General features: G+C 56.2%; 3 protein-coding genes and 1 long non-coding RNA gene across 4 annotated transcripts in view; 3 read left to right on the top strand and 1 right to left on the bottom strand.

Moving 5' to 3' along the window:
• LOC116940709 (neuronal vesicle trafficking-associated protein 1-like) overlaps positions 1 to 632 on the bottom strand; it is a 16,506-nt gene extending 15,874 nt beyond the window's left edge. The window contains exon 1 of the mRNA XM_032950870.2: positions 425 to 632. The gene's annotated coding sequence lies outside the window, so the exon portion shown is untranslated. The remainder of the gene's footprint in view (positions 1 to 424) is intronic.
• A 33,751-nt stretch (positions 633 to 34,383) lies between these two features.
• Positions 34,384 to 42,525, top strand: LOC142924142 (uncharacterized). The gene is made up of 3 exons (XR_012941290.1): positions 34,384 to 34,905; positions 35,325 to 35,388; positions 42,313 to 42,525. It is a non-coding gene; the product is annotated as an uncharacterized LOC142924142 (long non-coding RNA).
• A 107-nt stretch (positions 42,526 to 42,632) lies between these two features.
• On the top strand, positions 42,633 to 62,163 carry LOC116940710 (stanniocalcin). The gene is made up of 4 exons (XM_032950872.2): positions 42,633 to 42,988; positions 51,940 to 52,082; positions 54,163 to 54,374; positions 56,380 to 62,163. The coding sequence occupies exons 1-4, from the start codon at positions 42,829 to 42,831 to the stop codon at positions 56,702 to 56,704; spliced, it is 840 nt and encodes a 279-aa protein (XP_032806763.2). The 5' UTR covers positions 42,633 to 42,828; the 3' UTR covers positions 56,705 to 62,163.
• A 2,441-nt stretch (positions 62,164 to 64,604) lies between these two features.
• LOC142924141 (uncharacterized) lies at positions 64,605 to 69,088 on the top strand. Its single transcript, XM_076065808.1, has 2 exons — positions 64,605 to 65,491; positions 66,941 to 69,088. The coding sequence occupies exons 1-2, from the start codon at positions 65,158 to 65,160 to the stop codon at positions 67,648 to 67,650; spliced, it is 1,044 nt and encodes a 347-aa protein (XP_075921923.1). The 5' UTR covers positions 64,605 to 65,157; the 3' UTR covers positions 67,651 to 69,088.
• The last annotated feature ends 1,878 nt before the right edge of the window (positions 69,089 to 70,966 follow it).

Here is a 70,966-nt window from a genome sequence, read left to right as displayed (position 1 = left end):
CACCCGCATCGTGTGCGTACGTGGTTGTTTATGTAGACGCATACACACAGCGTAAATGAACGCACACACGCAAACACACACACACACACCACGATGACAGGACGCTCGCTCTGTCACCGAGCGTCTTTAGCCGCAGGAGAGAGACAACAATAAAAACAACCTCGCGAAACACCAAACCGCGCGTCGCGTTGCGCATCCAACTGCCTGCAGCCTCGCCCACGGATGAGCGAGGGGACAGGGACCGGAGCCCTCCGGGATGATCGACAGCGACCGCTCGCTCCATCGCGGGCCCGCCAGCGCTAACGCCCGGGGCACCGTCCGACCTTTCTTCCCCCCCTCCCCGCTCCTTGCCTCCCGACCTTCCACCCGTTCGCCCGCCCGCTCGCCCGCCCGCTCGCCCGCCCGCCCGACATCTACCCCGTACCTGGATGAAGCAAGCGGGACCGAGGTCTCTGGTTGCAGCAGCAGCAGCAAGCGCGGCTCGGAGCCGCCGCTGGCTCAGTTCGGCAAAAATGGCGAAGCGAGCTGCGCGGCGCGGCGAAGGGGGCTGGGGGAGCGCGGCACACGCAGGTGGAGAGCGGGACGTGCGCGTGCGCGCGTGCGTGTGAGTGTGTACACGTGTGCGTGTGCGCGTGCGCGTACGTGAGCGAGCGCGCGCCTCGCTCCGTATTCAGCGCACGATCGCTCCGCGCTCCGCGTCGCGGGAGTTCGCCGCGCAGCGCACTCGACACAAACACAGCCAGCGCGCCCTCCTCTTCATTCCCCGTTTGGCGAACGCGCGCGGATTATCTCTCGTGTTACTCTCATTGTGGTTTTTATTTTGTACATTTTTTTATATTTTATAATTGTATTTTTGGGAGGGGTGGCGGTAGAGGGTGGGGGGGGCGACCATTGTATTCCGCTCGCTCGCGTTCTCAAGCCGCTTAATAGGCGATGGAATCGCCTCGCGCCAATTAGCGGCGGGGGTTCGTGCCGCTGCGCGCGAGGCTTAATTGGATGCCCGTCACGTCGGCGCTCCGCGGCTGCACGGGGCGCCGGTTTTGGCACGGGGAGCGTTGTGCGTCTGTGCATGTTTCGCTTTAGCGTGCGCGTCAACATTCTGGCAAGCCGGGACGTTTAGGTGCCGATCGGCAACAGAATTGACCCACGGCGCCGTAGGGCGCGGGGTTGGGGGGGTTCGCGTGGCGTGAATCCGCGGGCGGAATGGAGTGCCGTAGGTGGCGTGGCTGCGCGGGTGCGGACCCCGTTCCTCGCGTCTCCGAGCGCACGGGCGGATGGGGGATCCGCGCATAAGCCTCGTGGCGAGGGAGTTCGAGGGGATTGGTGGGGACCAGAGGCTCCCTACTCTCTCGGCACTGGGGACCCCTTTTGGCAGGGGTACCCATCGACGCGCAGGCAGAAAGGGGTTCGCGGCCCCGTGATGGAGCGACCCCTCGTGGTCCAACGCAGCGAAACTCAGCCCGACTGCTGCTTTCAATTTGCTGATCCGTGACCAACACAACGTGGTAATTCCACGTTATTATGGCGGGGGCGTTCAGACACTGTTGGTATTTTTAAAGAAAAGTTGTGCTCATTGTGTCGCCTACGGAGGAGAGATGACTCAGTGGATGATGACTGGGAATGGGAATTGAACGCGCACCCTTATGAGTGTAAGGCTACTGCTACTGCTCTGTGAACTCTCTGAGTGTCTGAGAGTACGTTGTGTATCTCTTTCAAGAGTGATATTTACGAGACAGTATACAGTGGCGTGCATACACGCATGTGAAATTACTCCAACCATGTTTTAAATTATATAAATCAGAATCACAATTAATTTACAGTCTGTTTTATATACGTGTCCATGAAAGGATATGTTTGAATATACATACACAGGTTGTACGCATATTCATATCGATTATTCTGTTGTTGCATATGGGAGTAATATGTTCAGGAGCTCGATGGCAATGTCGAGGTTTGTGCTCGCCACGACGAGAGGCCTTCAGCAGAGACAGAGTTCGCATCGTGTTCCTGCTCCTCCTCCGTTAAAGGAGCGCATTGGTCTCCGATGCGGTCCCTAGCTGTGTTTATCCGTGTGTTTACTAGAATGTTCCACAGCTTGGGCTGCATGGTCACAGTCGCTTTACTGTGGCTGGTGTCTTTAATGTGTCATTTGTTAAGGAGATGTGGATGTTAGTTTTTTTAATGTTCTGATGCTGTTGGTAGAGGAGGAATGTCAAAGCCAGGAGGTGCGATGTGTGCGTCTCGAATGTGCGTATGCATGTTGCACTTCTTTCGCACCGTACGTAGCCAACCGTGCTAATCGGAGGTGCGATCGAGGGGTTTATTTCTGGACGTCTTCGTTGTTCCACTCTGTTCGCACGGCAGCAGCGATCCATCCCGATCTGCGGTGACATTCATCAGCGCGATCCCATAAGGGGGTTCGGGACACGAGTCAGCAGGGCGAGAAACATTGTCGAGGTCTTGGTTAATGATGGAGTCGTTAGATAGAACACGAGTCCACTCTCTCAGTTCCCACGGCTCTGTGAAGTGTACGCATGCGTGTGCACGTGATACGGTGCACTGTTCACACTTTGCACTGCTGTGCATTCGTAAAGTGTGCGCGCGCGTTGCCCACTTTAAGGGCTGTACACACAACAGACACGTGCACCTTACCTTGCGTGTGCGCTCACGCAAAGCTCACACGCGTACACAGTGGCACGCGCGGACGGCCACGGCCAGTGACCCGATCCGACTATTTAACAAGACCAGATCGGGTGTGAACCATCCCCACCCGATTTGATCCCATTCCACCAGACTCGAGCCGACCTAACTCATCCCGCCTCTATCTAACGCACAGCCCCTGCAGCTCGACCCGACCCATTTGACCTTAGCAGGCCCATGTCGACCTATATTGACCCGACCGGATTCGACCCGTCTCATACAGAGCCCCCCTCCCCATTACCCAGCGATTGCCGAGGGCGATGGGAGGGGTGCGGAGAGTTGGGGTGTCAAGGGGGGGGGGGGGAAGTGATAGAAACGGGGAACGACTCCACTCTCCTTGCCGCCACCTTCACTCGAGACCCGCAGACTCAGAGAATAAAAAAAAATAATGAAAGAAAAAACCGATTCCCTCTCGGCCATCAATCACGATACCATTTTAAAGAGCGTGTAAACAGCGGCTTTCTGGACCAACTCTCGCGCGCTCCTTTACGGCTCAATTACGCTTCTGTGTGCAAAAATAAAACACGTTTAGAGGGGGGGGGGGGGGAGACTCTTCCAAAACAAAGGCGATCGCGAGGAGGAGCGGCCCGGCCGCGGACTCGAGAGAAAGGGGCCCTGGGGCCCTGGCGGCGGCTTTCATCTGCCCCACCGCACCCGCTCCTCCTCCTCACCCCCTCCCCCTCACCCTCTCCCCCGTGTAGAGGGAGCCCCGCTGCGCTCCTTTCAATGCAATATGAGCCGGGGCCGTGCTGCAAATATTAAAGGGGTCCTTCTGAAGCCCCCGCCCCCAACCCCACCACCCCAGAGCTCATCCTCCTCCCCCTCCTTGCCGCGACTGGCGACGAGTCCAGAGGAGGCCGAGAGCTGCACGGGGTGCCTCGCCAATCCCTGCGAGGCCTCCCCCCGTCGCCCCCTTACTCCGCCCCCTCCTCCACCCGCCCCTCGGCCCACGAGTGTTTCCCAGGAATCTGCATAATCGCATTGAGCGCGAGTGGCGCTGTGCCGTGTTGCGCGGGCGACGTTGTTTTAATAAAGTTTCTACGCGCCGGGGGAGCTAGCACCGCTCGGCGTCCACGAGTCTAATGAAACATTTACTCCGCACGGCCCCCTCCCGCAAACCCCCTCCTTGCCACCCTCCCCATCCCCACCCCCCCCCCCCCAGTGAGATAATAAAAGCCCGAGGCAGAATCTGCAGGTTCTCACGATGCGGGTTCAGGAGCGTCCGGGAGAGGCGAGCGGCGCCACGGGAGGGGGAGGAGGGGAGGGCAATAGAGGATCACAGAAGAGAGGACAGAGGGTGAAGAGGCGTACGGAGAGGATGTAGAGATGGAGGTGAAGCTGATGATGATGATGATGCGGAGGAGCACACAGTGTTCCCTCCGGGCTGAGTCTCGGAGCGACAAATCGCGTAATGAGCGCGCGGGCACTTAACCGCATTCCGGACTCAAAGAGCGCGGTGCATTCATTACGGGGCATGGAGCTACCCCCCCCGCCACCCTCTCCGCTCCCTCTTCCCTGCTCCCTCCTGCCTCTGCTCCTTCCTCCTATCCCGCCCTGCTCCCTCCTGCCTCTCCTTCCCTCCTTTCTTGGGAGCGGAGCGGCGAGATGAGGGACTCTGGCCGGGGCCGCGCTTTCGCCACGCCGGAGGAGGCGCCTTTTCATTCTGGTCCAGGGCGCCCCGCCCCCCTTCGGCGCCGTGTCAAAGTGTTCTCAGCGCTTTGTTGCTCCTCCACGCTCCCATTAGGGAACACATTTATTATTTTGACCTTCAGCTAAAAGGCGGGGCCCGGCGGGCTCGCGGAAAGTTAACGCTAATTACGGACATTGTCAGCGGCCGCTTTGTGCGCCGAGTCCGCGCTCGGAGCGCGGGAGCCGCCGCTCCCTCTCATCTCGGCGGCTCCCACCTCCCCCTCCCCCGCGCCACTGCCCCCTCGCTCCTCCCCTCGCCACCGACGCCCCCCCCCCTCTTTTCCCGGCTCCCACCACGAACTCACATACTCCCATCTTCCCGGCTCCCACCACGAACTCACACACTCCCATCTTCCCGGCTCCCACCACCAACTCACACACTCCCATCTTCCCGGCTCCCACCACCAACTCACACACTCCCATCTTCCCGGCTCCCACCACGAACTCACACACTCCCATCTTCCCGGCTCCCACCACGAACTCACACACTCCCATCTTCCCGGCTCCCACCATCGCTCTCTCTCTACCACAACGCATCCTCCCCCCTCTCCCCCCACTGCTTTCCCGAAAGAATAAAAGTGGGGGGGGGGGATAAAAAGAAACCACACACACACAAAGGTTTGACCAACAACAACAAAACCCTGCCGTGGTAACTATCTCTCGTTTAGTAAAACAACCACACGGTACCACCAGACACACACACAGACACACACAGTGACCAATGATTTCCCAGTTTTCTGCCCCCCCCCCAAAAAAAAAAAATCGGAATATTTTTTTGTTTAATATTCAGGATCGAGAACGCGCGCGTGCACGCGGGGGACGCGGAGGGAGAGGCGCTGTTCGCAGCTGACGGAGTCGCGCCCTCGCGATCCGCGTGGCTCGCGCCGCGCGTCCCCGTGGCTGTGACCCCGGCCTTCACAGTTGCTCGCTAACACAACTCGCCCCAACAGTCTGTTGAAGGCTGTGCCGAGAATTGTCGTCTTGGTGCGAGTCTGTACGCACGCGTTTCTCGGTACAGCCAACGCCTTCCTGTACCCATATATAGTCCTGGGGAATGTCTCAACATCGGCTCGCTTAACTGACCGACTTTGCATCTTATAAACTTTACTTTAATTTTTTTGTGGTGATTTTTTTTTCCAAAGCGCTTTGTCCAATCCGATGTGTGCACATCCGTGCATTAGTCACGCATTGCACTCATTGTGAACGTTAATTAAAACAATCAAGTGTCAACAATGCATACCTCTCATCCACGATCTATCCACTGCTAGTTTAAGGCCTTCTCAAGCAACGGCGTTTTGAATACTTGATATTCAATAATTGTCAGAAATACTCACGCGAGCCTCATTTAGGCGAAACTAACAAGGGGTTAGGGTTAGGGTCAGGGTTATGGTCAGGGTTAGGGTCATGGTCTGTGTCATTCTATCCTTGACAACATCATGCTGGAACCGAGCTGACCCCAGCGACTGCCACAAGCTGCTGCACATGGACCCAGCCTGGCACCAACTGAGACAAGCAGACAGCAGCAGCCAACACCATCCAGCAGGAGGCGACACCAGCAGCAGGCACCAGCCGGCTGCACCGACAAGCACCGAGCACTAGCCCACACCCGCAGGCAGATGACACCAGTCGGAATGCATGGGACCCGTCACCAACATCCCAGTCGGGTGGCTAATAGTGTTGGGGGGGCGGGGGAGGGGAGGGGCGGGGCGGGTGTGGGGGATGGAGGCGACGCCGCAGATGTCACAATGAACCCTGGACCGCCGTACTGGATGGAGACGGTGCAGGCGATGCGGTGAATTGGTGGCGGAGTAATAATGATGGCGCCACGGTTAGCGATGTGAACGACTTCGCCTGGTGTACAGGAGGTCGTGGGGGTCGATCCCGAGCCTCGCGCCTGTGTATTTGGAATGTGCATGTCGATCTTCACGTGGTCGCGTGGATTTTTCTTTCGGCTCCTCTGGGTTTTTGCCTCCACGCTTAGAAACATGTACTTCAAGTGTTTGGCTGCTCTAAATATCCACGTGACGAGCCACTTCGTTGAGCTATCATTTGTGGTCAGGTCGCTTCTGAAAAAGAGGTGTATCGTTCAGTGGGTCTTACTTGGTAAAATAAAATAAATAAATTAAATACTCATTATTTTTTTCGGTAAAGTCACGTATGTAGAAATACAATAAAATTATATTAATTCACACTCCCGGCGATTTGATTAATCGTCACGATGCAATGTCTCGATTAGATTTAAGAATCGATTCTTTGTTGTCTCGCTTGACAGCATTTCTGGTCCCGTTATTTTATTTTTACCCACACCTTTAACCGGAACGTTACTTTTCGAATATAATTCGCATGTGCTTTTCTGACATCAAAATGATCGATTCTCACTCACGCGATTGAATTGGATGTGTTGTGAGTGTTCATCGATACACGACGGATCCTTGCATCCATGTTCCCCGGTGTTGACTAAGCCCCACCACCTTGGCTCCACGTGTCTCCACCGCGTGACGCGGAGTCTAACGCAATGCATCTCTGGTGCATCGGGCGTGCGTGACGATGCCACGCACTCGAGATGGGACTTTCACGGTGATGGATTGCTCGATGAACGAAGCAGACAATGGATATGGGTGCAAACTTGTCTGATCGTGAAGTGTGCGCTAATAAACATCAACATTTAAGGCGATATTTACCGACCGGGATTTTTAATTAAAAACTGAACACGTTCAGCCTTGAACGTTGAGTGGGGAAGGGAAATGCAACTTCAATGGCATTACAAAAAAGAAAATGTTGAGTAAAAAAAAAATCAAACAATGATATCAATGTCGTGAGAAAATCCATTAAAAACGCATCGCTAAACAATACTACGGCATTTCCACGTGCTATTGAATTGGAAAACATGCTTGGCTATTATCGCCAAAGTGAGACAATGTGAACGCGGGTTCGTACATTTTCAGCAAATATTCAGGGGATCGACTCGCGCTCAAGATGTCCCCACAGGGCGCCTCTGTCTCTGTAACTCTGTGCATCCTCCACCCACGGTCCATATCGCTGTCTCTCGCTCTCACTCTCGCTCGACTGGTTCCTTCCTCAAAGCAACGCACTCGTCACCTCCGCCAGTTCGTAAAAAAATAATGAGATTCTCATAAAAAAAAAACATTAATAATTCACGGGTATGCAAATTAAGCAGTAATCAAGCTGGGTTATTTACTCGGATTAATTCATATCGATGCAAACTGCATAAGCTATACATTAACGTGTGTATGTGTGTGTCTGTATGTGGTTATCGCCATTAGGGAGACAAAGACAGCCGTGCGTGGGGGTGGCCATCCACCCCCACGCGTGTGCCGTTCCGGCCTTCATCGGTACTCACGAGCAGCACTTGCCCCACGAGTATGTGTAAGGCTACACGGGGGATCTTTGTCTTTGCTATGCGTGTGTCAGCTGTAAGGGAGACATGTTCCATCTCAAGGGTTTTTCCAGGTGAAATATTTTAATTACTGAAATTATTTTATAATTGAAAAGAAAGGAAAAATCCGGGCATGAGCAAAATAAAATCAATGACTCAAATATTTTACGAAAAACGATTACTTTGCAGCCGCCCATTCGTATTCAGCATCACCATCAACCATGGTCAGTCCACTGATGGATGATGGCCTTTCCTGGCCGTGCGATGTAATAATCTACCGAGTAGCGGCAGACGGAGGCAATTCATTGCTCTACCTCCACTTTGAATGGCTTCTCGCCCATCGATTTACGGTTGGGGAAAAAAAAACACAAATATTTTGACAAGAAATACAGATTCTTTTTCGAATGTAATGACTTGAGATGAACGAAAAACATGAGCAAAGTCACATTACACAAACGTAAAAGTGCAAAGCTACCCCGATAGCCTGCCACACTGTTTGGGCATTGGCTGTAAGCGAGTAGGACCTATGAACGCCGGCACGGCGCGCGAGGGATGGATGGCCAGCACCACGCCCGACCGCCTTTGTATTCGCAGAGTTGATGTTTACACACCGCACCAGGTATTCATTTGAGGCCGAGTCGACCTAGGGCAGGGCCCAGGACTGGTTCAGATAATCGTCGCTGGTGTTGATCGTGAGCTGGAATCGAACTCGAGTCCGCGGGTTCGTAGCGCAGCGCATTAACCGTTGCACTACCCCTCACCACTAACAACAACAACCGCCATTCGCCACCAAGTTGCGGTGACGCCACCACGACGCTTGTGCCAGGCCATGTGCACCTTGAGGCCACGTGAAGTGTCGAACGCCCGCTGGCAGGAGATCACGGGGCAGACCCAGGTGCCACAGGTCGACTGATTGAGATGACTGAGATGACTGGTTGATGCACCACCTGTGCCCCCTACTGTGCCAACTTGCTGTGCTTTAATTCTAGATTTGAAGCTTTTGTGACTGCAAGGATCCATACTTTTTGGTTCTATTCGGTAAAGTCACGTAGGTAAAAAATAAAACAACAAAAATCACGACGTTTCGGCCACAACACAAGTGACCTTCATCAGATGAAGGGACCGTACTGTCACGAGGACAGCATTGGAGTGAAGACAGTTAAGCCCAGGTCGCGTCCTTTAAGCTGTGTGGGAGGAAACAAAACGCTTTGACAAAGGAATTAGCATAAAATGCTCATAGAGTACTGGCACGGGGGGGGGGGGGGGGGAGTTTACAAACGTTGGTGTGAAGGGAAATAAGCTGCTGTGAAAGTTTGGTATATCACTACTTGGATAAATATACTGTACCATTGAAAATTAGTTTAATGTTTGGTTTGATTTAGAACATCTTTCCAATGATTGCTTAATTTGAAACCATCTTCTCGGTTGAAATTGTGTCTGTGTTTGTAAATCTGAATTGCCTCGTGGATAAATCTCTGATGATAACCCGTGGGTTTGCAAAGGACCTTGGTATCGGAGAAAACTATATCGTGATCACCCACAGCGTTGTAACAGTGGTCAGCTACGGCAGTAGAATTCGTTCTGCCGTGTTTCAAATCTGATTTGTGCTCGCGAATTCGGTCAGGGACATGTCGTTTCGTCTCCCCGATATAGCAATCCCCACAGGTGCAGCTCAAAATTGAGGTGCAGCTCAAAATTCAGATTTACAAACACAGACACAATTTCAACCGAGAAGATGGTTTCAAATTAAGCAATCATTGGAAAGATGTTCTAAATCAAACCAAACATTAAACTAATTTTCAATGGTACAGTATATTTATCCAAGTAGTGATATACCAAACTTTCACAGCAGCTTATTTCCCTTCACACCAACGTTTGTAAACTCCCCCCCCCCCGGTGCCAGTACTCTATGAGCATTTTATGCTAATTCCTTTGTCAAAGCGTTTTGTTTCCTCCCACACAGCTTAAAGTACGCGACCTGGGCTTGACTGTCTTCACTCCAACGCTGTCCTCGTAACAGGACGGTCCCTTCACCTGATGAAGGCCACTTGTGTTGTGGCCGAAACGTCGTGATTTTTGTTGTTTTATTTTTTACCTACGTGACTTTACCGAATAGAACCAAAGAGTATTGCTGTGCTTTAGCCACCCGGCGCTCCGCTCGTTGTTGTGAGCGTCGCTCCTCCGCCCTCCGTTGTTCTTGGAGGGCGACTGCCTCCAACTGCCCAGTAGCGTCCTTCACGAGCCTCCTCCACAGAGGCCGATCTTGACACCGCTGGAACCAGTCATCGGCAAGTCCACTCAGCTCCACATCCTCCTGTACCACGTCACTCCATCTCTTCTCTAGCCCGTGCCGCGCCCGTTTAGCCCCCTCTATCCGGCCGAACAAAAGCTGTTTCGGCATGCGGTGGCTGGGCATGCGGGCTACATGACCCAGCCAACGCAGCCTTGCCTGCCGGAGGAGCTCACCGATGGAACTTTGTCCAGATCTTTCAGTGATTTGTGAGTTCTTCACACAACCCAGGCTGGTTAAACCCAGGATTGATCGTAGGCAGGCCAGCCTAAATGTTTCTAACCGGCGAAGATGTTCCATTAGGGGGGTCCACATTTCGCAAGCGTAGAGAAGGGAGGGAATCACTGTTGCCGAGAAGACCTGAAGCTTCGTGTGGAGCGAGAGACCAGGTAGCTTCCACACAGCGTTACGCAACCGATGAAAAGATATTGCCGCTCGACTGATTCGGAATGAGACCTCTGCTGTTAAACCGGAGCTGGTCATGAGCACACTGCCCAGGTATGGGAAACTCTCCACTCTCTCCACAACTTCCCTATCATCAATTGGGAGTTGTGGGAGTGGAGTGTCCGATGGTACAAAATACCCAGGCAGGTGCTTAGTTTTACATACACACAGACACACACCCCCTCATACGAACAAGGAGATGATCAATAGTTACATTTAGCAGATTCGTTTTAATCAGAACCAGAATATTTATAATGGATGAATCCGATGCACTATAAAGCTCTTTTTCACAGACGTCCAATCGAGGCAGGTCAGAACGTTACAACAACAAACAGTACAATAACACGATAGGAGTGAAGTATAGGGAAGGTAAACACATCACTTAAAAAAATATATACAAATAAAGTTAACTATATTTTTATTAGACGAGGTAAGGCCCACTTGGCTATTCACTACGTTTTCATAAGCGACCTGGCCACAAAGTGGAAATGTATAGCAGCAAAATACTAATCTAAACGCATGTTTCTAATTGTGGAGGGGGAAACCCGTGCCGAGAGACGCAGCAGACACCGAACTGGCGTACTCGCAGCCACGGGCACGGCAGGTGAAGGTTTAAAGGTGCACGGAATTCCGTGTCTGTGGGTCTGGTCAAACATCATCTTGTTGCTGTTGTGGCTGTTGTTGCTGTTGCCGTTATTGTTGCTGCTTTTTGTTTGTCGCTGTCTTCGTGCTGGATGTGGCCACGAGCGAAGGCTGACACGCGGTTCGTGCGCAACAGCACTACACGGCCGATGCTGTTATTTTGTGCAATTGCATGTCTCCTGACTGTGATGTTAACGTTTCAAATACAACAAACCGAGGTGGTGACTGTGTAAACAACCGTGTGTTTGTCGCCGAAAGGGAATGCTATTCAGACGGCTCCTGTCTCGACTCAAAGTGCAGTGCAGTCACGAAAGCTTCAAATCAAGGTTGCAGTACACGTGTTGCGTGCGACAACGAAGACCCCCAGCAGCGAGATCTCCGTACGGAGACCACAGCGGAGAGACAACAGCGGAGAGACCCCAGCAGTGAGACCCCAGCAGTGAGACCCCAGCAGTGAGACCCCAGCAGTGAGACCCCAGCAATGAGACCCCAACAGTGAGACCACAGCAGTGAGACCCCGGCAGTGAGACCCCAACAGTGAGACCCCAACAGTGAGACCCCAACAGTGAGACCCCAATAGTGAGACCCCGGCAGTGAGACCCCGGCAGTGAGACCCCGCAGTGAGACCCCAGCAGTGAGACCCCAGCAGTGAGACCCCAGCAGTGAGACCCCAGCAGTGAGACCCCAACAGTGAGACCACAGCAATGAGACCCCAGCAGTGAGACCACAGCAGTGAGACCCCGGCAGTGAGACCCCAACAGTGAGACCCCAACAGTGAGACCCCAACAGTGAGACCCCAACAGTGAGACCACAGCAGTGAGACCCCGGCAGTGAGACCCCAGCAGTGAGACCACAGCAATGACACCCCAGCAGTGAGGACCCCAGCAGTGAGGACCCCGCAGTGAGACCCCAACAGTGAGACCACAGCAATGACACCCCAGCAGTGAGACCCCAGCAGTGAGACCCCGCAGTGAGACCCCAACAGTGAGACCACAGCAATGAGACCCCAGCAGGTAGAACTCAACAATGAGAACTCAGCAATGAGACCAAAGTAATGATAAACTAGCAGTAAGACCCCAGCAGTGAAGACCCCAGCAATGAGGACCCCGCAGTGAGACCACAGTGCATGGGGTGGGTGGCTGGACGCGTGTATCCGTAAGTTGTATTGGCTGCTATCCGTGTAGGCTCCGCATTTGCAACATATATCATATCCATATATAAGCAAAAAATGGGGGGCCACGTTGGTGAGATGTTTACTACTTCGCCTGGTGTACAGGCGGTCATGGGTTCGGTCCCGACGCTGACGCCTGCTGTATGTTTGGAGTTTGCATGTTTCTCTCTCCCCGTGGTCGTGTGTTTTTTTCTCCGGTTACTCCGGGGTTTCCCTCCAGATTTAGAAACACGCGTTTAGAATATTTGGCTGATAGAAATCTCCACGTGATGATAAGAAACTTTTGTTGAGCTATCGTTTGTAGCCTGGTCGCTTCTGAAAAAGAGCCATATATAGCTCAATTGGTTAAATATGTTTTTAATCGTTTTAGTTTAGTATCAAAAACATAAATTCGACCGCCTTTCAGGCCTCAAGACTCACACCGTAAGTTGGCTGCGATGGGACAGCAAACGCGTCCACTCATAGCACCAATGATCTCAGGAGAGTTGTAAAATGTGTGCGTTCTCCCCCACCGTTCCGCGGTCGGAGCTCCACGAGACGCGGCCATTCCACGCGCGTGAAGAGGTGGACAGCGCCACCTGGTGGATAGTTCCACCTGGTGGATAGCCCCACCAGGTGGATAGCTCCATCAGGTGAATAGCTCCACCTGGTGGATAGCCCCACCAGGTGAATAGCTCCACTTCGTGGATATCGCTCCCTGTTGGATAGCGCTCCCTGTTGGATAGCTCCACCTGGTGGACAGCTCCACCTGGTGGATAGCGCTACCTCGTGGATAGCGCTACCTGGTGGATAGCTCTACCTCGTGGATAGCGCTACCTGGTGGATAGCTCCACCTGGTGGATAGCGCTACCTGGTGGATAGCGCTACCTGGTGGATAGCGCTACCTGGTGGATAGCTCTACCTGGTGGATAGCGCTACCTGGTGGACAGCTCCACCTGGTGGATAGTGCCACCTGGCGACAGGAACAGAGAGAGCGCGCGCACGTGTGGCTGTTGGGTCCTGTGGTTGTTGTGGTTAGCGCACTACGCTTTGAAACCAGCGGCCCGAGTTCGATTCCCATCTCACGGCCACCAACAACGCCAGTGACGATTTTCTGAACCAGACTTGGGCCTCCCCCTAGGTCGGGTCAGCCTCAGATGAGTACCTGTTGCGGTGTGTAAACATCGCCACTTGGAGAGACAAAGGCGGTCGGGCGTGATGCTGGCCACCCTCCCCCTCGTGTGCCGTGCCGACCTTCATAGGTGCTTGCTCACAGCACTTGCCCCAACAGTCTGCTAAGGCTATAGGGGGGATCTTTGTCGTTTTTGTCCCGAAACCTCCTGCCAGCGGTCCTTTGTCACGTCACGTGGTCTCAAAGTGCACCTAGCCTGGCATAAGGGTCGTGGTAAGGTCACCGTCACTTAGTGGTGAACGGTGGTTGTTGTGTCAGACTGAGTGCATCTGTCGGTCATCTCGGGCAGTCAAATCATGTCACCTGGATCTGTCCAGTGACCTGTGAGCAGCAGCAAGCCTTCCACACTTCACGTGGTCTCAAAGTGCACCTAGCCTGGCACAAGCGCGTTGGTGACGTCACCGCTACTTCGTGCTGAATTCCGGCTGTTGTGTCAAACTCAGTATCGGGAGCGGTGACGCAGTGGTTAGCGCGCTGTGCTACGAACCCCGCGTCCAAAACTCGATTCCCGCTCACGGCCAACACCATTGACGAATAATTCACCGGCTCCTGGGCCTCCATCTAGGTTGACTCAGCCTCAAATGAGTACCTGGTGCAGCGTGTAAACATTAGCACCCTGGAGACAAAGACGACGCGAGTGCTGTTGGCCACCGACCCCCTCGTGTGCGCCGTGTTGGCATTCTTAGCTGCTCGCTAGCAGCACCTGCCCCAACAGATTGTTAAGACTATAGGGGGAATCTTTGTCTTTGTCAGGCTAGTCCGTGGCTCTTTGGCCAGCATCCTATGCTGCGTGTCTGCCATACCACGCTTTACTGCATATCAGTACTGTGCACGGTGTGTCTGCCAGCCAGCCCTGCGGTGCGTGTTGTGATCATGATCAATGATCCGGGACTGTCCCTCATCCTCTGCAGCTGTGCGTCGCTCTCTGTTGGGCTCTCTACAGACGCGTGGCACTGCGTGTACGTCATTCGCCTTAACGTGTGGGTATGATTATTTATTCCTTTTGTTTACCCTGGACTAAGCGCCACCGAGTCTCGCGACTTTATTTGTAAGAGGGTCCTGCTTTTATGGTTGGCAGTAGGTGCCGATCAGCACGGTTGGCTACGTACGGCGCGAAGGAAGTTAAAAATTGAGCAATTTGCGGTGTAACTTAAAAAATGTGGTATATTTTCGCCACGACGCCGGCGCACAACGACCTCCTCTTGCGAAAGACCTCACGGGGGTCTTTAACGTCCCACTGGAAAAGAACACGGGGCGGGCAGTGCCCAGCGGCGTTGCGTGAGTCCACCACTCGGCGCCGTGCGAGTGTCTCTCTTCGTCACCCTGCTCGCGACCAGGCACCCGCACTGTGCCTGGTCGCGAGGCTGCGTCTGGCTCTGAACAAATGACCCCGAATTCTTCCCGATCCTCGCCAAATCTCGGACCATTAGGCAGAGTCGAGCCTGGAGAGCCCTTGGGCGGGCGACGGCCGCGCACAAACACGGGGCCAATGGGTGCTTGCGGGGACACCGTGTGGCAAAATACATCGTTAGGTTGCACGTCCGCGCTCCCACGCCTGCGCTCTCCGCCTTCGCCAACCCGCACTCGTCAGCGTGGTGAACACTCATCAAATAATCCCCACGAGCCGTCCGTCGTCGTCGTGGGGAGGGGGAGGGCGCCCGCATCCAGCAGTGGATAAACAGAAGGGCTGCGCGCGTACACACGTGCGCTCATTCTCCATCGCATCGTCTTCACGTCAATCACCGTGCCCTGCGTGTCGGTCATCGTCGACTGTTTCGGACCGTCGACCGTCTCGCGCTGCGTGGATCGTCAGCCAGGCTGGGTCCGGCGGAACGACAGCTCGCATCGTCCTAAACCCTCGCCAAGGTCGACCTCGCGGCTTCCTCGAACGTCCACCGCGCCGACAGACGGCGCGTTCAGGTTAGCGGGGCACGGGCTGCCACAAAGGCGGCGGCCGGACCGCGTTTGGTCAAAACACAAAGAGTTGCCCAACACAGGCGACGCTTTGCGCAACCTGCTCACGACTGACACGGGGCAGCGGTGGCTCGCGCGGCCAGACACGACCACACGTGGAACGCGTTACCCCCGCAGGCAGCACCCGCGTTACCGATGATAATCTCAATAATAGCAACCAGTGCTGGCAATAGGTCAGCACCGAAACACGAGGAGGCTGATCAGCGTGCCTGCAGAACACGTGCCTGCAGAACACGTGCCTACAGAACACGTGTGCTGCAGAACACGTGCCTGCAGAACACGTGCCTACAGAGCACGTGCCTGCAGAACACGTGCCTGCAGAATACGTGCCTGCAGAACACGTGTGCTGCGGAACACGTGCCTGCGGAACACGTGCCTGCAGAGCACGTGCCTGCAGAACACGTGCCTGCAGAACACGCTCGAGTCACCTCTGCCCCGCGTGCGGTCGGCAATTGGCATCTTGCGTTCCCTCCACCTGGGGCGCCGTCGACTTAACCGAGCGCTCTGGGCCCGTTAACATCACGCGACAATGGCAAAGAGGGTCCCCGTCAAGAGTTCACCGCACCTCGCCATCGCTTCATTGCTTAATGCAAAGGCGCGGCATCCAACGTCGAAGGCCATATCAAACCGATCACTCCGCTGCCTGCCATTGGCTCTTCATCTCGGACGCTGGTTTCTGGGTGCCGATCCAATCAGAAGGCGTCTGGGTCACGCGCCCTGCTCCAACCTGCGCGCACACTTGTCCCATCCGTCGCAGCCTCCTCTTGCCGCAAACGTCTGCGATGGTGGAGGATGAAGGGCACTGTGGAACGCAAGATTCCTGTGCGGGGCAGGGGGACGCGATGCCCAGGCCCGGGTCTCGCGCGTGATTCGGTTCTGGGACAGAGCCCCGCGCAGAACACACGCAGCCGCCACGCCGCCACGCGTCAACCCGACATTGAAATCAACAACGAACGTCTGTTATCGCTAAATAATCAATTAACAATAAGCGTAATGTACAACCAACGTAAGTATCAATAGCAGACAAATTATACATACGACACCGTCAGCACCGCCGTGACACCCACAACCCACGCAGCGGCCACGCGAGATCAGCGCGAGGTCAGCGCGCCTCGCGACTTCTCGCGGGGCCCCCCAACGGGGGTGGTGTGGTGGGGGGGGGCGGTGTGGAGGGGGGCTGTGGGGGGGGAGCGCAGTACCCAGAGCCACCACGCGGCGGCGGCACTGCCCCATGAACTCAGTCTCGCATCTTTGCTCTTCATTGGCCATGCGACATCATCATCATTGGCCTCAAACAGACAAGGACAAAGATCCACCGCATGCAGTCGTCTTTCAGAGACTGTTGGGGCAAGTGCTGTAAGCAAGCCCCTGTGAACTGCGAGCAAGGCCAGCAGTACGCCTGCCCGCCTTTGAGTCACGAGTGGTGATGTTTACTCAGAGCACCAGATACTCATTTGAATAAGGTTGAGTCGACCTCGCGGCGTCCCAGGACCGGTTCATACATTCGTCATTGCTAATGGGCGTTAGTGGGAATATAAAACTCGTGTCGCCGGGTTCGGAGCGAAGCGCGCGAACCACTACCGTCCCCCAACGCTCACGGTCACAACAACAGCCGCGATGCCCAATTAAGTGACGGTGACGTGCCAGGCTAGGCCATGAGTCGGCAACCTGCGGCTCTGGGGTCGTATGCGTCTCTTTAAGGGCTACTTCGTGACCGTCATTTATTCACCACGGGCATTGCGGCTCGCGAATACTTGAGGGGTTTGTTTTTACCGAATTCGAAAGAAAAAAAGCCGTTTCTTGTTATTTTAGTTTCCGATCCCTGGGCTAGGTACATTTTGAAGTGTCGAATGCTTTCTGGAGACGAGGTCACGGGAAAGACGCCGGTGCTATGGCCTGATTGAAATGTCTCGCGCATTCACCAGCTGTGCTCCCAACTGAGCCACATTGTTGCGTTGCATCCGCCCAGCGCTCCGCTCGTCGTTGTGAGCGTCGCTCCTGCGCCTTCCGTTGTTGCTGGGGAGCGGCTGCCTCCAGCTGCCCAGTAGCAGCGTCCTTCTCGAACCTCCTCCACAGAGGCCGACCTTGCCACCACTGGGTATGGGTCATCGGCAAGCAGGGCCGTCCATAGGGAGGTGCCCGGGCCTGGGGCAATTCGCCATCTCCTAGGGACGGCTCTGTCGGCAAATCCGCTCAGCTCCGCATCCTCTTGCATCACATTATCCCATGTCCTCTCTAATCCGTGCGAGGGAAGAGAATGAGTGAAATGTGGGCACGTCTTTGCGCAATTCTGGCCAGCTGGCTCAAGAGCTAATACAATTGGAAGGACACCTCAAAACCTTTCCAATACTCCACTGGGGTGTATCCCTTCTCGATTGTGCCAGGCAAAGGTAATAGCAAGGATTATTTAATATCTTTTTTCCAGGCACGATGGGGAGGAGACCACGCCCCATTCTCTGTCCGTCTGCTACGGCAGAAGATTTGGGAATTTCCACGGCGCAAGGCTGACGATGCGCGGTCAAGCACAACGATGCCACCGAGGGCTCAGGGCTCCGCTTTGGTCCTTGCGCCTTCGGAGTCCCTGCCTCTCTGGTCACTATCATTCGGGTGTCACGATCACAGAGGAATGCACAATCTGTCATGCAAGACTCAGATCTCCCGCATAGCATTTAACAGACTGTTGGGGCAAGTGCTGTTAGCGAGCACTTATGGAGGCCGGCACGGCACACGAGGGGGTGGGTGGCCAGCACCACGCCCGACCGCCTTTGTCTCCCCAGTAGCGATGTTTACACCCAGCGCTAAGTACTCATTTGAGACCGAGTCGACATCGGGGAGACCCAGGATGGGTCAAGCTATTCGCTGACACTGATGTTCTTCGTGAGCATGATTATCGGGTGAGTGGCGCAGTGCGCAAACTACCACACTTATCTCTGCACGCTAAGATTCCCCTTATAGTTCTAACACACTTTTGAGGCAAGTGCTGTTAGCACATAGACACACACGCAATTGCACATACATACACCCACACGCTCGCACACCGCCCTTTCATACTCGCACACGTAATACTGTCTCCATACACGTATGTACACTCCCACACATGCGCTGTCACGCACACTCACCCACAGAGTTCCCCCGTATACCCTTAATAGACTGTTGGGGCAAGTGCTGTTAGCGAGTAGCACTTATGAAGGCTGGCGTGGCGCACGAGGGGGTGTGTCGCTAGCACCACGGCCGACCGCCTTTGTATCCACAGTTGCGATATTTTACACATCGCACCAGGTACTCATTCGAGGCTATGTCGACCTCGGGGATGTCCAGAACCGATTCAGATAATCGTCACTGGTGTCGGCCGTGAATGAGAATCGAACTCGGGAGGCCGGGTTCATCCACACTCACCCAACATCCACACGCTCTGTGGAGTCTGAGGTCCCCATTATAAACTGGCCAGGGTTAACACTCTCCAATTTTCACCAATTAACTCGTCCATTTGCAAAACATTAATGCCATCCAAACAGCTAAAACAAACTTTAAAGTTGACGTCGTAAATTACGATTTTGTCTTTGGTTGTGGCCGGCCCACTCAGGATTTGCCCCGATTATGTGTATGTCTATGTGTATGTCTATGTGTGTGTCTATGTGTGTGTCTATGTGTGTGTATGTGTGTGTCTATGTGTGTGTCTGTGTGTATGTCTGTGTGTATGTCTATGTATGTGTGTTTCTATGTGTGTGTCTATGTGTGTGTCTATGTGTGTGTCTATGTATGTGTGTGTATGTGTGTGTGTATGTGTGTTTGTATGTGTGTTTCTATGTGTGTGTCTATGTGTGTGTCTGTGTGTGTGTCTATGTGTGTGTCTATGTGTGTGTATGTGTGTGTCTATGTGTGTGTATGTGAGTGTGTGTCTATGTGTGTGTCTATGTGTGTGTCTATGTGTGTGTCTGTGTGTGTGTCTATGTGTGTGTCTATGTGCGTGTCTATGTGTGTGTATGTGTGTGTGTCTATGTGTGTGTCTATGTGTGTGTCTGTGTGTGTCTATGTGTGTGTCTATGTGTGTGTCTGTGTGTGTCTGTGTGTATGTATGTGTGTGCCTATGTGTCCGGCAAAACAACCCCCTACCTCCTCGCGGTGCCGGACGGGCAACTCTGTCGTGGACAGTGCTGTCGGGGGAGGTCCAATTCCGATTGGCTCCACTGATCATGGTGTCTGTGACCACCACAGTGGCTAAACGGAGGCTCTGGACGGGTGCGAGGGGCTGGTAACCCCTCCACCTTCAATTAATTACCACTAAACCGCGAATTAAGTATGTAACAAATAAGCTTGTGCCGGAGGTCCCGGGGGGCCAGGCGTCTATGACGTCTCCTGGCCAAACCCCAATTGGCGGAGCCAGGAGATTGAATATCTACCCTCGGGGCTCCTCCAGAAACAACGAAAAGCCACTACGGGTGGCCACGTAGAATGTTCGAACGCTCACTGCGAAGGAGAGGCTGCCACTCCTCTGTCGGGAGCTGGACCGGTACCGCCTGGATCTATGTGGCATTCAGGAGGTCCGGTAGACCGGTTCTGACTCCTGCCATAATGAGGGGTGGACAGTCCTCTACTCGGTGCAGCAGACTGCCAAACAACAGGGTGTGGCGCCTCTTTTGAACAAAAGAATGAAGGGGGCGTGGGAGCGTGGCGGTGAAGTGTGGGAAGCTGTAAGCCCCAGGCTACTTTGGGCTCGCCTTCCCATCAAACGGAGGCGAGGAATGGTGGTCGTGGTTACTTATGCCCCCACCGAAGATGAACATCCGTGCAGGGATGCAGGCAAAGCCGATGAGTCAGATGCCTTCTATGACCTCCTGTCACAGGTGCTGGCTAAAGTGGCCCCTCGGGATAGAGTCATCATGTTGGGTGACTTCAATGCCCGAGTTGATCATGATGCTGGCACCTGGTCTGGAGTGATGGGAGGGCATGGGCCAGATCAGCTCAATAACAACGGTAGGAGGCTGCTAGATTTTTGTGCAACACGCTGTTCCGGCATCGGCGCATCCACACAACATCATGGATGCATGCCGGGTCCAAGCAAGAACATCTACTGGACTACATAGTGACTGACCAGCGGATGCGAGCCCATGTCCTTGACACCAGGATCTACCGTGGAGCTGATCTGCCCTCTGACCATCGACTAGTCATCTGTAAGATGCGCCTGCCATTCTTCCACTCCGGTGGTGGGTGTACACCCAGGACCCCATTCCAATCTAAAGTGGCCTGGTCTCAGTTATCTTATGATAGTTGCAAGCGGGAATTTAATCATCGCTTGCGGCTGGGATTGGCATCGTCCCCGACTCCTCCTGATGTCGAGGGTAAATGGGCTAGGTTTAGGACTGTGACTAATGCAGCTGCAATGGATGCTTTGGGTACGCGGTCCAGACCTTCCCAGAGACCCTGGCTGACAGAGGAGGTGTTCAGGATGGTTGAGAAAAAGCGACAGGCCCACTGTCATCGGCTACAGAATCCCACGTCAGAGAATGAGGAGGCTTACCGCAGCCTTCGCTCGGAGGTTCGGAGAGCCGTGAGGCGCTGCAAGGATGGGTGGTGGTCGCGGGTTGCTGAGGAGATGGAGTCTGCCTCAGTGGCGCCGTGATCACAAATCTCTATTTAACTCCATCAAAAAAGTAACCTGCAGCGCCACACCTATTACCATTATTAGGGGATAAAACGGTGATCCAATATCCGACCCCCAGGAACAGGTTAGCAGATTTGCTGAGCATTTCTGTGAGGTCCTGGGGGAGGGAAAATCCCTCAGCCAGGAAAACATCGTGAAACAAAGTGAGGATGATCCTGCTGAGGCTGCGGTGCCTCAAATATTGGAAGAAGTCACCCCCTGTGAGTGGCTGGCTGAGGTGCCATCTGTTGAGGAAGTACTGAAGGCGATCCGGAGTCTGAGACCAGGAAAGGCAGCGGGCAGAGATGATCTCCCAAGCGAAATGCTGAGGGAGGGTGGCGTTTGTGCACAGACTGCCCTATATGACATCATAAGAGTCTGGACCACTGGACGGGTTCCGCAAGATTGGAAGGATGCCCTTGTGGTCCCCCTTCTTAAAAAAACCGTAACAACTACAGGGGCATCTCACTCCTCAGTGTGCCGGGAAAGGTCCTGACAAGGATTATTCAACATCGCCTTGCCAGGCACGCTGAGGAGAGGCTTGCGGAGCCCCAATGCGGTTTCAGGAAAGGGCGGTCCTGCACAGATGCCATATTTTCTGTCCGTCTGCTACAGAAGAGGTGTAGGAAATTCCAGCAAGACCTACATCTCTGCTTTATTGACCTGGTCAAGGCCTATTATACCATCAGTAGGCCTGGGCTCTGGGTTGTTCTTCGTGCTTTTGGAGTACCTGACCCTCTGCTCACGATCATTAAGGACCTTCATGATGGTGAGCGGGCACGGGTAAAACTACGTGGCCGGGAGTCAGTGCCATTCCCTGTATACTTTGGGGTGCGACAGGGATGTCCTCTGGCTCCCACATTATTTAACATCTATTTTGACCACGTAGTTCGTGAAGCCATCAATAACTGTACCGGGGGAATCTCCATATGGTACAGATATAATGGGAGGCTGATCGATGCCCGGGTGCGGTCAAGGGATGACTCCCTATTGCTCAAACACGTCATGTATGCTGATGATTTGGTAATAGCTGCTCATTCAGAGGAGGAGTTGGAGACGCTACTGCTGAGACTGGAGCGTGCCACTAAGAGGTGGGGCCTTACCATCAGCCCCACCAAAACTAAGCACCTGCCTGGGTATGTTGTACCATCGGACACACCACCCCCACAACTCCCAATCGGTAATGGGGCAGTTGTGGAGAGAGTGGAGAGTTTCCCATACCTGGGCAGTGTGCTTATGACCGGCTCCAGTTTAACAGCAGAGGTCTCACTCCGAATCTGTCGAGCGGCAATATTTTTTCCTCGGTTGCGTAACGCTGTGTGGAAGCTACCTGGGCTGTCGCTCCGCACTAAGCTTCAGGTCTTCTCGGCCACGGTCATTCCCTCCCTTCTCTACGCTTGCGAAACGTGGACCCCCCGAATGGAACATTTTCGCCGGTTATAAACATTTAGGCTGGCCTGCCTACGATCCATCCTGGGTTTAACCAGACTGGATTGTCTGAGGAGCTCACAAATCCTTGAAAGATCTGGGCAAGGTCCCATCGGTGAGCTCCTCCGGCGGGCAAGGCTGCGATGGCTGGGTCATGTAGCCCGCATGCCCAGCCACCGCATGCCGAAACAGCTTTTGTTCGGCCGGATCGAGGGGGCTAAACGGGCGCGGCACGGGCTAGAGAAGAGATGGAGTGATGTGGAACAGGAGGACGTGGAGCTGAGTGGACTTGCCGATGACTGGTACCAGCGGTGTCAAGATCGGCCTCTGTGGAGGAGGCTCGTGAAGGACGCTACTGGGCAGTTGGAGGTAGTCGCCCTCCAACAACAACGGAGGGCGGAGGAGCGACGCTCACAACAACGAGCGGAGCGCCGGGTGGCTGAAGCAAAGCGGGTTGGCACAGTAGGGGGCACAGGTGGTGCATCAGCCAGTCATCTCAGTCAGTCGACCCGTGGCACCTGGGTCTGCCCCGTGACCTCGTGCCAGCGGGCGTTCGACACTCCACGTGGCCTCAAGGTGCACATGTCCTGGCACAAGCGTCGTGGTGACGTCACCGCCACTTAGTGGCGAATGGCGGTTGTTGTTGTCTATGTGTGTGTCTATGTGTAGTGGGAAGCGATAGTGTAGCGGTTAGCGCTTCGCTGCGCTATGAACCCGGCGACCCGGGTTCGATTCCCGCTCACGGCCAACACCAGTGACGATTATCTGAACCGGTCCCGGGCCTCCCCTAGGTCGACTCAGCCTCAAATGAGTACCTGGTGCGGTGTGGTAGTAAACATCGCCACTAGAGGGACAAAGGCGGCCGGGCGTGGTGCTGGCCAGCCACCCCCTCGAGTACCGTGTCGGCCGTCATACGTTCTCGCTAGCATTACTTGTCCCAAAAGTCTGCAAGGCTAGGCGGGAGATATTTGTCTTGTATGTAGAGTGGGGAGCGGTGGTTAGCGCGCTGTGATACGTACCCGGCCACCCGGTTTCGATTCCTGCTCACGGCGAGCAACACCAATCGGTCCTAGGCCTCCTCATAGGTCGACTTAGCCTCAAATGAGTGCCCGGTGCGGTGTGTAAATATCGCCAATGGGGAGACAAAGGCGGCCGGGCGTGGAGCTGGCTCGCTAACAGTGCTTGCCCAAAAAGTATGTTAAGGCTATACGGGGGATCTTTGAATTTGTATGTAGAGTACATACATACGACCACAGTTCAAGATAAATTAAATACAGACATCGCAGCTGTCCGTTGTTTTTTTGTGGCCCTGTGCCAAGAGCACTCGACTCGTTATCGGCGTCCTGCGAGTGAAACTCCCGAGTAGGGTTCGCCACAGCCCATCGTTCCTCGGACACAATTAGCAACCACTTTGTAGTGAAGCTGGTTCAAGGGAACTAACGGGGATGGGCGCAATCCCACATTCCGATTGAGCACGGAGACGCGTTGCAGCTCACAGACATTCCTGAAAGAATGCCCAGCACCTGGAGAGAAACGTCGGACAGCACGCGACACAACCCGAAGAAAACAAATGGAAAAGCTAAGCAGTAGGGAGACGCTTTTGTCTTCATCATTCGGGGGCATGGAGGCTCACGCTGCGGGGTCGCTATTGCCCTGCTCGCAAGGGGCTACACGCGGCTCCGTGTCAAACTCAGCTCCGTGTCAAACCCAGCTCCATGTCAAGCCCAGCTCCGTGTCAGACTCAGCTTTATGTCAAACTCAGCGTCGTGTCAAACCCAGCTCCGTGTCAAGCTCAGCTCTACCACAGACCGCGTGCAGACAGCCTCGCACACTCGCCATTGCCGCCGTGCTATAAAGTACACGCACAGCTCTATCTTAATTGTCTAAGACAAATTGCACCGGCGGAGACCCAGGGGTCGGGTTGAGGATTTACAGGGGAACCCAGTGGGAGGGGGTGCCGAGGGGGTTGCGGAAGGAGATGCGCGGTGGGGGGAGGGCGGTTAGTTGTGCGGTGGTTGTGGCTTCCCGTAAATAGCGCACATTTCCCCACGCCACCGTGTGCGTGGTGTGGGGTGAGCGGCGTGGGTAAGCGGTGTGCGGTGAGCGCTAACGCAGCATCCCATACCCGTGGTGCCTTCGAAGGGCACCTTCGTCCGTGACCCCGCCCCTTCACCCCGTGCCCCCCCCCCCCCGCCACGCCACCCTCTCCGTCGTGGGAATCGCTTCCCCGTGAGTGGAAACGTCTCGACACGGAGCGGGGCTCTGAGCAGACAGGGGGATAGGGGATCCAGCAGGCAGCCGGGCGGAATGTAAGTAACCATCACATGTACACACGCCTGATCGTTGCGCAACATCTGCGCAAATTCCGTCAATTAGAGGGCACAGTCTGAGAACAGATGTTAATTTTCTCACGGAAGTTCTCCGCTTGGGGGCCCCCCTAAGAAAGTGGGGGCTGGGGGGGGGGGGTGCGGTTCTCTGCACGTGCGCGTGTTGCACGCGCGTGGACGCGCCCTCCTCAACGTAACGATAAATCCAGCCCTCGTGTCCGGGAGGGAACACTCGAATACTGCGATCGCACTGATTAATTACACCCAAAGTGCTTTCCACCAATGAACCACAATACTTTGCTGATCTCGTTAAGTGGGATAATCATCATGCGAACTCTGGTCATCCTCGCAGCGGCTTATGGATAACCATCGAACCAAGGCGGTCACTGGATCGCGCGTTTTCGGATGCGCATCTGCGGCCGTCTGGAACGCTCTTTCCTCCGATATTAGGAAGCCACTGGAGCTATGCACTTTTACATTAACGAGATTGTAAACTCATTTCTTTAAAACTGATTTTTGTGTGTAGTTTGTTGTCCTTCCCCCGTACCTCCGATTAGCACTGTTGGCTACGTACGGTGCGAAAGAAGTTCAACATAATGCACACATGCACGGGTGAGTCATTCAAATGACAGCAAACTGATTTGTGCATCGGATAGGGAGACACTTAATATGAAACTAATGCAACATTGATCTGCTTAATTTGCATCTGATGATTCTGGTCTACTTATTATTCCAAAGATCAAACTTTGTTTTACGAGAGACAGAGCTTTTTTCAGCCAGGCACCGCGATTGTGGAATTATTTTCCTCGGTCCATGAGGGATTCTGAGTCTGTTACACTTTTGAAATCTCGTCTAAAAATTCGTCTTTTTTTACGATCGGCTTCCTCCATGACTTGAGTTTTGAGGCATTGTGCGAACTGCGCTTTAGAAAACTTCAACCCTCCGCACCAGGCCACTGCCCGCTACCCTCCCCCCACGCAACTGTCGCGTCCTCCGAGCCTGGCCCCGCGTGGCCCCGCGTGGCCCCGCGTGGCAGCGGTCCACCACGCCCCATGGATGCCGCGGGCCTTGGGTTTTTCTCGATGTTTTTTTTACCAGGATATTTGATTTTTCAACCGACCGCTCGTCTCACCTTTCCCATCCACCTCCGACCCCCCTCCCATCACGCCCACCACCACGACCACCACAGCCCCCCCCCCCCTGCCAGATGAGTCAACGCCGTGAGCTCTGCGGGGAGCATGGTGAGCCACGCCTCTCCGGCCCGAGTGGGAACGCGAGCTCCTCGCCGCTCTCACGCCACTCTCACGCTTCTCCCGCGTCGAAGCAGTTTCAACGGTAGAGAGACAGAGAGAGAGAGAGAAAAAAACGCAACAGCCCCTGCTGGGGTAGGGGGGTGGCAGGAAGAGGGGCAGCGCAGTCCCGCGTCACGGGGAGCGGCCACGCGCCCCGCTCGGGCTCTCCCACCGTCAGCGACCACGGAATTTGTTCATTGCGAGCGACGCCTCCCCCCACCCCCACCCCGATCGCGAGTGTCGATTCCCACTCCGAGTAACGCGGTGCTTCTTCTCCGCCATAAACTCGCGCTCCTCGTCCGGATGGGATCTTTTGCGACTTCTCCCGAGTTTTTTTTTCATAATCCACGCGTGTGACTCAAGGCCCCGCACACGATCGCGGTGACGCACGAGGCGCGTGCGGGAATCGGAGTTAACAACTTCCCAGATCCCGCCGTCGTCTCCCACCTCCCATCACCCGCCCACCCTCCCCTCGCTGGCGGGAGGGTGCGAACATTCACCGCACGGAGCGTCACCTCCACCACAGACACCGCAAAGGCCACGCTCTCTTGCTCACGTGAGAGAGAGAGAGAGAGCGGCCAATTCGCGGTTGCGCGAGTTTTATTCAAAGAGGATGCCGGGAGTTTGTCGGCCCCCCGCTGCCGAGGCGTTTGCTCACCACGGGCATTGCTCAATTTGAGCCTGGAGGAGTCCGGAACCCTCTGTTCCAGCAATTATCTTGGCCACGCCACATCCATCGCGACTTGTTTTGTTCTCGTACACAGGGTTTATTACTCTGGGATGATCGTGCATAGGCGTACATTGCACTCTGGAGGTAGTTCCGTACGCCTTTCATCCCTAACACCAAGCCAGCCTGGCAGGGCTCAACCAAACGTCGAGTGAGAGACGAAGCCGCGGTCTCGGGTCTCGCAGGGCGCGTCTCTGGGGACGCGCGGCGTGCGGGGAGTGGAGAGGAAAACGCGGCCCGGGGCGCGGGCCGCGCGTGATTCATGAGCGCTGCTCCGCCACTGACACGCGGTGTGCCTATCCCTGGTGCGGTGTTTAAACATCGCCACTGGGGAGACAACGGCGCTCGGGCGTGGTCCTGGCCACCGACCCGCTCGAGAAACGTGCCGGCTTTCAAAGAAGCTCGCTAACAGCACTTGCCCAACAGTCTCTTACGGCCATACGGGGGTTCTTTGTCTTTCTGTATAAGTACACAGGGTGCCTGTACTTGCCGCGTGTATACACACCGTTTCTTTTGATATGTACGTCGCTAGAATCCGGTGGAGTGGCAGCCAAAGTGAAAAACATTACCATGAAGTTGTCCACCGAGGAGGTGGAGCGATTAATTGGATTCGAGTGCATGCGCTGGGTGGATTGTCGCCTCGTGAGACCATGGCACCTGTGAGCGAGGCGGAAGTCGAACTGTCGACTTCGTGCAAATCGGCACCGCCGTGCGTCAAGGGGGCACCACGAAAGGGTTTACAATTTGTGCCCGGGCAGCTGGGGACCCTGGGGGGATGACAAGGGGAGCCTTGGCGAGATTGAGATCCTGGAAGGAGGAAAGGAGGATCCTTCTCGCCCGGTGGAGGAGGACACTGGGAGCTTGGGGGGGAAAGGGGGGGGGAGATCCTGGGGAGGAGACGGGGACCCCGAGTGAAGGGAGTGGAGGGCGGGGGAGGGTGGAATCCTGGTAAGAGCCCCCCGCAACCGTCCCTCTACCCCCCGCAGCTGCTCAAGGTCTGCGGCTGCTGCTGTCTGACGGCTGGTGACGTCGCGGCAGCGCGGATGAAGACCCCCTTTGTGATTCGGGCGCTCCTGAAGGATCTAAATTGGCTGGCGCTCGCACGAATCCGCCTCGTGGCATTTAATAGCAGCATGCAGGCCAGCCGAACCGCGCCGCGCATCGCTAATTACCCCGCGACGCACGGCGGCCGGGATTAACAACAGCGCCAGGCGCCGTTGTTGGGGTTATAATGAGAAGCAGGAGAAATGAATGCACTTATAGGAAACGCGAAATATTCCTCCTCCGTTTATGAGAAACGAGTAAAGGGTCCGCGAGCACGTGGCGGTATTATACGAGCTGGCCTTGAGGTCGTGCGCCTCAGCGGTAGAGCGAGGCGCCTCGCGATAGGAAGGTTTGCGTGTTCATATCCTCATTGAGGGTTCACTCAGCCCATCATCTCTGCGGGGGTTGATACACTGTGTACCAACTTCGTGAGGAAGGCCAACAGTGGTTATTCTATGCCCGTGACTTTTGTTTTGAGTGAGATTTAGTGTTTTCACGACGGAGTGAATTCAATCAATCCAGACGATAGATTTCACAAAGTCCGTGACCTTGACCCCGCAGCATCCGGTCCTGAGTCGCTGCGAGATAAACGTGACCGCAGTGGCCTTTTGTGCCGCGCGCCGAGAAGGTGAATTATTCATGACGCGCGCGCCCTCCACACGTGCCCGAGAACCAGCAGCGATTTCTCAACCACTTCTTTACAGCGGCCTCCCCACGCGGGGTGTCCAGCCCGACCGACACACGGACTCGTCGCCGTTGCCATGAAAGCCGCGCACACTGCCGATCAATTCCACCTGGGTAAATGATCAATGTAGCCCACCTCCTTACAACCACCTGCACATGACCGCGCGCGGCTGGGGAACGCGGAGCCCCAGCGCCGCCAGAAGCCGAGCATGCAAATGACTGAATGATGCCGACGCCGGTGAGGGGGGAGGGGGGAGGTGGCGGGAGGGGGGGGCGAGACCAATGCCCTCGTGGATTTTAGCTGAAAAACAAAGTCAAGGTCACGAGGTCATCGCGGCTTACTCCATTGATGCCGCCGCCACACCTCGGTACGCGTGTTCGTGTGTAGCTGTTGCCAGACTCCGCAAAGTTGTTGTGGAGGTGGCAGCCGAGATTCATCGTCTACTCTCATTCAGTCCCAGCAACACCACCACTACCACCACCATTTACACCACCATCGCTATTACAACGACTACCATCACCGCGACCACCATCACCACTACAAAGACAAATATACCCCGCATAACCTTAACAGACTGTTGGGGAAAGGGCTATTGGGGAGCACCTATGAAGGCCGGAACGGCACACGAGGGGGTGGGTGGCCAGCACCACGCCCGGCCGCATTTGTCTCCCCAGTGGCGATGTTTACACACTACACCAGGTGCTCATATGAGGTTGAGTCGACCTAGGGGAGGCCCAAGAACGGTTCAGATAATCGTCACTGGCGTTGGCCGTGAGCTGGAATCGAACTCAGGAGGCCGGTTTCGTAGCGCAGCGAAGCGCTAACCGCTACACCATGCTCACCACTATCACTACTATCATCACAACCACCATCACCACCACCATCACCATCACCACCATCATCACAACCACCATCACTACTATCATCACAACCACCACCACCACCATCACCATAATCACCACCACCATCACCACCATCACCACCATCACCACCACCACCATCACCATAACCACCACCATCACCACCATCACCACCATCACCACCACCACCATCACCATCACCACCACCACCATCACCACCACCATCACCATCACCACCACCACCATCACTACCACAATCACCACCACCATCACTACCACCATCACCACCACCATCACCACCACCATCACCATCACCACCACCACCATCACCACCACCATCACCATCACCACCATCACTACCACCATCACCACCACCATCACCACCACCATCACCACCACCTCCATCATCACCACCACCACCATCACCACCATCACCACCACCACCATCACCACCATCACCACCATCACCACTATCACCACCACCATCACCACCACCACCACCATCACCACCACCATCACCACCACCTACAGCTTTAGGTCTCCCGCTTCGTCGCTGACCGCGGGGTTCCCCTCCAATGGATGTCTCAGAACCCAACCCTCCTCCACGCTGCGCACGCGTCCCACCCATCGCAACCTCCGTTGTCTTTATCGTTACATCCACAGCCCCTTCCTGCCGCGTTCTATTCCGAACGACCAAGTCGTTTACCCATGACGGAACGACGTTCGGCACGGCAGAGATTGGTGAAACTCTTGATGGCCAAGAGCTGGCCACACGTCACGTGGACCCGTGAACCGCTCTGTGCAAACCTCTGAGTTGTAACTCCTCGTATGCGTGGCGGGTTTTCTCCGGGCACTCGGGTTTCCTCCCGCATGAAGTAAAGCCACTCCTTTTATTATATATATAAAAAAAACAATATGAGGATCTGGTAAAACATCCCATTGTAATTGATCGATAAAGGTACAGCCAGTGGCATGGCAACTACATTGTCAGCTCAGGAGGTGCGGAAATCCGTCAGGTGGGGCCGCAATATTTGAATTGTCTCCGACGGTTATCATTTATGGCAGCTCCTCTTGGCCGAATCGCATCATCGGCGCTCACGGTAACGAAAATTGAACGACGCAGCCACGCAGCCACGACAGCTCCCTAGTAGTTACTGTACCTCTTGGCAATATCACGTAACTGGTATAATAACATTTTAATAAAACGTGGAACATGAATGAAAGCATTTTCATTAAAAATAACACATTTAAAACTCGTTTTAAATAAATCGATTAAAATAAATCTCCGCTGGTTGTGTCATGGGGGCCCCAAACTCGTAGCTTTGGCCACCGGGGAGGCGCCCAGGCACCTTCACGCTCGTTACGCTCCTGGGCACAGCCTTACAATCACCTGCTCACGCCACTGCTGTCAAAGGCCCACCCCATCGATGGAGATTTAGAGAGCACCATTCCATGGTAGTTCGTCTCCTCTTCCACGCCGGCAAGACATCTTGGAAGAGGTGTGTGTACCCACACTTTACCCCACCGCGCGCGACCTGTATGTAAATCGACTCACTGCGGTTGTACCCAAACACACTGCGGCGTGGGCACGCGGCCGGGGACATTTCAGAAACGTTTCCCGCGCCGGGAGATGGAATCGAACCGGCCAGTCTCAGCAGCGGTGCTGTGCAGCGTTGTTGCGTAACGCCTGCGTCCCAGCGGAGTGAGGCCCCCGCCTGGTTGATAGAGAGCCGTCCTCGCGTCGTAAACAAAAGCCAGCAAATGCCACTGTTGTTCCGCCTCCCTCGTGGCGGAGTCGAGAGATTCCGAGTCTTCGTTTTGAAAACACGGGTCGACCCTAACCCTTGTAACCCCAGCCCCGGGGCGCGTGTTTTGCACCGCGCCACGTAAATGTTTACTCAAAACATCAGCGGGCGCAGCGAATAACAAATGGGTCGTGTTTACCCCCCCCCCGGCCCCCAACAGTGGCAGAGTTAACCCCGGGATCGTTTCCATGGCCACGGCGGTGTATCGCCACAAAGGGCCCGCTCATGTTTCGCGTCAAATGGTCGCGATCGTTTGCCTGATGTGGTTGAACGTCATGAGGTTAACATCAATAACAATAATAATAACAGGAATATCTCAAAATGGAATGCACCGTTTTTGTTTATCAGCCGAAAAAGTGAAAGTCCCTCCGCGCTTGAGCAAGCGTGGGATGACGCTCATTCCCCAAGAGGGCACTCTCAGTAGGGTGCGGAAATTCCACGTTCCTATGGCAGGGACCAAACTATTCTACTATCGGTGTGGTTCGTGTGAACGTTGGCGCAGTGGATCTCGTGTACTGCGATATATGTAGCCAGGCCAACGGACTTGAATTCCCGACCGGGGCTAAAATACAGTGGCGAGTGATATCTGAGCTGCTCCTGCCCCCCGTTACCCCCCTCCCCTCTCACCGTTATCATCAAACAATCCCCATGATCAAAACACGTGGGGAGTTCTTGACTCTGTGAATGAGTAATGTTATGAATCGTTGTTGTTGTTGTCTTCATTCGAGAGCAGGGCGAATGTGGTGTTCACGGGCGGCAGGGGACCCCGCGGGGGGACCTCACGCGCTGTGCCACGGACGTCCCCCCGCCCCCACCTCCCCCTCCAACCCCCCCCCCCCAAACTCCCCCCTCCAACCCCCCCCCCCAAAACTCCCCCCTCCCCTCCCCGCCGCTAAGATGACCCAGAGTTCAGGACGAGTCAATACTTTTTGATCTGTAGGTTAGAGAGGTGAGTACAGAGAACAAGGGCGTGAGTTCACGGGCATGAGTTCACTAGGTGAGTTCACGAGGTGTGTTCGCGAGGTTTGTTCACCAGGTGAGTTCAGGAGGTGGGTTCACAGAGTGAGTTCACGGGGTAAGCTTAGGGAGTGTGTTCATCAGGTGAGTCCACCGTGTGAGTGCGTGATGTTTGTTCACCAGGTGAGTTCACTGGGTGAGTTCACGGGGTGAGTGCGCGATGTTTGTTCACCAGGTGGTTCACGGGGTTTGTTCACCAGGTAGTATACATCTCGTATTTTGTCATAAACCCTGATTTACGCGAGCTGCTTACATGCGAACTCAAGGGTCGACGAGGCCTTTGACGGGACATGCAAAGTGTGGTCCATTCACGCGAGGCTTCGGAAACAACTTTGATGGGGCGTGAGTGAGGAGTCGTCGAGTAACACAGGGGCACCATTGCGTCAGGTCCGCCGAGCAACGAGGGCAGTGGATAAGGAGGGCGGTGGGTGAGGAAGGGGGTTGGTGAATAGGGGGATGGGTGAGGAGAGGGGTTGGGTACCGCTAACTGGTACCAGTGATGTCAAACTCGGCCTCTGTGGAGGAGGTTCATGAAGGACGCTGCTACTGGGCATTTTTTTAGGGAGTCGCCCTTCAGCAACAGCGGAGGGCGGAGGAGCAACGCTCACAACAACGAGCGGAACGCCGGGCGGATAAAATGCGGTGGCGAGCACGAGTGGTGCATCTGCCAGTCATCTCAGTCAGTCAACCAATGGCATCTGGGTTTGTGTCGTTACCTCCTGTCAAGCGAGCCTTCGACACTTCGTGGGGCCTCAAGGTGCACTTAGCCTGGCACAAGCGCCGTGACGACGTCACCGCCACTAAGTGACGAACGTCGGTTTTTTTTTCGTTTGGGCGATGAGGGGGATTGGTAAAGAGTGGGTGGGGGGGGGAGGTAAGTGGGTGAGGAGGTGGGGGGGTAATTTCATTCATCACCTGGTGAGATCCTCCTCACGCTGAGGGACAATGCGATCCCATCCAGCCTCCATGCCTCTCTCTCTCTCCCTGCAACGAACGAGAGGCGCGCATGTTTGCATCACGGCGAAGAGCGAGGCCATTGCCTCGCCTGTTGCGGTGGTTGCGTTACGGGGGAGCAAAGCGCTGGAGAATGAGATTTTTTTTGCCGCGCAGATCCAAGACGTTGGCACCGATGGACATTGTTAGCCATAGGCAGAGGGAATAAGGGGCAGGACTTGAAAGGAAGAATGGGAGGCGGCGGCCTCTCTTTATGACCGGGCTGAGGCCCACGTCGGTGGTAATCGAGACATGGGCGCGTTTTCACCCAAACTGACACAGATAAACAAGCATTCGTGCAGTCTCAAAAATCCGACCATGACAGCGTCTTCATCAAAAGAGGCCTGCGAGTCGTGGTCCTCGTCATCGTCAGTCACAAATCTATTAAATTGTGAGTGAAGGTCTTCCAAATGCGTTCCGTTGCAATCTCTCAGGAGAGGGGCTGGAATAAAAAATAAATTGTGAAGATAAATTTTGTGCGCATTTTCGTCTCGGCCTGGTTAGACCAGCGCGACGTGGCCAGGCGTCCACCGGCCCGGCATTGAAGGAGAAACGCTGCCAACCTTCCTTCATGGTATTATTATTATAATTGTGCGTGTGGAAAAACCACGGCGGATTACATAAGCCGTGCCCGCGCCGAGCGGCGCGAGCGAGCACCGGTGGTCTCAGAAGTCGCGGTCACGATCCAGCGGTCACGGCGGGCGGGGGGCCAGGCAGTCACGGGGCACGTGATGGGAACGGGTGCCCCGACTCGAGGGGCGGGGGGGGGGGTGCATAAAGGGGGCTCCTGAAGGTCAGGAGGCGGAGGGGGTCGTCGAGGGATGGAAAATGAGACCCGGGGAAGCGGTGGAGGGGGCACCGTGTGTGTGGGGGGGGGGGGGTGGGCTGGGGGGCAGACAGGAGACGGGGAAATCGGAAGTCGGGTGGGCTTCGAGGGAAGCGGAAAGAGGAAGTGGCGAGGGAGTTGGTATGCGGAGTGGGGGGGTAAAGTGCAGGTGGGAGGCTGGGAAGGAAGGGGAGTTGTAGTGTGGGGGGGGGGGGGGAGGCTGACGGGGCGAGCTGGAAATGGGGGTCCCTTGGTGTTGCTTGGGATAGAGGCTCGCGATGACGCGGGTCGCGCTGTCTCACGGTCACTGCGTCCTCGAGGACGTGGAGAGACGCCGCGACGCAATCTCGCCACGCTCTCAAGGAGAGCACCGGGGAGTCGCGCCGCATCAAACGCGAACGCACCTCGAGACTCCGCGCGGAAACAGTGCGACTGTTTAGTTTACAGAGATAGGAAATCAGTCATAGACAGAGAGGAGCTGGGGTGCGGGGAGAGTCGACATGCGTGGAGAAGAACGAGCGACCTTCCCTTGGAGTGAAGGTTGTCTCGAGGGATTCCACACACATACACAAGGGGAGAATGGCGTGCAATGAGCCACTGGAGGGAATTGGCGAACACAGTTCGGGGGGAATCCATAAGAGCTGAGAGTTGCAAGAGTGGAGTCATCAAGAGTGGTGCCATCAACGCGTGGACGACGCTCCCAGTGGCCGCTGTGGTACGACGATAGAAAATTGCGCAGTTCGAGATACGAGGGTCCGCGGAGATGAGACGCGACGGGAGAGGTGAGGGTTGATCAGCAACTCCAGAGATACGGGGAGCTTCCGTGCTGCCATGGTGAGCACAGTCGACTTGCAAAGGCAGAGGTCGGTTCAATTTCCCGGCGCGGCAGCTGAGACAGAAGGGGCACGTTTCTTAAACAGCCCTCCTCGCCCCCACCAACCCCGATCTCCGCCACCTCTTTCCACACAGCAAAAAAGAAATGGGTTCGCCACAGGTCGTCGATCGGTAGGTGACGTGCGGGTAGGGCAAAGCGTGGGTGCACGCATCTCTTCCAATATGTCCGTTCAGCGTGAAATAGTAGACTATCCTCTAGAGAGCTGTCAAGAGCTCCGTCTGTTGCAGGCTCTTCCGCCAGTATTTGCGCGAGCAAGCGCTTGCAGTCCTGCGCCTTTACCATGATATTTTTTTTCTTTCCCATCAGCACCATCTACGAGCACGCGCACAGGGGTTGGGACGTTTTGGACCGCGCTCTGACGGAAGATGAGGTGAGTTAACGCGTGGGTGATTGGTGGCGGTGGTGGTTGACTGACGGAAGATGAGGTGAGTTAACGCGTGGGTGATTGGTGGCGGTGGTGGTTGACTGACGGAAGATGAGGTGAGTTAACGCGTGGGTGATTGGTGGCGGTGGTGGTTGACTGACGGAAGATGAGGTGAGTTAACGCGTGGGTGATTGGTGGCGGTGGTGGTTGACTGACGGAAGATGAGGTGAGTTAACGCGTGGGTGATTGGTGGCGGTGGTGGTTGACTGACGGAAGATGAGGTGAGTTAACGCGTGGGTGATTGGTGGCGGTGGTGGTTGACTGACGGAAGATGAGGTGAGTTAACGCGTGGGTGATTGGTGGCGGTGGTGGTTGACTGACGGAAGATGAGGTGAGTTAACGCGTGGGTGATTGGTGGCGGTGGTGGTTGACTGACGGAAGATGAGGTGAGTTAACGCGTGGGTGATTGGTGGCGGTGGTGGTTGACTGACGGAAGATGAGGTGAGTTAACGCGTGGGTGATTGGTGGCGGTGGTGGTTGACTGACGGAAGATGAGGTGAGTTAATGCGTGGGTGATTGGTGGCGGTGGTGGTTGACTGACGGAAGATGAGGTGAGTTAACGCGTGGGTGATTGGTGGTGGTGGTGGTTGACTGACGGAAGATGAGGTGAGTTAACGCGTGGGTGATTGGTGGCGGTGGTGGTTGACTGACGGAAGATGAGGTGAGTTAACGCGTGGGTGATTGGTGGCGGTGGTGGTTGACTGACGGAAGATGAGGTGAGTTAACGCGTGGGTGATTGGTGGCGGTGGTGGTTGACTGACGGAAGATGAGGTGAGTTAACGCGTGGGTGATTGGTGGCGGTGGTGGTTGACTGACGGAAGATGAGGTGAGTTAACGCGTGGGTGATTGGTGGCGGTGGTGGTTGACTGACGGAAGATGAGGTGAGTTAACGCGTGGGTGATTGGTGGCGGTGGTGGTTGACTGACGGAAGATGAGGTGAGTTAACGCGTGGGTGATTGGTGGCGGTGGTGGTTGACTGACGGAAGATGAGGTGAGTTAACGCGTGGGTGATTGGTGGTGGTGGTGGTTGACTGACGGAAGATGAGGTGAGTTAACGCGTGGGTGATTGGTGATGGTGGTGGTTGACTGACGGAAGATGAGGTGAGTTAACGCGTGGGTGATTGGTGGTGGTGGTGGTTGACTGACGGAAGATGAGGTGAGTTAACGCGTGGGTGATTGGTGGCGGTGGTGGTTGACTGACGGAAGATGAGGTGAGTTAACGCGTGGGTGATTGGTGGCGGTGGTGGTTGACTGACGGAAGATGAGGTGAGTTAACGCGTGGGTGATTGGTGGTGGTGGTGGTTGACTGACGGAAGATGAGGTGAGTTAACGCGTGGGTGATTGGTGGCGGTGGTGGTTGACTGACGGAAGATGAGGTGAGTTAACGCGTGGGTGATTGGTGGCGGTGGTGGTTGACTGACGGAAGATGAGGTGAGTTAACGCGTGGGTGATTGGTGATGGTGGTGGTTGACTGACGGAAGATGAGGTGAGTTAACGCGTGGGTGATTGGTGGCGGTTGATCTGCACATGAGCCCTCGTGGCGGGTAGCGGCGACGATTATCTGAACCTGCTCCTGGGCCTCCCCTAGATCGACTCAGCCTCAGATTAGTACTTTGGTGCAGCGGTGTGTAAACATCGCCACTGGGGAGACAAAGGTGGTCGGGCATGGTGCTGGCCACCCACCCCCTCGTGTACCGTTGCGGCCTTCATAGGTGCTCGCGAACAGCACTTGCCCCTACAGTCTGTTACGGCTGTACGGGGGATCTTTGTCTTATTTTTGCTGGCGGCACTGGCGGTGGTTGTAACACTCCCGAGTGGTGGTGGTAGTGGTAACACTCGCGAGTGGTAGTGGTGGTAACACTCGCGAGTGGTGATGGTGGTGGTAACACTCCCGAGTGGTGGTGGTAACACTCCCTAGTGGTGGTGGTAACACTCCCGAGTGGTGGTAACACTCGCGAGTGGTGGTAACACTCGCGAGTGGTAGTGGTGGTGGTAACACTCCCGAGTGGTGGTGGTAACACTCGCGAGTGGTAGTGGTGGTGGTAGTGGTAACACTCGCGAGTGGTGGTAGTGGTAACACTCGCGAGTGGTAGTGGTAGTGGTAACACTCGCGAGTGGTAGTGGTAACACTCGCGAGTGGTGGTGGTAGTGGTAACACTCGCGAGTGGTAGTGGTGGTGGTAACACTCTTGAGTGGTGGTGGTAACACTCGCGAGTGGTAGTGGTGGTGGTAACACTCGCGAGTGGTAGTAGTGGTGGTAACACTCGCGAGTGGTAGTGGAGGAGGGGGGTGAGGAGGGGGCTGGGTAAGGAGCGAGTGGGTAAGGAGGGGGAGGGGGGTGAGGTGGGGGCTGGGTAAGGAGGGGGAGGGAGGGGGGAGGGAGGGAGGGGGGTGAGGAGGTGGAGGGGGTGAGGAGGGGGAGGGGGGTGAGGAGGGGGGTGAGGAGGTGGAGGGGGGTGAGGAGGGGGGTGAGGAGGGGGGTGAGGAGGGGGGAAGGGGGGTGAGGAGGGGGGTGAGGAGGGGGAGGGGGTGAGGAGGGGGGTGAGGAGGGGGGTGAGGAGGGGGGTGAGGAGGGGGGTGAGGAGGGGGTGAGGAGGGGGTGAGGAGGGGGGTGAGGAGGAGGGTGAGGGGGTGAGGAGGGGGGTGAGGAGGGGGTGAGGAGGGGGGTGAGGAGGGGGGTGAGGAGGTGGTGAGGAGAGGGGTGAGGAGGGGGTGAGGAGGGGGTGAGGAGGGGGAGGGGGTGAGGAGGGGGGTGAGGAGGTGGTGTTCCCTGGAGGTTTTTGTCACGACTCGAGGCGACTGTCGCATGAAGCTGATGCCACTTTAAATATTGTTTGGGTGTTTAGGAAAAGTCGCGTATTTCTTTGAACCTATCTACAGAAAGACCCCACACATCTGAATTCCTGCAGTCACGCAAGCTTTAAGTCAAAATATTTTATATTTTTAGTTGTTGGAGGCGGCGATGGAGGGATGAGGGGGAAGGGAGGGGGCTAGCGTAAATGATTTGCGAGCTCCTTGGGCTCCACACGCGGCGTTGGACATCTGTGAAAAAGAGCTTTACAGCTCATCGGATTCCTCCAGTCTAAATACACATTCTGATGCTGTCCCCTCAACCCAGTAACGTTGGACTCCTTGCTACGGCAAAGACGCGATCGAGGTCAGTCGACAATCAATAGCACTCACGATTCCTCCATGGCCTCATCCATACCTGCCCCCCCCCCGCCCTCTCGTCTCATTCTGCTCCCCTCCACGCACTCTCAGCTCCCGTCCTCTCGTCTCACTCTGCTCTCCTCCACGCACTCTCAGCTCCAGCAACCGATGCGTCCGTCTGTCGAAGCTCTCAGCCAATGCGTCCCTCAGCGGGAGGTCGCTCCTTCTCCTCTGCTGCCCTCGTGGTTTGTAGATTCCCCCCCCAGCCCTTTCGTAGTCTGGACTCTCTGCCCCTCCTTGAAGGGGACCAGTCCCAAGACTTTCCTTTTCCCCTCTGACTACGACCGTCTATTATAATACCCTATTCAAGCATTGCATCTACTATGCATACTGTATGTGTGCGTCTGTATTTCCCATGCTGCACCTGGAGACGCAAGCGTGCCTAGACGCTTTACAACTCCACGTTGTCATCGTGATGTGGACGAGAGTGAACGAGTGGTGTTCATTAGAATGATCACGGGCGACTACTTCGAATGTTACCCCCCCCTTCTCCATCTCGTAGTAAAATACACGGCGGCGAGATTGAGTGTCTTCATGAAGAGGGCAGGCTCAGCCTGAATGTCGACATCTTTCCCGCTAAGCACTCACACCCCCGAGTCGCACAATCACGCCAACACAGGCACCGGAAACCAAAATAATAACAAACGCGGAATTTTTTTTTTTCACGAAAAAAAATCTCAACATTTCAAAATCCGCAATGCCACCACGTGGTGAGCACGATCAATGACGTCACGACTCAGCCCTTGACGAGCCGCGAAGCTGCCGACCCCTCTGCTCGAGCCGGCGACTCACTCGCTGTGAGCGTGGCGCTCACGTGGATGTGAGCGTGGGAGGGGCACCTCGTTACCTCGGGGGTGGTGGAGGGGGAGTGGGTGGAGGGGGGGGTGGAGGTGGTGGAAGGGGGGATGGAGGATGGAGGGGTGGGGGTGGAGGGGGGTGGGTGGAGGGGGCGAGGTGAGGGGTGGAGGAGGTGGGAGGGGTGGAGGGAGGGGGTGGGGTTGGAGGGGTGAAGGGAGGGGGTGGAGGGTGGAGGGAGGGGATGGGGGAGGAGGGGTGAAGGGAGGGGGTGGAGGGGTGGAGGGAGTGGGTGGGGGTGAGGGGTGGGTGGAGGGGGGTGGAGGGGGGGGGATGGAGGGGGGTGGAGGGGGGAGGAGGGGTGGAGGGAGGGGTGGTGTGGAGGGGGGATGAGGAGGTGGGGGAGGGGTGGGAGTGGGGGGGAGGAGGGGGTGGGGGTGGAGGGTGGAGGGAGGGGTGGGGGTGGAGGGAGGGGTGGTGTGGAGGGAGGAGGGAGGGGGTGGAGGGGGGGATGGAGGGGGTGGAGGGTGGAGGGAGGGGGGTGGGGGTGTGCTCCGTGCAACCGAGCACGTTCGCTCCGCCGTGGAGACGTCCTCCGCGGCGACGCTGCGGCTGGAGCGAGGGGTCGGCCACGGCGAGGACCCCGCCCTCGACGACGCCGCCGACGCCCGTGGCCACGGATTCTGATGCAACCGTTGCGTCGAGGGCGGCGTCGCGAGTTGTCACTGAGGGTACGGAGGCGGGGGGCCAGACGATCGCGGCTGGGGACCGCCGTGGGGTGACCTCCGTGGCGCTAGAGGAACGATTCGCTGCCGCGTCGCGGGTCACTCGCGTCTCAAGGGCGCCGCTCACACTGAGGCTGGCGGGGGCTGTGTTCGTCGAGTGGGGAGCGCGAGGGCACGTGGCGGCCAGGGGTTTTCTCGGTATTTACTTTGTTTTGGGCTCGAGCGGCGGAGGGGACAAGGAGGCGTCGGACGCGCGCGGGGAAGAAAGGCGGCGAGTTCAATTGTCTTCACCAGGCCGACGACTCGCGTGACGAGAGGCAGTCGTGGCGTTTTGATGGGGGCTCGACTGAGCGGAAAGGGAATATTTCGACGATGGAGGCAGCATGCCTCCATCGGTTGAGCGGGGGGGGGGGCGGAGGGTTAACTGGGAGTCGTTATCATTATCACCGCGTGAGATCGATCAATCAATGTTTGAGTCACAATCAAAACATAAACAAGGCAGTAACGCACAAGAACAAACCCCCCGCCATCAGCATGGGCACTGCATCACTGCGCGCGCACGTGACTAAACAATTTAATTTGACCAGGTAAGGCCCACTGAGCTAGTTACCTCTGTTTCAGAAGCTACCTCGCACGGTTGGCTAGGTACGGTGCGAAATAAGTTCAAAATTATAGCTCAACTAAGAGGCTTATCGTGTGGAAATGTATCGCAGCCAAATTCTCAAAAACGCATGTTCGTAAATGTGGAGGGGAAAACCGGAGGACCCGGAGAAAAATCCACGCGACCACTGGTAGAGAGGCGTGCAAGCTGCAACTATACAGGCGCCACCGTCGGGATGGAATCCACGACCTCCTGTATACCTGGCGAGGTAGTTAACATCTCGCCAATGTGGCGCGCTCAATCAAAACACAAAACGCACAAAAACAAATAACAACCCCCCACCCCGCTTCAAAATGAGCACTGGCTCACCGCGTACACCTATGTGACAGGCTAACGTTTCTGGCAGTGGCCCTAAGTCAGTACTGAGAAGGTGGAAATATTTACTGACTTGGAGGCGGCGACGGAACTTCACGGTAATTTGCCTTGAAGAAACTAAGAAGCCTCAGGACATTTTAAGATAGGGCACATGCGGGCAATGTTGAGTTATCAATGAAGAGATATGCACAATGACCTCATTCACACTAACCCACCAAACCCTATGCTTGCCTCTCACCCAATCCACACTAACCCACCAAACCCTATTCCTACCTCTCACAGTATCCACTCCAGTCTACTGGACCCTATCGGCAGCCCTAAACTTATCCCCAAATTCGCGTGCTCTACCCTAGCACTCTTTGAGCGGTGTGTTCATTCGTCACGTCTAGCGTCCACAGGACTACGGTGCTGAGGGCCTCGCCGTGCATCTCCCCCCCTCCCCCCCCAGGGTCACACTCCCTCCTCCTCCTGCTTCTCAATCCCATGGGGGGGGGTGGCAGAATCTGGGAGTCCAGGGGCCCCGCGTGCGTGTGGACAGGCTGGGAGTAAACCGATCCCAGGCGGCACGCGGATCCTGCCTGAGCACTAAGACCCCCGCCCAGCCCCATTTATCCAACGCCCCGCACCCCCCCTGAGCAAGGAGTCGGATCCCATGGGCTCGCAGATCCGGGCGATGTTCGAGTGGCCCCGCAAATTCGTACCGCGGGGGGCCCTGGCGCAGAGAGCAGTGAGCAGGACGCCCCGCGCGCCGCTATTTATATCCCACGGAAGGAAGATCGTCTTACTCCGGGCAGCAGCAACATCTAATAATATTGATGACGACGACGATCGTGATGAAGATTGTGATCATCATCATCATGATGTATAAGTCTCTAAACGTTTTCATGGGTGTTTTTTTATTATCATCACCGTCAGGATCGTGATCAGCTGCTGCTGCCCGCGTGTGGGTTGGTAAATACACGTCCGAGCTCCTCGCTTCACGCGTTCATTCATTGAGTCGCCCGCGCGGTGTCGCGTCTCGCCAAGGTAAACCGGAGCCGCGCATGTCAGGTCGGCCGTGGAGGGCAGGTGGGACGGAGGGGAGGGAGCAGGGAGATTCTCCACTGTTGCGTTACCTCCCTCCTCCCTCCCGCCGCCCGACTCTTCTTACCCCTCCCCGCAAAGAGGCTGCATCTATCTGTAGCAGTCTCGACGGCGTCGCGGCCCCTCGCTCTCTCTCTGCGAAGACGGCGCTGCGGCCCCACAGCCGCACGGCCGCGGCGGACACCCCGCGCCTCATCTGCAGTGCGCGGCTCTTACGCGACAGCCAGCGCCAACAGGAGAGACGGTGAGCGTGCTCCGGGTGTTTGGTGATGGTGCTGGTGGGGGGTGGGGCACACGGAGGCGGTGTGGTGGTGGTGGGGGGGGTGGTGGAAGTGGACCGAGATGGGGATGTGGAGGGGGGGGTGTCGCGGAGGGGCGGGCCGTCGCCCCGCTCTCTCTTCACTCTGAGTGGTCAAACTTGGCCATGGTCGGGGGCTCACCACCCCGGGAGCCGCGGTATAAAAGCGGGGCCCACCTGCTCGCCGCAGTCCTTTTCGTTCCGAGGCGTTTGAGCTTTTGAGTGGCGGCCGCGAGTGTTGAGCGCGCAGTGCGAGACTCTCACGTCGCGGGACGCCTTCCGAGCGGAGAAAAGCAACCATGGGGTTTGCATCCCGTGCCCGGCTCTTGCTGCTGCTCGTCGCCTGTCTGCACGCCACGGCGCCTTCGCCGGTCACCGCGCACCCGACGGACGGAGCGGCAGAGAAAGACGGCGGTGCGGGCAGCCTCCCCAAGACGCGTCTCTCCATGCAGGGCGCAGGTAACCCCAACCCCACCCCGCTCGCACCGCACTCGATCCACGCTCAACAAACAATCATTCGACGCGACGCACGCTCACTCGTCCATCCCCACACATCGAGCTTCATAGACTCTTGCCACCACCACCCCCCCCCCCCCAGCCGCCGCTCATGTCGACATTCAGCCACCACTTGTATCCCTCGGGAACCCGCACTCGCGTGTGAGTGTGAGACAGCAGCGATGTCACGATTCTCGGAGCCACGAGTCGAGGGCGATGGTTGATCGCGAGAACGCCGACAGGTGCCGCGGCGGAGGCGCGCCCCGCGTTCACGCGTTCGGCGCCGACCTCCGTTTGCGTTTAAACTCTTGAAGTCCGCAACTGCGGTGTTTAACGAGCTGGGAAGCCGCGCTCACTCCCACGCACGCGCGCGTTCTAAAGCACGCGCGCTCATCTCGCTGGCAGGCGTCGTCACGTTACGTGTTTTCTTCATTCATACATAACGTATAGAATTTACAAAAAATGTGTGTGTGTGTTTTTTTTAATCATGTGGTCGCCAATCTCGCCCCAGAACTACGCAGAGCTGGGCAGTGGTGTTAGTGGGCTGTGTGTTGAGTGTCCGAGCAATTGGCAGAGGAGGTTTTTTTGTTTGTATTCGTAAAAAAAAAGCACGTGTCGTCGGGAAATCGGAGGGGCGGACATTATTACATCCGGGCATAGCCAAACACAACCTAACGGACTACTGGCTGTAGACTCGCTGAAAATATTAACGGGGGCTTAGGAACGTACATGGGATACAGGAGACGCTTGCTCAAGTCACCGTGGAGGTATCGCATCACCTTCCCATCTGTACAATTGTGTGTATGTGCGGAATGTAAACAGAGCCCAGGTTAGCCGTGGGAATTCCCGCACCGCCAGTGGGACATGCAAATACCGAGCCGAGCTGTCATAACCACACGAGCGAACCGAGTGATGGATTCACACAAAGAGCTGCGGGTGATATTCCATTCCGTGACACTCGCTCACTCAGAATCCTCCCCCCCCATGCACGTGGTTCCTGTGGAAGGATTGGCCCCCGCTAAAGGAATTTGTAGCGTCCAGTCTAATGGGGCTTATGGTGAGTGGCTCTCTACATTGTAGTGTATGGCAGGGAACCAGTCAAAATCACTGCTCCCCCCACCCCACCCCCGCGCGCTCCTCTAACCCCCCGGGGATAGCGGGACCACGCGTGTGGAAGCTAGAGGCTTAAGTTAAACCAACTGAGATGGGCACCTGCCACGTGCAAGTGAGAAACTCTGCTATGTGAGAGGCGTCGGGTGCCGGTGGTGGGGTTGGTGTTTTACGCCGCCGGGGCGAGGTCATTCTTCGTCTCCTGCAGTTTACCCTCCGCTTCGCCAGTGCCCTCCTAAGTGAACGATCCCACGTGCGCCACGCGCCCTGGGCGAGGGAGTGTGGAGGTGTAGGGGGGGGGGTCTTATCGTCACGAACCTCGTGGGAGGTGGGGGGCGGTAGGCGACGTGAGGGTAGGGGATGAGTGGCGATAGAAACAACCTCAATTTCGTGTTTATCTGGTTAAAGATAATGGGTGTCATTTGGGTTATTTTGTGACGTTAGTTCGGTGGAGTGATGGTTTTCGGGACGGGGTGGGCTCAGTGGGTCTTCTGAACATCGCTGGAAGGGACAGTGAATGGTCAATGGGCGAGACTTGTGGCGGAATGGCAGAGGGAGTAACACGGCTTGTGATGACGAACAGCGATGGCATGGGGATACTTTCATCCAGCAGTGGATATAGCATGGCTCGTGATGGTGGTGGTGGTGATGATGATGACGGGCTAAGTGGAGCGCGTGCACGCCCATCACGGGGCGCGCGTGCGTGTGGTGGTGATGGAGGGGGAGGGATGGGGGGACGCGGAATGCGCGTGCGCATCACGCGCTGTGTGCGGGGTCACGGGGTCAGGTCGCGCCTCTAAAGATACCCGGGGCCAGTTCTCACACTCGTTCTCGAACACTCCCTCACTAACACTCCGAACGGACTCGTTAACATTAACTCCTGACTAACACATCCCTTAACTGACAACGCTCCTCACCAACTGCTCGCTAGGCGCGTGACAATCCCAGCGATAGTGTAATGCCCTTAAACCCGCGGACCCGGCCACAACCGCGTCTCCACGTCCGTTCGAAGCTCGCCCTCTCTTCACCACGGCGACACGACGGATGGCGAGGGCCTAGCGCCCCCAGCGGACAATCAGCGACTGACGCGGCAGCCGCAGCTCATGACAGAGGCCTGTGCCAGGGTCTGGCCCGACGCCGTGCAGCTCGCGGTGACGGCTGCCGCTGCTGGTCGCGGCGTCTAAAAGTATCACCATCGTCGACGAGAGTGGCGACGATTGCGGTTGATAGAATCGCTGCGCCTCCTATGCGCCGGGCGTCTCAGAGCGCTACACTTCGCATCTCATCTCAGCACGTGGGAGAAGGGGCACCCCCAGGGGCTGCTGTCTGCCCGCGTGTGGCTGCGAGGTGTCTCAGCAAGGAATTGCATTACCCCCTCCCACCTTCCCCCTATCCACCCACTGCAGCCAATACTGATACCGCTCGCAATAAAAGCATCGATCCCATCGCAGTAGGATGCGCCGAGTCGTTCTACAAATTGACGAAAAAAATAACCCCATCGAGGTTGACTCTGCGCATCGCGGCACGTCGCCGATGCGTCCACACACAGCCGAGCCGCAGCCGCACCGTGAGCGCGGGATCCGTGGAGCAGCTGCTCCGGAGGGACGAGGCGACACGCGGCACGGGGTGGGCATGCGGCTCAGCGCAGACAGACATCGGCCTTGCAGCGCGAGTCTACTTAACGATTAACATGTTTAAATTTTTACCAGGTAAGGCCCACCTGAACTCTGTAGCTCTTTATTTTTTTTTTATCAGAAGCGACCTGGCGACAAATGGTAGCTCAACGAAGTGGCTCATCGCGTGGAAGTTGACAGCAGCCAAATACTCTAAACGTGTGTTTCGAAATGTTGGGGGGGCGGGAGGGGGGGGCGGATGACCCAGAGAAAAATCCACGCGACCATGGGAAGAGAGACACCGCAAACTCCAAATATACAGCGGGCGTCAGGGTCGGGATCGAACCCACGACCTCTTGAATAGCAGGCGAGGTAGTTAACATCTCCTTGCCACCGCATCAAGCGAGCAGCTGCTCACCATCGCTCGCAACCATCGCAGCCAATGTGCTCACCAAGGTCCCCCCACGAAGCAGGTGCCCTGGCGATGCGTGGCCTTCTGTTGGAACGCGCAGACAATTGTGGTTCCACGGATAACGAATCGCAGGGTGATAACCACGTGTTTTTTAATCTCATCTAATTGTATATGTATCGAGAGCGCATTCACTCAAGGGGCTTAACATAGCTCACACAACGATGACAGAATGCAATGATGTAGTAGTTGACACTGGCGTACAAAGATTGAGGAATGAATGACAGCGATAGAGGGTATGTAGGGAAGGGTCGGGGAGGGACGGGAAGGAGTGGAGGGGCGAGGGGAGGGAAGAGGGAGGGAATGGGCGATGGAGATCAGGAGAGGCTTGAAGAGAGCGGCGGAAGGAGGTTCACTTACAGGGACAGTGCCGAGTCTGTGGGCAGTGTCGAGGCTCCCTCACCGACTCGCCCCCCTCACCGACTCGCCCCCCTCACCGACTCGCCCCCCTCACCGACTCGCCCCCCTCACCGACTCACCCCCCTCACCGACTCGCCCCCCTCACCGACTCGCCCCCCTCACCGACTCGCCCCCCTCACCGACTCACCCCCCTCACCGACTCGCCCCCCTCACCGACTCGTCTCTCTCACCGACTCGCTCTCTTCACCGACTCGCCCCCCTCACCGACTCACCCCCCTCACCGACTCGCCCCCCTCACCGACTCACCCCCCTCACCGACTCGCCTCCCTCACCGACTCGGCGCTCTCACCGACTCGCCCCCTCACCGACTCGCCCCCCTCACCGACTCGCCTCGCTCACCACTGAGCCAACGCTGCGACGGGAGCGGGCGACTCGATCCCGCGTGGGGGGCTTCGTAAGGAATGCGCCTCACGCGGACTCGAGCGGTGTCCGAGGCGAACTCGTCAAGTACAGCAGCAGCAGCGGCGGCGGTGGTGGCATCACCACGTGGGGCAGCGTGCGCTTGGTGACTCCAATTCCAAAAACTGGCGCCTATTACGGGACCAGCAGATCTCAGGCCGATATCCGTTACAGCGGTCATCTCGCGATCCGTCGTCCGAGACTGCATTCTGCTGATCATATCTAGGTCAGTCCATCAGGACGAGTTCAGTTTTAAAGCCGACACTGGCAGCACCACATGCGCGCCTATAAATATCACAGACTCTTGGCAAAGCGCTGGGGCTCAACAAATGCGTTAGGTGCCTCCCAAGAGACGCGCCCAAGGCGTTCCGCACCGTCGGACCCACCTCGCGCTTAAAGAGAAACTTTGGCACTGCAAGCTACCCACGGACAGACACGTGCTCTCTGCCTGCCTGGATCGATTCGTCTCTCACCGACCGCACGCAACCAAATCGGTGGCCACCAGCCAGAGGGATCGGAGCACGGTGCAGCGAGCGATCCGTTCACCGGCCCCAGCGTGACCATGACGTAGACAGCGCACAGCTCACGCCTAGAAGCTCCACGAATGCATTATCTCGACATGCGGATGGATGATGCCGCGCTCCTGGTTTCTGATGTCAACTTTGAACTCTCCCCATGCTCTCCACTTACTCTCCACGCTCTCTTCACACTCCTCCTCTTCACGCTCTCTCTTTGCTCTCCTCGCGCTCTCTTCTTCTTCTCTTCGCCTCTCCTTTCCCCTCCTCCTCCCTCCTCTCTTCTCCCTCTCCTTGCGCTCACTTCTTCATCCCATCGCGCTAACTCACGATCTCCCTGACGCTCTCCCCTCCACCACGAGGCCGCGTTTCCCCACAGCACGGCGCTTTCTGAACCACGAGCCATGGGACGCGAGTGAGGGGTGGTGGAGGGTGAACAGCAGGTGGATTTTAATCGAATCGCTTGTGAGAAATGCGTCGCGGGGGGGGGGGCATTTGATTGTGACGTGGTGATACGTATCATATGGCTGTAACAACACGCAGAGGTGTGCCGCATTGCAGGTACAAGAGTCTTCAGCCTAAGCAAGACCACTAGCGCACAAGAACTGGAAGTGTGGCCATTGTGTCGTTATATTAATAAAAGCGTTGTTCGCCCAGCCTGCATACACGATTCCGATGAGATGGGGTGTATCATTATTCACAGATGTTAAAGTGTTACATGGGTTTGCGTCTCACTCGAGTTCGTATCCGACACGGGGCGTTTTTGTCTATGAACTATCTGGCTGTCCACCAGCCAGATGGTTGAGGCAAGCCTGACTGGGCTGAATGTTGAAACCGGTTCACAGTTTGTTTGCATAAAACCAATGCCACGGACAATCACAACCCACAGGAGGCCGTGTTGCCCATGGTATAAATACAGAGACAACATACGGGATTGAGCATATCGCTTCTAATGTAAACCTGGTCTATTCAAACGTCCCTCTGCCAAGACGCCTCCCCCAGCATGAAAGAGTAGACCAAATACCCTGTGGAGCTCTCCTCTAGCCAGTGGAGGCCCTCCCTTCATCAGTGACATGAGCGAGCAATTTCAGGGATGCCCCTTTACCCTCACCCCTTGACCTATTCAATCCGAGTGTCGTGAATCCTTGCCTCGTGAAGCCAAGCCTCATCAACTCTCGTGCCATTGGCTCTGGACTCACCGCGCACACATATCGCCCGTTGTCACTCCACTGCTGGATGAAGGCCTCTCCGCACCTGCCCGGGCCACGGGATTTAAATCGCCAGCAATGTTTCTGAGCGATTTAGTCGTGGGCCGGTCTAATAAACACCACTTTAATAAGCTCTGGTTGAAGCTCCCCTTGTCAAGACAGTCTCGTGGACTTTGATTTCACAAACCCGGTTTGATTCCACTTGGTTTAATCAATTGGGTCTAATCATCAGCGATGATTGAGCAATGTCGCGGTTATTTCCAGGGTCGTCTAGAGGAAGAGGTAGGGAGGGAGCGAAAGAGGTAATTTGTCCTCGGCATCACACAAAAAAGAGGATCCCACCACGGAGCCCACGTGGCATTTTGCCTCCGGCCTCCCAGAACCCCTCGGTGCGGCTGGTGCCCCCCCCCCCACCACACTGAAAGAACATTGAGGGGGCTGGGCACGTTCGAGTTACAACCTGTAGCACCCAACTCGCAGCAGCGAGGAGCTAACTTGCTTTGTCCTTTCGCCGTGGATACGCGGTCGCTTTTGGGAAACGCAGGAAGAGGTTTCCAAAACCAATTCTGTGTTTTTTTAAGAACCCCCCGCTCCCCCCCCCCCCAAATACCCTCCTTATTCCATAAACAATGTTCTCTCAAGACACGCAGCAGCGTGCTTTGGGTGGGACGGGGGGCACGGCGGGGGGGGGTCGGGAAGGAGATGGGGGGGGGGAGCTGCCGATGAGTTTTGTTTCCTGTGGTTATCACGCGCCCCCCCCAACTAGACACCCCCCCCCCCCATAACAAACAACAACGGGCTCACGCAAAACGAAGGACAGGGGTGGGGTGGAGGGAACAAGAAGCAAACGCGGAGGGAAAAATAACCTCCATCTCAGAAACGCCTGCACGACAGAGGTCAATTAGCTAAGCAGGAAGGCCGGCGTGTTCTCAACATCGCGCGCCCTCCGATTCAACTTTCGCGTTTATCTAGTCAATTAGCTAAGCAGGAAGGCCGGCGTGTTCTCAACATCGCGCGCCCTCCGATTCAACTTTCGCGTTTATCTGAACTTTACAACAGAGCTGTAGTCCCGGGATGGGTGGGTGCGGGAGGGGTGCGTAGGGAGCTCGTCTTATCGCTCAATTAGAGTTGACGAGGCGGCTCTCAAGGCAAAACACGATTCAAAACAAAGAGAGCGTGGGACGCCCGCAGCACGTAGCTCCCTCGCCCTTGTTATTTCTCTGTCAAAAAAAACGTTTGGACGTTGCCATGGCGAGGAGCCCCAATTATCTGCGCGAAGCTTTTCAGCGAAGACGCGGGGTGGTGATAAGGGGGGGGGGGGGGGGGGTGGGTTGGTGGTGGGGGCGGTGAGTGGGACGGTGGGTGGGGGAGGCTGCTTCTGGGGGCCGTGGCCGGGGTCTCCGCTGGGGAGGCAGAGAGGTGGAAAGAAAACTCAACAGAGGCACGCGAGAGACGAGCGGCGCGCAGGAAGCGGCGAGGACCCGCGCGGCCGTGCCACCACCACCCGCGCGCCCCACGGGGATGGGATGCCACGCTACCGATGTCGCGACGAAGCGAGTTGGGCTCGAGCTCGCGTCGTCGGTGTGAGGGGTTTGAGGACGATCGTCCTCTAGCACGACAGGGAGTGTCCCGTGGTGTTGGCGCGGTCTCTTTTTGCAGCGCGCTGCGTCTGAGCTAGCTGCGCGAGTGGCGAGCGCTAAGCGCTGCGCGGGGCAAGGCCGCGTGAATGCCGCGTGCACCCACGTGTTCACTGAGAGTGCCGCGTGAAACCAGTGTGAGAGACGAGTGCGGGCGTTGTGTGTGGGCGATGTGAACGGGGACGTCCACAGGGTCGTGGAGGCTGCGTGGCAGAATGCCACGTGGAGTCCCCTTATTCCACCATCCACAGGTTCGGTATGAGGCCCTCTTTCGTGTGAGGTTCGGCGAAAATACCCCCTTTTACCACCCTCCTCCGTTTTGGGCATCTTTGGTTGTGAATTCTGAGTTGCTAGCGTGCGTGAATTATGTGCGAGTGCTGTGTGTGTGGGAATGCTGTGCGAGAGTGCTGATTGGGAACGCTGTGTGGGAATGCTGTGTGGGAGTGCTGTGTGGGAGTGCTGTGCGGGAGTGCTGTGTGGGAGTGCTGTGTGGGAGTGCTGTGTGGGAGTGCTGTGTGGGAGTGCTGTGCGAGTGTGCTGTGTGGGAGTGCTGTGTGGGAGTGCTGTGTGGGAGTGCTGTGCCAGAGTGCTGTGTGGGAGTGCTGTGTGGGAGTGCTGTGTGGGAGTGCTGTGTGGGAGTGCTGTGTGGGAATGCTGTGTGGGAGTGCTGTGTGGGAGTGCTGTGTGGGAGTGCTGTGTGGGAGTGCTGTGCGAGAGTGCTGTGTGGGAGTGCTGTGTGGGAGTGCTGTGTGGGAGTGCTGTGTGGGAGTGCTGTGTGGGAGTGCTGTGTGGGAGTGCTGTGTGGGAGTCGTGAGCCTCATTCGGTCACCACGGGCAGTGTCGCGACGCGGCCGTTCTGCGCTCTGAGCCCTGATAATGCCCAGGGCTGGACATCACCCATTACATAATCACAACTTGCAAGCCTCTACAGGACGACCGAATACATAACAATCATCAGTTACATCACGCAACGCGCCACTTACAGCCCGCACTGACAGACGACGCCTACCCTGTGAGATGTGAACCACTACAACGCCGCCGGGGGGTGGGGGGGGGGGAGAACGGGGTTGGGGGAGCGGAACCCACCAATCCCCATCCACTCGCTCCCCCCTCTACCGAGGAAGAGTAATCGTCACGTAACGTGCATTCATCTATAAAAATCCTCGCTGGGTCTTGAGGCTTTGTTTAAGGAATTCGAGAGGGGCACGGCGTACCCGGCATTACCTGGGATGGGACTTCGTACAAGATTCCGCAAGGCCGGTTCCCGAGCCGACTTGCAGTACTGCACTCTCATTTTCTGGCCACTTCGCAGCCCCAAACAGCTCTGCGCATTTCACAAATGTCGACGCAAACCACCAACCTTCGCCTCCAAAGGCGTCGGATCACAACACTCCCCTCCCGTTACACCACCCTCCACCTCCCCACATGCCCCCACAACGGGAGGGGTCCCCTTGTCCCTGCGCTGTTATCGCTCTACCCACAGCTAATGTTGCCTCTCGCTGTGCCGTGTCCACGCGACGTCGTGACCCCGTGACCCCCGGCAGTGGAGGTTGGCCAGTGTCTGGTGGCGGCCGCGGACGCGGGGTGCGGCGCCTTCGCGTGCCTGGAGAACACCACGTGTGACAGCCCCGGCCTACAGGCGCTGTGCGCCGAGCTGGTGCGACACGCGGACATGTACGACGTGCAGGTACTACCCCCCACACCTCACCCTCCCCGCGCGGCCCCCCCACGACCTCCCTCTCTCCCCCACCCCAACCTCATCCGTAGTCCCCGCCACTCCCGAGCATTGGGTAGTCTCCGCAGGCACGGGGACTAAGCGCGTCCCTTCACAGGGACCCACCGAGTTACGCGGTCACCCATCGACTGTGCGCCCATCGAGTCGCCCGGCCACTCCTCCGCGATCGTCCACCCATCGACTCACTGCGCCGCTCATCGCTGCAGCTCTGGCGGCCAGCGAGAATATCCCACGGCGTTCCCCGTGGCTGCCCACGTAGGCCCCCATCAGCGGTCAACCTTGGCGAGCGTCGTTGTTTCGATCCGTAGCGAAGCTCGCGCGACGCGGGCTGCCGAGCGATTGAACCCGGGTGCCCTCGGAGCCACGCAATTTGAGCGAGCGGAGTCCCTGCTCTTGACCCCATGTGGACGGCGCGGCTGACCCCTTTATGTTGAAGACCCCCGTGCGGAAAATGACGCCACTCCAGCCCGCTCCAGGTCACGCAGGCACCCCCGCGAACAAGGCGTGTTGCGCTCTGGTGTGGGTTGCTGAAACGTTTCGCTGATTTGGAAAACACGGAAACAGACCTTCCCGCACCCCCACGCTCACCCCCTGCCTCCCCCGTTCCTCCCACCTATGACCGCACGGCACGGTCAACACAGAGCACGGAGCCAAATAGCACAACCGGCTAACGTGAAACGCACCCAGCCAACACATATCACAGCCAGCATAAAATACACACACAGTCAACACATAGCAGAATCAGCATAAAACACCCAGCCAACACATAGTATAGACAGCCAACACATATCACAGCCAGCATATAACACTCACAGCCAAATACATTGCACTCCGGGCTGCAGAAATGCCCTCCTGCCTCCCGCATGCGAGTCTCTCTAATCCGGACCGTGACGCAGCGGTCGGGATCGCGCGACTCCTTTGCCAGCGCGACTTAGGTCACATCGACTAACCGATGATGAATCGATAAGACGCTCATGGATCAATACGACCCCCGTGGACCAATACGACGATCGTGGAGGCCACCATTCTGCAGTGATAGAGCCGTAATCGTTGCCGCGATGCCCAAAGAGGTGTGTGTGTGAGCGTGTGTGTTGGGATGTTTAGAGGTTTTTTTTTTGTATCTCGCAAAACTATTTCCCGAGTGAAACCCGAACCCAGCCGCTCTCATAGCGCGAGTTGGCAGCAGCAGCAGCTCTATGCGCATCCATCGCCACCCCGCAGCCCGTCTCGGGGATAGGCGCGGGGTGGGTGGGGTGTGATATATGTGCCTCGACTCATTCCCGACGTCGCTCGTTTCATTCGTGATTCCTGGATCGGCAATAGGCGTGGAGGGGCGGGGGGAGGGGGAGGTTAGCAATTTCAACTCATTCACTCAAATGCATCGTGTACCGTCCGGTGCTGGGTGGTGGCTGCTTGGGGAGGAATTCGTCCAGCAGTGGATTGACCATAGCTGATGATGCTCTTGAATAGTTGATCAACTGATAATATTGTTTGACGAAGAAGCGCCATGCGCCAAAAACGTCGCCTTTTACACACCGCCGGTTAGCACGGTTGGCTACGTTCGGTGCGAAAGAAGTTCAACACACATACTTGTATCCCTTTACGTGTATGTATGCCACTACGTGTAATGTTATTGAGGGACTGACTGTGTGTTGTTGTCTCGCTGTGGTCTGGAACTGTTGTTGTTGTTGTTTTGCTGCCTTGTCCAAGCTAGCATTTATTGTTGAAAAACCGGAAGAAATTGATAGACCTTTGCAATTTGGACTTATGTACTTTATTTTATTAACGTTTTTATTTTTAGTGATTTGTTTACCTTCCAAACGTTTTTTTGTATTGTTTGTTGTTGTGGCTTTCTGACCCGCTGCGACTGGACGTCTGTGAAATAGACCTTCAAAGCTCATCGGATTTCTCCTGCAGCATGAATAAACATTCGGATACCGATTGATATTTTGAACAATGAAATGAACGCTTGCCTGAGTGCTCGTCTCAACCCCTCGCCACCCCACCACGCCCCACCCCTCCGTCAACGCAGGGGAAGTCTTTCATCAAGGAGGCTCTGAAGTGCATGGCTCAAGGGCTGCGCGGCCGCTTCAACTGCAACCAGCGCAAGTGCTCGGCGCTGAGCGACCTGGCCCTGCAGCTGCAACGGGAGTGCTACCACAGACACGAGCTGTGCGCCGCCGCGAAGCCCAACGCCGAGGCCATGGCCCTGTCCGTGCCGCCCCCCACCGCGCTCCCCAAGGGGTAAGTGGACCCTGGGGAGAGGAGCCTGGGGGGGGGGTGTCAAGGGAGTAGAGATGGGGGGGGGGGGGGGAGGCAGAACACGCTGCACGTCTTCTTCTCTTCCTCCGTGTCGGCACGTTGCTGAGCGATGCCAACGATTTGTGGAAGAGCGACGCAGGCGACACGTCGATGGGCAGGTTCTTGTAGCCGTGCGACGGCGCTGGCTGTGAGCTGCTGGGCGGATGCCTCTGGCGGTACCCTGGCGGGCGGTCAGCAGGTGACCCGTGCCTGCCCATTGCTCGCTCCGCTCCGCAGTCGCGGGCAGTGGAACTGTCTTTTATCTTCTGCTTGTGGTTGGATCGTGAATATACAATTGCAATGTTGGCAATCGCTCTCTCGAAGCGACACATACACAGAGAGAGAGAGAGAACGAATCAGAGTGATCACAGACAATCGGGAAGGTAGCCAGGCAGTGAGTGGGTCGGCGCCACATATCACCCTCCAGACCTCTGCCGTACTTTATTTATTGCGATGTTAATGGCCGATTAACCAGTGTTTATATTCGTGTAGACATGAGCGAATACATCCGTGCAATGTTTGAACGCCACGCCGCGGTCCATAGATTGTGAGGGAGTCAAAAGCCACCAAAGGGTTCTGTTGGTAAGGGAGTCAATGAAGCGGGTAAATTAACCCAGAGCATGAAGGCCGTGGGGCGCGGGGGGTGTGATTATGAGTGGTGGGATGCACGGTGTGGTTGTGAGTGGTGGGGTGCACGGTGTGGTTGTGAGTGGTGGGATGCACGGTGTGGTTGTGAGTGGTGGGATGCACGGTGTGGTTGTGAGTGGTGGGATGCACGGTGTGGTTGTGAGTGGTGGGATGCACGGTGTGGTTGTGAGTGGTTGGGTGCACGGTGTGATTATGAGTGGTGGGATGCACGGTGTGATTATGAGTGGTGGGATGCACGGTGTGATTGTGAGTGGTGGGGTGCACGGTGTGATTATGAGTGGTGGGATGCACGGTGTGGTTATGAGTGGTGGGATGCGCGGTGTGGTTGTGAGTGGTGGGATGCACGGTGTGGTTGTGAGTGGTGGGATGCACGGTGTGGTTGTGAGTGGTGGGATGCACGGTGTGGTTGTGAGTGGTTGGGTGCACGGTGTGATTATGAGTGGTGGGATGCACGGTGTGATTATGAGTGGTGGGATGCACGGTGTGATTGTGAGTGGTGGGGTGCACGGTGTGATTATGAGTGGTAGGGATGCACGGTGTGGTTATGAGTGGTGGGATGCACGGTGTGGTTGTGAGTGGTGGGATGCACGGTGTGGTTGTGAGTGGTGGGATGCACGGTGTGGTTGTGAGTGGTGGGATGCACGGTGTGATAATGAGTGGTGGGATGCACGGTGTGGTTGTGAGTGGTGGAATGCACGGTGTGGTTATGAGTGGTGGGATGCACGGTGTGGTTGTGAGTGGTGGGATGCACGGTGTGGTTGTGAGTGGTGGGATGCACGGTGTGGTTGTGAGTGGTGGGATGCACGGTGTGGTTGTGAGTGGTCGGGTGCACGGTGTGATTATGAGTGGTGGGATGCACGGTGTGATTATGAGTGGAGGGATGCACGGTGTGGTTGTGAGTGGTGGGATGCACGGTGTGGTTGTGAGTGGTGGGATGCACGGTGTGGTTGTGAGTGGTGGGATGCACGGTGTGGTTGTGAGTGGTGGGATGCACGGTGTGGTTGTGAGTGGTGGGGTGCACGGTGTGGTTGTGAGTGGTGGGGTGCACGGTGTGGTTGTGAGTGGTGGGATGCACGGTGTGGTTGTGAGTGGTGGGATGCACGGTGTGGTTGTGAGTGGTGGGATGCACGGTGTGGTTGTGAGTGGTGGGATGCACGGTGTGGTTGTGAGTGGTGGGATGCACGGTGTGGTTGTGAGTGGTGGGATGCACGGTGTGGTTGTGAGTGGTGGGGTGCACGGTGTGGTTGTGAGTGGTGGGTGCACGCGGTGATGCTTGGCCCTCTTCCCCCACCCCTCGCAGCCCCTACCTGGAGCTGCTCCGGGCGCTGTTCTCGTGCGACAACGCCACCTCGGCCGCCGTGCGCCGCGCCCTCTCGGCGCGACTCGGCAAGGCGCACGCCTCCGCCCTGGCGCAGATGCTGGGGGGCAGCGCCCCGCGACGACAACACCCGGGCAAGCCTGCTCCGGGAGAGGCGAGCGAGGGGGGCAGGGAGGGGGGCAAGGAGGGGGGGAAAGAGGGAAGCAGGGATGGTGGAAGGGAGGTGGGTAAGGAGGGAGGTAAAGACGGAGGACGCCGAGGAGCGTCAGGCGCCCATCATCCAAAATCTGGCAAAAGCTCCCAGTAGAGAAGTCCCCCCCACCCCGCCCATCACCTCCCACGCCCCCCCCCCACCCCACGTTTATCGGTCCATTCAACCAGGATCTATGCCAGGGTTTCCCAAATTCTGAACTAAGTCCTCGCTACCCCACCGCAGTGTGGTTTTCCGTGCGTACCGAATACCGACGCACGTGCACGCTACACGCGCCTGATGATTGGTCAACGTGGCGACATGCACGCACTGTGCTTTGGGCAGTGAGGATAGGGTGGTAGGGGGAGGATTTTGGAAGCCCTGGGATGTGCCAAACAAACCCGATCGAGGAGACGGATTCATCGGCGTGTGAACAAGCAGTGCAATCCTCCAGATCGCGCATGCCCCCCCCCCCCCACGCTCGATTTCATGGCGACGGGAACACAACTTCTCACAGCGGGGCCCCCACGTGGCCCGATCAGTGAACCACGCGCGGTCACCTCGAGCCAAGAGTTGGGTTTGGCGAGTGATGGGTCCCCAAAGAGATGTTGAGAGCACCGATTAAAATGAAAGCCCAATACTTAATTCGTAATCTGAACGCAAAAAAAATATCAGAAAATTATCTTAGCCCACCAGTCAGAGGTGAGAAGACAAATGTGAGCCCGGCAATCATATCCCATCGGTATTAAGTAGCCACTGAAACGTAACTTGACACGATTACGATAATTGGGGACGATAACTTACGATAACAGCACGTACGCACACTATATATAGTATATACGCAAATACATCACCAGCTTTTGGCGATGCAGATGTTTGGGATTTTGAAATCGTACGCTATGTAAGAGCGTACGCCACACTTACGTGATGCTGCTATAGAGTATCGTAGACTGTAGATTTACAAAAAAAAAGCTGCTATCTCTCTCTCTCTCTATGGAAGTAGGGGAAGAAACAAAGGAAGTACCGTGTACCGCGATGCGGCGACGCATCGTGACACTGGGACACGGAATCATTGACCCACTGTTTATCGCGGTCGCCACTTCGCGCGACCTCGACACCAACTCTACCTCGGCGTGACGGGAGCGAGCGATGCGAGCCCCCCCCCCTCCCTCCTCACGTGTGGGGGGTGGGGGGGAGGGAAACTGAGAATTATTTTTTTTTGTTTCCGCCGCCGATATTTGACGGGAAAACGCGGCCGAACAAAAAAAAATAATCTAAAATCCGCGGAGATATTTTCCCCTTCCCAAAACTCGGCGTTCCCGCAGGCGCGCGCTACGCACCGGGCTACACTCACGGCGTGTCCCTCCACGGGGTTCCCGGCGTGGTCAAAGTTCGACACCAAGGAGCGGTGTGTTGCCTGTGTTTGTTTGTTTTTGTGTGTGTAGCTCACTTCCCCGGGCCTCATTCACACTTTGAAACGTATGGGCCTCGCTGGCGGTTTGTTTTCGTTGATGGTAATGGAATCTCGTGCAGACTTTACGTTCAAATGTGGACGAAAAGAGACGTTCAACCTCAACCACGCGTTTCGGGCCACATACCGAAGCACACCACCGTCATCATCATCATCACCAACATTATCCACACACGCACGCACGCAGTCATGACCCGATCAAGTGATGACGCCAGCAACAGGGAGGGGGTCGTCTCGCAGGCCGAACGGTCGATTCTCCACTTCGAGTTGGGTCACTCGCCAATGGTATCTACCCGAAGTAGTCGTGGGCCACCCCTACCTCGGTCGACTCAGCCACAGAGTGAGTACCCTGTGGCTGAGTCGACCTAGGCGACAGCTCCTCGTGCGCTCACAACAAGCGTGTTCGTCTTACACGAGGAAGGCTCTCCAGGCCGATATCTCTTGCGCGTGATTTCATTTAAATCAGAGGCAGGCGCGCCACCGACCGCGCGCTTCTGTACAACAGCGCCCCCTAGAGCCTCCCCACCGTCATCGCTTCTGCGCGTCCGCTGGCTCCGCGGCCAGGGAGGCGCTCGCAGTCGTTCCAACTCGTGGATGTGGCCCCACTGAAGGCGGTGGGGGGTAGGGAAGGCAATAGACAATTGACCCCTCCCGACACGCGCCCGTTCTCATCACATCCCGGAAGCTAAGCAGGGCTGAGCCTGCATGCTGCTCGGATGGGAAACCACCGCGCGCAGCAGAGAGGGGGGAGCAGCCAGAGATATGACCGCCCTGCCCCCCCTCCCCTGCCGCCTCGCCAGTGCGGAACATAAAAAGAGAGAGAGAGAGGAGGAGTCGACGGAGAGCGACTGCGTGGGGTGAGGTCCGAGCGGAGCGGCACGAGCGGGGATTTTGTTACGGTCAACAACAACAACAAGCACAACAACCACCACAACAACAACCGAACTGGTGGTCATGAATAAGATTAATTTAGCTTGGACAGGTCGGCCTAGTTCACTTGAAGCCTAACGATGTGAACCGGCACTCGAGAGTCACTCGAAAGTAACACAGCTGTCGTCTCTCTTGCAATGCATTGGCCACGGAGAACCGTGCAGAGACGGCACACGCGGGCCGCCGTCCACCCCACACAGCTCCTGCTCGCAGGCCGGACCCAAATCGCCTTACTCATGGCCCCAACTCGACTCACACGATCTCACCAGACACTCGCCTTACTCATGACCCCAACTCGACTCACACGATATCACCAGACACTCGCCTTACTCACGGCCCCAACTCGACTCACACGATATCACCAGACACTCGCCTTACTCACGGCCCCAACTCGACTCACTCGATATCACCAGACACTCGCCTTACTCGTGACCCCAACTCGACTCACACGATCTCACCAGACACTCGCCTTACTCACGACCCCAACTCGACACACACGATCTCACCAGACACTCGCCTTACTCGTGGCCCCAACTCGACACACACGATCTCACCAGACACTCACCTTACTCACGACCCTAACTCGACTCACACGATCTCACCAGACTCTCGCCTTACTCATGGCCCCAACTCGACTCACACGAACTCACCAGACACTCGCCTTACTCACGACCCCAACTCGACTCACACGATCTCACCAGACACTCGCCTTACTCGTGACCCCAACTCGACACACACGATCTCACCAGACTCTCGCCTTACTCACGACCCCAACTCGACTCACACGATCTCACCAGACACTCGCCTTACTCGTGGCCCCAACTCGACACACACGATCTCACCAGACACTCACCTTACTCACGACCCCAACTCGACTCACACGATCTCACCAGACTCTCGCCTTACTCGTGACCCTAACCCGACTCACACGACCTCACCAGACACTCGCCTTACTCACGACCCTAACTCGACTCACACGATCTCACCAGACACTCGCCTTACTCGTGACCCTAACCCGGCAACTGCCCAATGCCCTTACCATGACCATACCCCCAATCCAATCTCCAGCGTTTCGCCCGGTCAACCCCCACCCCCTCCCCCCGCTGCACCCATGGTACACCTTCCATCAGGAGATCCCCCTCCGGATCAAATACCGTAGCAGAGCCAACGTCGTGGGAACATTTGAGATACAAAAAAAGAAACAGCCGTGAAAGACAACTCTTGTTTGTAAACGACAGCAAGAGCGAGGCCGAAGTTCGATACCATGGTCAAGGTGTTGTGTGTCAATAAAAAACACCACGAAGGATTGGCGCGGAGCCGAAGTTAAACCGCTCAACCAGCACGGTGAGTGGATTAACCAGAGCGGATGAAGATCTCCCCGTTTATTTTGCACGGGGGGGGGTGCCTTGGGGGCTTGGGGGGATTCGACCGTGAAACCCAGGGGCCATAGAATTCACGATTGTTCGCGTGTTCACGTTCCGTGGTGGTCCCAGCGCCTCCGCCACACAAACTCAGGTATAGCCGACGTGCTCTCGGCGTTCGAGTTGACGCGCAGACAGGGCCCAGGAGCGGTCGCGACGCGGTGGGGAGCGCGCGCGATGGACGGTCCCGAGCCAGCGGGGTGTCATGCCCCGCACGCGGCTCCCTCGCGTTTTGTACGAAATCTGCGAGCAACGCGCTCCAGACACAGCCTCCGCATCTATTTATGTTAATTTATTGCTACTGCCATGGCTCTCGTCGCTATCGTTGCTGCTACACGACCACGTGACGTCGCAGTATTCTCTGGTGGCCCGTTTTGCCAGAGGAGGGCAACATTCACTGGGTTCATAATCTGTTTTTTTTCGGGGGGTGGGGGGGTAGGTTATTGGAATAAGTGTTTATTAGTGTTTATTAGAGTACAAATTCAAGTTTGGAAATTGATTTAAAAAAATATTCTACCTAATTTGAATAAGAAATGTCCATATCAAGAGCAAGAAAAATAATCGCACATTCTGTTGTTTCTTATTTGTCCCCAACTTGATCTCAATTATGGTGCCATCAGTGCCGCATGACGCGAAGCAGGGCAGCCCTACGTGGTAGAGGATGGCGCATGCAAGCGGCCCCCACGGAGCTACCTCTGAGTTCCCTTGAGGTGACCTCCGGTCCACTTTTCCACCCGGCTTGCCACTGAGGTTAATGTTCGTCGCATCACATTAAACCCAAAGGTGTTCAATTACATGAGCTAGAATGCAGACAAAATGTATCGGCAGAACCAAATTGTAACGTAATGGGATTATTTTACGTGCAGTTATTGGCCGCAGAGCTGAGACCATCAAACCTCTCATGCACCCAGTTTAAGCACGGGCGACTGACTACTTGGATTCGAGTCCAGGATCTCGCTCAGTGCTCTGACCTCCCAGCCCACTCGGCCACCGAAGACGTGAACGACCCTAACCGATTGCTTGTGACCTGCACACGAACGCCCTAGGGCCATCCGTCCCGCACGCTTTGTGAACCCAGCGAATGACCGCGCACAGCAACACATATCCTCCCCGGCGCTGCAGCGAGAAACGCAGCCGCTCTGATAAAAACAAACCAATGCAGCAGCCAAATTACGATGGGCTTTAGGGCCCAAGGGGTGGTAACGGCCACTGGGCGTACGTGGCGTGCCCACACGCGTGGTAAGGGAGGAAGCACGGGGAATAGTGTGATCAGCAGGAGTTAGGGATACCTCTGGCTTGCCATTTGGAACTTTAAACCTAACCCCCGTGCGCGTACCGATTGCTGCTCTGGCCCACGGACTCAGTAACCCGGCGGGCGCCTCGTACACGGGGTGCCTGTGCTCTCTGCGGTGTGTGTGTGTGTACGTGCGATTTGTCCCGATTCGCACTGGCGGGTCGCGCTTATGACTCTCCACCGGCTGCTACGGAGCGCGGCGACTCGTCCAGCCTCGCCCGCCCGCGTGGCGGCTGCCACCCGGAGCTCGCTGCTTTATCCGTGACCGAGTCGGCCTCGCACGGAGCCGCCGCTATCGACTTTAATACGAGCGATACACTCAAGCCACATGGAATATACTTATCCGAAACATTCTCTTTGATACATACATATAAAATTATCTATATTCTTGTATACTGTAATGGCACAATTATGTTATTGCATTTAATCACAAATAAATACATATATATGTATACGTGTGCACGTTTGCCCGCGTGTTATTTAGAGACGGTGGGTACGAGCATGTGGTGGGATCGTGAACCCATGCGTGCGGACTCGTGAGGCGGCGCCGCGGTGGCGAGATGTTTCACTCAAAACGTTGGAAAGTTTCACGGTCGGATAGATACAAAGATATCGTAACTCCTTGTAAAGTCTTCCCACTCACGCCCAGGATCAATATGTGCACGTCCTTCAACCCCACTGTCGCCGACTCCTCTCGAGACCAGAGTCGTCTCATTTGTAAGGGTGACCTGGGGCATCAGTCTGCCAGTAGGGGCCGATGTTTGCTGCTGCTGCGCGTGTGCGATGGGGCGCCGCAATGGCTAGGAGATGTTAACTACCTCGCCTGGTATACAGGAGGTCGTGGGTTCGATACTGACTCTGACGTCTGCTCTATATTTGGAGTTTGCGGTGTCTCTCTCCCCGTGGTCGCGTGGATTTTTTTTCCGGGTCCTCCGGGTTCCTTCTCCACGTTTAGAAACGTGCGTTTAGAGTATTTGGCTGCTCTAAATTTCCACACGATAAGCCACTAAGTTGAGCTATAATTTCTCGATTCTGAAAAATATATATTTAGCTTAGTGGGCCTTACCTGGTAAAATAACAAGGTAAGTTTATAGTTATAGTTAGAATCGGTATCACTTCCTACATCCGTTTCATCCCAGACGATTAAAATGCAGGCGTCTTCACGTGGCGTTGGCCAAATATTCCAATGCAGGGACTGCTTCCATAACGCATTCAGCTGCCAGTTCTATCCAACCGTAAGTGCCACGGTCTTGACAGTGAAACGTCTACGGCCACTCTCTCCAATGACCCCCTCCACTGACCCACTCCACTGACCTCCTCCACTGACCCCCTCCAATGACCCTCCCCACTGACCATCTCCACTGACCCCCTCCACTGACCCCCTCCACTGACCCCCTCCAATGACCATCTCCACTGACCCCCTCCACTGACCCCCTCCACTGACCCCCTCCACTAACCATCTCCACTGACCCCCTCCACTGACCCCCTCCACTGACCCCCTCCACTGACCCCCTCCAATGACCATCTCCACTGACCCCCTCCACTGACCCCCTCCACTGACCCCCTCCACTAACCATCTCCACTGACCCCCTCCACTGACCCCCTCCACTGACCCCCTCCACTGACCATCTCCACTGACCCCCTCCACTGACCCCCTCCACTGACCCCCTCCACTAACCATCTCCACTGACCCCCTCCACTAACCATCTCCATTGACCCCCTCCACTGACCCTCTCCACTGACCCTCCCCACTGACCATCTCCACTAACTATCTCCACTAACCATCTCCATTGACCCCCTCCACTGACCCTCTCCATTGACCATCTCCACTGACCATCTCCACTGACCTTTTGCACCGACCCTCGTGTGGGCGAGCGACTTCCGCGCTCTCCAATGGAAACGCATTCCTGTGGAAACGATGACGGAGCCGTGCTGGACTCGTCTCGGACTCAACGCGAACCTGGTGATGACATCGATCATCGCGAGCAGTCAGATAGAGCAGCAGCAGCAGCGGCGGCGGCGGCAGCGGCAGCGGCAGCGGCAGGCGCGCGTCTCCCAACGCCGCGCAGTCCCCCAGCGGACGCGATAAGGCGAGAGACGACCCAGACACTCTCACAGCCCGGCTCCCACCGCCTCCCTCCCTTCACCCCCCGCCGCCGCCGGCTTAGCCTCGACTGCGGCTCCCTCCACGCGTTATCGTTCCAGCCGTTGCTGCCACCCCCGTGCGGCGTCAGGCGCTGCTCCGTGAGCGGCTCGGCTCGGCGTCATCTCTGGCTCAGCGCCGAGGGGCGCATCGCTCTACCCCCCCCCAACACTCTGCCCGCCCTTCTACCGATGCGCCCTCGCAATGACCCAGACCCCCCCCCCCCCACCCCCCGCACAATTTCGGGTGGAAGGGGGGGAGAGCGTTCAGGTATTGCACAGTCCCCGGTGCCTAAGTGACTACTGGACATATGTGAAAAAGAGCTTCATAGCTCATCGGATTACTCCCGCGGTATGAATAAAAAAAAAACAAATCTTATCCCGAGTGGACGGCCTGTGGGGACCGACGACGCCGTGGTTGGCGCACCGCGCCACGAGCTCGGCGGCCCGAAAGTTGGATTCCTGTCCACGGCTAACATCAGTGGCGAGTGGTTTCGGAACCTGCGGTGGGGTTCAGCCCTGGGTCGTCGTCTCAGCCTAAGCGATTACTTGGCGCGGTACGTGGAGATCCGCGCTCGGGAGACAAAGGCGGCCTGGGAGTGCTACTGGCCGCGTCAACCCCTCACGCGTCGTCGCGGTCTGCATAGGTTCTCGCTGACAACGCTCACCCCTAAAGGTCTGTGAACTCCGTGCGCATGATCTTTACCTCTGTATTCACGTGGATATAACTGCTTACGTATCCACGGCTGCACGTACACATGTATACAAATGTAGGTGCCTAACGGTCAACGCAGCCAATACTTCGTACACAACAGAGTCGTGCCCTTGATTCAACCAGGGACTGAAAACGCGGCCCCCCACGCGTTTCCCCCCCCCCCTCAGGATGAGATCGAGCCAGGCCCGTGTGGAGCTCCTCGTGCGACGTCATCGTCGTCATCATCTCAAGACGCCGTGCAAACAGGGGCACCCACGCCGCGTGAAATGTGAATTAAAAACGCGCCCTGCCTCCCCTAATTCCTCCCTCCCACCCCCGCGCAGGGGAGGCCGGCACGACCCGTGACTTCCACAAATACCCCGAGATAAGGGCTCTTGACATCTCCATCCCCAATGGCCCCAGCGGTCAGAAGAGCGAGGCGAGACAAAACCACCGCCACCTTCGCCGCCTTTCCGTTTCCGTTCTCACCGCTCTCACCACGAACACCACAATCGTAAGACAAACGCGCGATCCGATCGTGAACATCGCAACCTGCAAACCTTCGACTTTATCCACGGATCCATTCGGTGCGTACCACCCCCCACCCCATCCCCGGTGATGATGTCGATTCCCGTGCCGCGCACGGAGATTCTCGACTGGAACGGACGGGTCCCCGTCTGCGGCTTCAACAGCGGCGACTTCTTCAACAGCGGCGACTTCTTCAACAGCGGCGACTTCTTCAACAGCAGCGACTTCTTCAACAGCGACCCACGTCATCGTGACGAGGTTGAGACGCGCTGCCTGCACGGGGCGGAGCTTTTGAGTCTCCCCGAGGAATTGACCGTGGAGACTCACGATCATCATCGTCGCCATCATCGTCGTCGTCGTCATCGACTTAGCGCTCGCTCGCCCTACGATGGGGTCGAGGGATCCCCCCTGCACGGCGGTACAGGTACATGCAGGCGTGACACCCGCTATACACCTGTACACATCCTGTCACCTGTACACACCCTGTCACCTGTACACACCCTCTCACCTGTACACACCCTATCACCTGTACAGCCCCTCTGACCTGCACACACCCTGCCATCTGCACACACCCTGTCACCTGTACACACCCTGTCACCTGTTCACACCCTGTCACCTGTACACACCCTGTCACCTGAACACACCCTGTCACCTGTAAACACCCTGTCACCTGTACACACCCTGTCACCTGTACAGCCCCTCTGACCTGTACACACCCTGTCACCTGTACACACCCTGTCACCTGCACACACCCTGTCACCTGTACACACCCTCTCACCTGTACACACCCTGTCACCTGCACACACCCTGTCACCTGTACACACCCTCTCACCTGTACACACCCTCTCACCTGTACACACCCTGTCACCTGGACACACCCTCTCACCTGTACACACCCTGTCACCTGTACACACCCTGTCACCTGCACACATCCTCTCACCTGTACACACCCTGTCACCTGTACACACCCTGTCATCTGGACAGCCCCTCTCACCTGTACACACCCTGTCACCTGCACACACCCTGTCACCTGTACACACCCTGTCACCTGTACACACCCTGTCATCTGGACAGCCCCTCTCACCTGTACACACCCTGTCACCTGCACACACCCTGTCACCTGTACACACCCTCTCACCTGTACACACCCTGTCACCTGTACACACCCTGTCACCTGTACAGCCCCTCTGACCTGTACACACCCTGTCACCTGTACACACCCTGTCACCTGTACACACCCTGTCACCTGCACACATCCTCTCACCTGTACACACCCTGTCACCTGTACACACCTTGTCATCTGGACAGCCCCTCTCACCTGTACACACCCTGTAACCTGTACACACCCTGTCACCTGTACACACCCTGTCGTCTGGACAGCCCCTCTCACCTGTACACACCCTGTCACCTGCACACACCCTGTCACCTGTACACACCCTGTCACCTGTACACACCCTGTCACCTGTACACACCCTGTCACCTGTACACACCCTGTCACCTGTACACACCCTGTCATCTGAACAGCCCCTCTCACCTGTACACACCCTGTCACCTGTACACACCCTGTCACCTGTACACACACTCTCACCTGTATACACCCTCTCACCTGGACAGCCCCTCTCACCTGCATAGGCCCCCTCCTGGCCACCGGGCAGCCCAACCCGTACCCTTGGCAACTCCCCAAAGCAGTTTCCTACGGAAGCACAAACCAGGCTCGAATCCGCTTGGCTGGAGGAATCTCACGAGATCGGGCACATTCCAAATAATGCTGCCACAATTCACAAACGTGGTACTCGGGGGAGGGGGGGGAGGAGGAGGGGCCTCCATTCTCGACTCCGAACTCTGCTCCCCTCGCGATTCCCCGACCCCGCAGACGGCGGCGCCAGGGAGCTCGTGCGGGCCGTGGTCGCGGGGAGGTCCCCCGGACCCGCTTCGGGGCCCGAGAGCCGCGACCTCGGCGCGGGCTCGGGGGAGGCGATGCGACCCCCTCGCCGCAGGAGGCCACGCGTCCTCTTCTCGCAGGCGCAGGTGAGCGCCCTGGAGCGCCGCTTCGCCCGGCAGCGCTACCTGTCGGCCCAGGAGCGCGACCACCTGGCGGGTGGCCTCAAGCTCACGCCCACTCAAGTGAAGATCTGGTTCCAGAACCGCAGGTACAAGACCAAGCGGCAGCTGCGAGAGGGCGCTCACCTGGAGGGGGCTCACCTGGAGGGGGCCCATCTGGAGGGGGCTCACCTGGAGGGGGCTCACCTGCAGGGGGTCCCGGTGGGGCTCTTTTTTTCAGACTCGTCGACTCCGCGGGCCGGGGAGTCGGCGGGCGGCCTCGCTGCCTCGTGGGCCGGGCCCTTCCCGTATCCCGGGGCCCTCCGTCCCCCGCCCGCGTGTGGGGCCCCATTCACCCCCCAGGCGGGGCACTGCACGATGAGCGGAGGCGGCGGCGGCTCCCTTTGCTTCGCCGTTGAATCTGCCTTCGGTCCCACGGGGTCCGGGAGTCCCGGGGATTTGGGGGGCTTCGTGGGATCCGCGGGGCCCGGCGCGTTCGCGTGCCCCTGCCTGGCCGCAGGATTTCCTTCCCCGCTGTTGTGACTCGTTCCCTTCTGCCTGTGGCCCCAAGGTCGCACCCCGCCCCCCCCCCTCCCTCCCGTGCCCGAGTGAGGCGGTTCCTCTGCACGGAGCCGTCCCCGTGTGCTGCACGAATACAGCTCCGAGCGTGACCTCCACGTGGGACTCATGCCTGTCGAGATATTTCAACAACTGTGTGCACGAATAGACCACTCTGCACATGGACACGGTTTGTGTGATGGAGGCATTGTGCGCATAGTGATGGTTAAATCCCACGTTCGCTATAAATAGTGCGAGTTGTGCCTTCCTGCTGTTTGTCAGCACACCCTCTTGTGTGTCGTTAAATCTATAGGCTTGGTCACGGATTTAATTTCGCTTCTTCTGTTTTCCTGCGGCTGACATTGAGCAAAGATCAGGGACGGTCTATTTGAGGTTGGCCAGACACCACTGCATTGCGTCAACCGTGGACGTTGTGGAACTTTTCCCGCGGGCCTCCTCCTAACCTCGTGTTCGGGGCAGCGAGTCGCGAGGCCTTCTATCGTCCGGTCTGGGTGACCGCATTGGCAGGCGAAGGAGCATCCTTGTGGTGTTCCTGTTGTGCTTGAGGTGTTCCACAGTCTCCCACGGTGACACGGCCCAGCGGTATCGCGTTCGCCGCTTGTTCCAGATTTTCCACGGTTGAAATCCAGGAGCCGTCTCGGTTACGACTCCCGTGTGCATATCAACCAGGGTAACACGACGTGCTGTCTGCTTCACGTTAAAGGTCCCCGTGGCCTCATTCGTAAAGAGGAGGCCATTGTGTGCGGGCGTCAGAGTCCAAAAATGTTTAAATTCATAAAATGACACCGCAAATTACTCAAATCGAATCTCAACTAGAACTACACTCAACTTATATTTAGCAGGAACGTCCCGCTGATCTAAGTAGCTCTTTTTCAGAAGCGGCTTGCCCACAGATGATAGCTCAACGAAGTGGCTCATCATGTGGAAATGTATAGCAGCCAAATACTATAAACGCACGTTGATTCTAAATGTGGAGTAGAAAACCGGGGGACCCGGAGACAAATCCACGCGACCACGGGGAAAGACACACGCACACTCAAAATATAGAGCAGGCGTCAGGGTCGTTATCGAATCCACGACCTCCTCCATACCAGGCGAGGTAGTTAACATCTCCTAGCCACTACGGCTCCCCATCGCACACGCGCAGCAGCAGCAAACATCACCCCCTACTGGCAGACTGATGCCCCAGGTCACCCTTACAAATGAGACGACTCTGGTCTCTAGAGGAGTCGGCGACAGTGGGATTGAAGGACGTGTACATATTGATCCTGCGCGTGAGTGGGATGACTTCACAAGGAGTTTCGATATCTTTGTATTTATCCGACCGTTACACTTTCGAGCATTTTTCACTTGAGTTGAACATAAAAGCACTCGTTCCAATAAAACGGTCAATTGAAAAACATGTGCCGTGGAGAGGGGCCATTGCTCGACACGTTGCCTGTTAAATATTTGTCCTTTAAAGGCCACAGTTTTGTTTTTGTTGACGAATGTGCTGAGAATGTTGTTGTTGTTGTTTGTGCACCGATGCCAATGCAGCAGCAGCTACAACACCGCATCGCGTGTTAGACTGCGCTACTCCATTTGAGGCATCAACTGCGGAGACGGAGCGCCGACATCACCTCGCGTGTGCCGGAGCAAGACTACTGCGAGAGGAGGGGTCGGAAACCAACGTAACAAGAGAAGCCATTTTTTTATTAGGTCACAAAACCAACTAAATATTCAAAAGCCGCAATGTACTGTGCAGTAAATACGAGACGAGGCAGTCCTTGAAGAGTCGCATAACGCTCCGGAGCTGCAAGTTGCTGACTCCTGCCATTGGTAAATTGGATTTCCATGGTAAACTAAGCTCCCATGGTAACTGGACTCCCATGGTAAACTGGACTTGCATGGTAAACTGGACTCCCATGGTAAACTGGACTTCCATGGTAAACTGGACTCCCATGGTAAACTGGACTTCCATGGTAAACTGTACTTCCATGGTAAAGTGGATTTCCATGGTAAACTGGACTTCCATGGTAAACTGGACTCCCATGGTAAACTGGATTTCCATGGTAAACTGGACTCCCATGGTAAACTTGACTTCCATGGTAAAGTGGACTTACATGGTAAACTGGACTCCCATTGTAAACTGGACTTCCATGGTAAAATGGACTCCCATGGTAAAGTGGACTTGCATGGTAAACTGGATTTCCATGGTAAACTGGACTCCCATGGTAAACTGGACTCCCATGGTAAACTGGATTTCCATAGTAAACTGGACTTCCATGGTAAACTGGATTTCCATGGTAAATTGGACTTCCATGGTAAACTGGACTTCCATGGTAAACTGGACTCCCATGGTAAACTGGACTCCCATGGTAAACTGAACCTCCATGGTGAACTGGACTTCCATGGTAAACTGGACTCCCATGGTAAACTGGATTTCCATGGTAAACTGGACTTCCATGGTAAACTGGATTTCCATGGTAAATTGGACTTCCATGGTAAACTGGACTTTCATGGTAAACTGGACTCCCATGGTAAAGTGGACTTCCATGGTAAACTGGACTCCCATGGTAAACTAGACTCCCATGGTAAACTGGACCTCCATGGTGAACTGGACTTCCATGGTAAACTGTACTTCCATGGTAAAGTGGATTTCCATGGTAAACTGGACTTCCATGGTAAACTGGACTCCCATGGTAAACTGGATTTCCATGGTAAACTGGACTCCCATGGTAAACTTGACTTCCATGGTAAAGTGGACTTACATGGTAAACTGGACTCCCATTGTAAACTGGACTTCCATGGTAAAATGGACTCCCATGGTAAAGTGGACTTGCATGGTAAACTGGATTTCCATGGTAAACTGGACTCCCATGGTAAACTGGACTCCCATGGTAAACTGGATTTCCATAGTAAACTGGACTTCCATGGTAAACTGGATTTCCATGGTAAATTGGACTTCCATGGTGAACTGGACTTCCATGGTAAACTGGACTCCCATGGTAAACTGGACTCCCATGGTAAACTGGATTTCCATGGTAAACTGGACTTCCATGGTAAACTGGATTTCCATGGTAAATTGGACTTCCATGGTAAACTGGACTTTCATGGTAAACTGGACTCCCATGGTAAAGTGGACTTCCATGGTAAACTGGACTCCCATGGTAAACTAGACTCCCATGGTAAACTGGACCTCCATGGTGAACTGGACTTCCATGGTGAAGTGGATTTGCATGGTAAACTGGACTCCCATGGTAAACTGGACTCCCATGGTAAACTGGATTTCCATGGTAAA

Source organism: Petromyzon marinus, chromosome 9 (genome assembly GCF_048934315.1).
Source record: "Petromyzon marinus isolate PM22_M1 ecotype Great Lakes invasive population chromosome 9, UKy_Petmar_22M1.pri1.0, whole genome shotgun sequence".
In the NCBI taxonomy this organism is placed as follows: Eukaryota; Metazoa; Chordata; class Hyperoartia; order Petromyzontiformes; family Petromyzontidae; genus Petromyzon; species Petromyzon marinus.
The sequence above is the reverse complement of the archived record's forward strand: the minus strand, read 5'-3'. Positions and strand labels throughout refer to the sequence as shown.

Bases quoted from the DNA above. Each gene is read 5' to 3' on its own strand.
- LOC116940710 (XM_032950872.2), top strand. From the start codon at position 42,829: ATGGGGTTTGCATCCCGTGCCCGGCTCTTGCTGCTGCTCGTCGCCTGT. The intron at 52,083-54,162 runs GTACTACCCCCC...CCGTCAACGCAG, and splicing joins CGGACATGTACGACGTGCAG to GGGAAGTCTTTCATCAAGGA. The intron at 54,375-56,379 runs GTAAGTGGACCC...CACCCCTCGCAG, and splicing joins CCCACCGCGCTCCCCAAGGG to CCCCTACCTGGAGCTGCTCC.
- LOC142924141 (XM_076065808.1), top strand. From the start codon at position 65,158: ATGATGTCGATTCCCGTGCCGCGCACGGAGATTCTCGACTGGAACGGA. The intron at 65,492-66,940 runs GTACATGCAGGC...CCGACCCCGCAG, and splicing joins CCCCCTGCACGGCGGTACAG to ACGGCGGCGCCAGGGAGCTC.